Below are 72089 nucleotides of genomic sequence, written 5' to 3' on the forward strand. Positions count from 1 at the left end.
CAGTTTCGCTACTCTAGTGAGTAAATTAACCAAAGAGAAATTTGTTCACATAAAGGAATATTTTGGTGAGGATAAGATAGAATTGCTAAATAGAAATGATTACATGGATAGTTTTGAAAAATTTAATGAGACACGGTTACCATTAATAGGTAAATTTTATAACAAACTTGATAATAAAAAATGTAGCAAGTTAGATTTTCTATATGCACACAGAGTCTGGAAAACACTATATTGCAAAACAATGGGAGATTATCATGACAACTCCTTGATTTTGGATAGTATTCAGTTGGCTGATATATTCGAAACTTTTCGAGGACGTTGTTTTAAATTATACGTACTAGATCCTGTTTTTATGTACACAACACCTGGTTTATCCTGGCAGGCCATGCTTTTAAATACTAAAGTTAAAATTGGTCTTATTAATAATATTAACCAGTTCATGTTTGTTGAATCTGCTAAACGTGGTGGTATAGTCCAGTGTCCTTTAAGATATGCAAAAGCAAACAACAAATATTCACTAACTATGATCCTTTTCAAGCATCTAAATACATATCTTATAACGATATGAATAATTTATATGGTGATGTGATGACTTAATCACTGCCAATTGGTAATTATGAATGGATGAGTGAAGAAGAACTTAAAAACCTGGATTTCCTAAATTGGCCTGAAGATCATCAAGAGGGTTGTTTCTTAAAAGTTGATTTAGGATATCGATCTGATGTCCATGACGATCACCGTGGATTATCTACGGCACCAGTTTCTCAGAAGGTCCCAGGTACAGAGAAAATAAAATTTATATTATTTTTTGAAAATAAAAGAAAGATATCATGTTCACTATCCATTGTTGCAATATTACTTGGAGCAAGGTATGAAACTTACCAAACTCTACCAGGGGTTATAATTTAAACAAGATAAATGGTTAAATTCTTATATTGATAAAAATACAAAGAATCGAATACAAACAAATTCTAAAGTGGAACAAAAGTATTATAAATTAATGAGTAATTCAACATTTGGAAAATAAAAGCAAAACAATAGCAAGCATATAATATGTAATTTGGAATCTGATCCAAAAAAAGAAAATCTAAAACTTGTTGCTGATCCTAGATTCAAGAGTTTTACAGAAATCGTTGATAGGAATCTAATTCTTATTGAAAGAAGAAACACTAATGTAATGTTTAATATGACGATAGCTGTGGGTGTTACCGTCTTAGAATTAGCTAAATTAAAAATGTGTCAATTTAATGATATTATGAAAGCCATATACAAAGATGAAATTGAAATAACATACATGGATACCGATAGTTTTATATATAAAATAGAAACACCTGATTTATACAGTGATTTGCTTTCTACGAAAGAATATTTTGATTTTAGTATTTATCCAAACAATAATCTATTACACAATGTAAAAAATCACATGGTCCCTGGGAAAATGCAAGTTGAGGCAGAAGGGTCTATAAAAACAGAATTTGCTGGTCTAAGACCAATAATGTATTGCCTCAATATTCAGGGGAAAGAAGAAATAAGAAGAGCTAAGGGTGTAAGTCGACCTTGTACAAGAGAACTTATAATGGAAGATTTAAAAAAATGTTTATTTGAAAATAAAGTAAAAAGGATGTCTTCATATCATTTGACTAGCAAATTTCCTGGTCTCTATACTACGTTTAAAAATAAAATATCCCTCAATGGGGATGATAATAAGTTGCAAATATTAGATTGCAATGTTCATACTAGAGAATATGGACACTATAACAGAGGTAAACATTATGATAGAGCTAAATCGAGCATGTACAAGAGTACTTATAATGCAAGATTTTAAAGAATGTTTATTTGAAAATAAAATATAAAAGAGGTCTGCATATGAATTGATTGGCAACTTGCATGGTGTCTACACTACAGAAAAAAAATAAAGTAGCTCTTTATGGCAATGATAATAAATTGGAAATATTAGATTGCAATGTCCATACTAGAAAATATGGACACTATAATACAAGTAAACAATGTAATAAATGTTAATTGATATAAATACTAATATGATATTTTTTAATATTTTTCTTATTTATTGTAATATCTATTTGAGTTAGGTTGTGCAGAGTAGTCCTAAGGCTTTGCTTTAAAGTTAAAATAAATAAAAAAATATATTGTATTAATATTAAATAATATGTAAATTAAAAATGTTCTATCACTCTTACATTCTTTACATCATATATGTATGATTTTTCTACAATTAAAATTGCTATGCATATGGTATTTTCAGGTACAGTTTCATGAAACTTACATGTTAACTTAATATTTGTGCGATCATTTATAACTACCAATTTTCTTTTTGATGCCTTTATTAAAAACATTGGTCTGTGAATTATGATCTCGTCTGGATTATAATAAATATCGATGTTTCCTTCAGTTACTCTCTTAAATGTACTAAATGCTTCATATAGCTTCAAATAATCTTGATTTGCAATGTTTGAATTGTAATTTTAACGTGGGAATACTTCATTTCGACCATTCTTCAGATATACATTTTTAATTTTACAACTATCAAATTGGCTGCTATCTTTTCCCTGATTGTCATCTCGCCCTTTCTGAAGCAATACAGCTACAAATTCTGGCATATCGTATTGTAGAGATTGAAACTCATTAGTAATATCGACTTCAAAGAATTTACCCTCCAATAGCCTCTGTATGCATTGATATGTATAAAATTGCATCGGAATTTGAGGATTTTTCAAAATGCTGGCTTTGTATTTGAGAGCAAAATTCGATTCATATTCAACTATAAGCTTGCATAATACCATATACTGAATCACATATTTTGCAGGTTCGGGTAAACTAGCATCATTGGCTGTTCCATCTGGATTCAAACTTTTGTATCTCATTTTTGAATCATGATCATTGGGTGATCTGGAGAATATGATACTCAAGCCACTTTTCGACATAATTTTTTCTTTATAATCAGAGAAAAAAACAAATAGCAATATCATGGGGAACAGCACTAAGTGACTTTTTTCTTGAATATTTGTTCATCTTCAAACCCACCAACTTTTGAATATACACTCTCTGGTTCGGATATTTTTGTCACTGACTGTACCATGCTTTCTGATTTCAATTTGTGAGATTAAAAATGGAAAAAAATATCTATATGTTCTACATTAGCAGTAAGTGGATATTCTTCACCATAACTTTTCTTGACGATGTCAAATTTTTTATACAGGTCTGATCTATGTGGATGAATAAAGCCGTCCCCTATTGTAATGTCAAATTGAATATCCTTATTCGGTTCTTTGAGGTTAGCAAATGTCCTCCTGTTTGGAGGGAATTACTGCAACTCATAACTCTCGATATTTTCTATTGGTATTTATTTATTTATTATAAATATTAATTTCTATTATTGCAGTGGTATTTGCACCGGCAAAATCGATCATCTCATTGTTTCTAATTTGTATTTGTTATCTCTATGTAATTAAATAACTTTATCAAGAGAAACAGGGACAATGACTGGTGGGATTGGGAATAGATGATAGGTTCCATAAATTCTGAATTTGGCTTAAATGTAGCAATGACACCTGTCTCCTTGTTGCTACCATTTGAATTTTCTTCAGTTTTGATAATCATTCCTTTAGAAATGTTGAAGTGAATATTCAATGATTCTATAGCTAAGAATTTTGGTATAAATATACCTATATGCCTAATACCTGCTTCTAATTTGCTAGTGTTGGGGAAACCTAGAAGTTCGCCCGTGGTAGATAGGTATACTGTTTCTTTGGTAGATAGGTATACTGTTTCTTTGGTAGATACGATTTCTACTCTGTGTGTTACAGAGTTTTGAGATAGCAATACAGTGTTAGAAAGTTGAGATTTTAAAGTAGTTTAATTATATTGTCCAGGAGCAATAATAATTTTTTTCATTACCTACAAGTATAGTATTGATGTAGGTAGTTACATTTGAATCAGATACATGCTGTAGAATGATCTCAGAGCTAAGGATTTTGGATAGATAATATCATCGTGGAGATGTAGTTTCAAGACCGAAGTCTCGCTGGAGAGATGAAAAATTCTCATATTTAATATTCCATACTGCTTTTTGAAAATCTTGAAATTTGATGTTATGTATTTTATTTAATATTCTAAGCGTCGTAATGTAAACATGACCACATATAATTTGATCGAAATCTTGAATACGTTCGTCGTTGTAAGAAATCTTAATATTTTTTTAAATAATGAATTAATTCTGTAGGCGGTACCCCTCCGAAATAATCGAAAATTAAAAATTTTTATTTTGTTCTAATAGCATATCCAGGGGGTTCCAATATTGTTATATATATCCACACCACATTCTCGTCAGAAACTACCCTTAGGGAGAGAACCAGATATGAAAACCAACCTGAAATGTCGAATTTTAAATATTTTCACTAAAGATTCAATGTCTTGGTTGGTGAGCGCTTCTTTTTTTCATTTTGTGAGTGCTCTAAACTTCACACCACTGCCTAATGTTCTTTCCATGGCAAGATTATGACGCTTCTGCTCTTCTAATCCTTCATTATTCTTTTTTAAATCAATTACGGCTTGACAATCGCAGCACTGCAACCAGTTAAGCTCCCCAATGCCCATAAAGCTGCCAGGATGTTTGGAAAGCTAAATATGCTTGTATTTTACAAACGTTTTAATTGTGGTGTACTGAGTAATAATTTCATTCAATTTCCTTTGGCTATACACTGCTTCTTCTTTTTCTGTTGTTTTTTTAGTTAAAATTGGATTAATTTTTAAATTCTTAAGATCATGATATGGAATATAGTATACAATTAATTTAAGTCTCATTTTGTTTTTTTAAAATGATTATTATTTTTTCAGGGTATTTATATTTATATATATTTATTACAGACCCCATCCTAATTTTTATTTTGTATTCATAGCAACGGTTGTACCTAATGCTGTTATTCGTTTACTCAAAGAAGCAACTCTGCTGGTTAATCTTCCACATGCAATATCTTCCCATTTTCGATCAGCCACATGACGAGGATCTAGATTTTTGTGTGTGTTGTATGCAATATCATGTTCTTTACAAGCTGTATCGAGAGGATTTATCCCCCTGTCTCAACTTTCTAATCGTGTCTGAAGTTTTGTCCCTGGACAACAGTATTGGTAGCCAGGTACATGTAACTCGAGTGGAAACTTATTAATAATATCGTTTACCAAACCTCGACCTTCTGCTACATTCCAAAATTTAGGGGGTAGAGTCTAAATAATTTTAATTAAGTATCCTATACCTTTGGCATAATTTACATTAAAATTAGCTAGTTTATTGCTAATCATGTCTACGAAACCCATTTTCTCTTTGTAAAAATGTAAATGTAAATGTTTCCAGCATTTTCCTCCCCTGCTATAACCAGCAATCTATCAAATATGTTTTCTCACATCATCTTCCCATACAAATTCTTGAGTTATAGTATTGAATTGTTTGATACCACTACCAGTTTTGAGTTGGTTCCAGATTGGTTTATCAAGATTCTTGTATTTGTCCCAACTGCTCGATTTAACACGATTTTGAGTGGCATCGTTATTTTGATATAAGGCAACAGCTAGTATCAAAATATCTGAGTAACTCTGACAATATTCTTCTGTAAAATTGTATGGTTGTTTCTTGGTGATGAGTTCCCATAATCCAGGAGTATCAGGATATCTGGAGCAGCTATTTTTCCAAACCAAATTGATTTTTATGTTGTCCCCTTCGAACTTTACTCTAGATTTCCCAATTTTCCAATCCACTCCTTCATTTGATTCCATGGTCTGATAAAATCCAAACACTTCACCTTTTTCAAATTTGCCTCATGAAAAGGGACCCAACTCAATTTTTTTATGTTCACTTATAGCTTTAGTAGGTCGTTGTTGGAGGGTCAGAGGTGTGTGAATGCTGGACAAAGGAGTGGGTGGAAAATCTTCATAACGTTTAGCTATAAGAGGTACCAATTCATTTATGAGATTTTTATTTTGTTCTGTGACACATTTAATCTCTTTACCGAGACCACTGATTGCATCGATAATTATTTTGTCTTGACGTTTGTGTTGTTCATAAAGGCCTCTGTTTTCAATCTTCCAACCATTGAAACGTTTAGGCAGGTAATGACGTAATTTCAAATTATTTTTTCAATTTTATGTTTTGACATATTTTTTTGATTAGACGTTATTTTATATCGTTTCAAATATTTCTAAATTTTCCAGTGTAAGGTTTTCTAGTCATGTCGATTGTAACAAATCGAAAATCATCACTGTTCCCACGTAATCATCGTATACATGTTTCAAATTAGTATGATATTGACGAAAGAAACAAATTAGGTTTGCATTATCTCGTTGTAATTGTTTATGAATTTTGGAATAAGTTTTAGATAAATAAAAGCATTCTATTTCTTTGTGACGACGCTGAGTAAATAAATTTCGTATTTCGTTTTGATTTTCTTGAATGACATCATCAAAAACTACAACAGAACTTTTTAAACAATCATTGAGAGGTTTTATTTTTGATGTAAATGTAGCTCAGTTAAGTCCCTCGTAGAGCTTCTTGAGTTGCTTGTATTTTAGTTGTTCTAAACTTTTAGAGAATACACACAGGTGTCTATTTTTCCAATCTAGAAAATTAATGGCGAGCAGGAAATTATCTACCAGCAAAGTGGTTTCTCCACAACCACAGGGACACTCAATGGGGCATCTTATATTATCGGGTAAAAACACATAATTTTTTTACTAGCTTCTGCTAAATCTGGTAAACAATGTACCACATTCCATGTTTGTGTCAAAGAATTACTTCGTTTGCTTCTAACGAACATCTTTCTTGCAATCCTAGCCATTTAACATACAATTTTTTTTATTTTTCTTACGTAAAATTTTCTTAATTAAATACATATCTCGATATTTTGTATTACTGAGTTCCTCTTCACAAAATCTCCCTTTCAATATTTTGTAATAATTATCTTTTATGATATATATATTTCTATTCCCTGGTAAAATTTGATCTACAGTGAATAACTCTGTACTACATTTTTTGGTGAAACCCTTATCAAATAAATGTTTAAATTTACTGTATCTCACATGTTCTTCTACTTTGTATTTTGGCTTCTTGCTAGTGCATTTGTATTTTTGATAATAAACAGTAGAAATCAACCTAGACTCATCAGACGTGGTTACCTCAGCGGTTTCATGTGAATAGTTCTGTGTACTGAATTATTATAATCATGGACTAGTTCGGGTAAAATTTGTACCCATTTATAGTTACCCTGTAGAGTAAATTGCATCGACATGCGAATGTTTAATGTACTGTTAAATGGTTCTACTCTACAGGCTTTAAGATCACTGTATGTAGAATAATGTTTAATATTATGTTGTTGCATTAACTTGGTAAATGTACAATTTTAAAATTATTCTCCTCAGTCTGTTTGCAAATAATTCGGTATCCTACACTCACTAAATACTGACTTTAAATCATCGGTAACACAAGTACCTCTGTTAGGTTTTAGAGGAATAGCCCACGCATGTTTACTGAATATATTAATAACTACGAGTATATATTTATAACCATGATTTATCTTATGTACATTTTCTATAGTTCCTGTGCTCATTTCTATCAGATCAGTTTGAAACAAATCGTCTACACCTTTTCTTACCACCTCAATCGTTTGTAGTTGCGACGAGCTGGTCTGTGTAATTCATTAACTATATCTTGTCTTGACATCGGGTTCTATAAGAAAAAATAACATGACATTGATTATTTTCAGGGTATAGTTTTTTCACTTCATATAATAATAGGTCACCATCTTCCACATGAAAAACAAATAATTGTTCATCCTCATGTATTTTATATTTCTTGAAAGTTTCACTACATTTGCACACTACACTATCTCTACAGAGAAAAATTGACGTAATTCAAGATCGTTTAATCTGTTTAATACTGTTTCTTGATATTTGTTTGTGGTGCGTACCACTTCATCGTAGCTGGGTTTGATTTTCACATCGACGTACAAATGTTTAAATTGTTCTTTGAGATCATGATGTTGCTAGGTAAAACTTCATAAAGCAGTATCTTAACTTGTTTCGAGGGTACTAATTTTTGTAGCTTAAGGTTAGAAATAATCTCTTGTAAACTTTCTACAAGTTTCAACTTAGTACTCTGGCTTGCAAGACCGTGTACCTGACGTCTGATTTCTTCAAAGAATGCATGAAGTTCGTTGATTATCTGGTTGTTAGGCAAAGTAGCGATGGTGTCTTGAATTACAGCAGTTTCCGCTTGCATGTTCTTGATGTCTACCCACTTGAGTATTCGATTTACTGCTCTTTTTACAGATCTTAACTCCATGGAAGTGGGTAAGTTTTGAAGTGCGGTCAAAGTGTTTCTATTTTATTCTCTATGTCATCTATGAGATGATGAAAATGCGATAATTCAGATTCGGTATTAAGATTTTCCAGCTTGGTAATCTATTCTAGAATTATGTTTAAAGATTCGGTTATGCTTAGCAACTTGAATTCCAGAGTTTCCTGTACATTTGTCAATTCAATTCTCATGGTTGTCAAAGTATCTTCAATATGAGCTATGGTATCCTGTAACTCCCCGAAATCTTCATAAGTTTCTAACTGTTATTTGATCCTGGCAACACTGCGTGCGATGGCATTTAATTCGAAAGATGAATGTAAATTATTTATAAAATCTTCCAACGCATGCAGTTTGGCTTGAACGTCTGTTATGGCCCTGTGTAACTCATCTGTTTGCAATTCAATATTTTCTAGTGTGCATCCACATCGCATATTGTGTAGGGAATCATATTATTGTTAATAATCCTGTTCAAATTTCGACCTATGTGCACAACTACTGCACTGGATGGAGAGATACTTATTTGAATTTTCTCTTTGACCGGAATTTTATTAGATGTTTGGTTATTGTTGAATACATGTAATTGTTTACCAGTATCCTCATCAACTTGATACCAGATACTATTTTGATCGATCATGACTAAACCTCTTAGTTTACGATGAATATCCCTAATAATATCCATGTTAACTGGAGTTCTATCTATTTGTTGAATATGTTTCTTGAAACTAAACACATTCATGGGTGTCACGGACGACGCAATGACAATGATCGCAAACTGTCACGAACGCAATGGCAGTGCCACTTGCCAAGGACGACGTGACTTCCAGTCGGACGTAAAATTGTATATCCAAATATACTGTAGACAAATGAGGCACAGGCGAAGAAAAACGCACAACCACTGATCGGTCGCACGGCAGCTGCTTAACTGGACGGACGAACGTCTCGACGTTACTGTCAACTCAACCTCTTTCACAGCGAGCGCGGCTCTGCTCGTCTTACCTACCTGCGAGACTTACTATGGCCGTTACGCGCGCTTATTCACGCTTGAGGGTTGACCTTAGCTTTATGTAAGACGCAATTCATCTGCGTAATATATATATGTATGTTCATATAACTATAACTGTGTGTTATTTCACTCTCCACTATAGATAGCCTTTCAGTAACACACACACAGAGAGCTGCAAACTAGCCTGCCTCAGTCTTCCAAATACCTTATGTTCTAATTTCACCTCGGCTAAAACTCAGACGGCTAAATGGGATACTCTGAGCCCTCTCAGGTACGGGCTTGGTGAATAAAGCATTGAGAACTTAAGGGTGTTGTTGGTGAATCATAAAATAAATGAACGACTCTTCTCAAATTTTAAGATTGGCAACTGCATCTTGTGGGAGGTTACTTTGACCTTTCTTTTCATTCATTTTTATCCAGGAGATGGTTTATTTCCAATAAATACGAAAGCTTACATTACACTCAAGTTACAATTGACAGTCCATGAATATCCTTAAATTTAAAAGAAATACAGAATCCTCTGTTCGTTAGTATTCGATTCGATGAATCAAGAATTCTAATTTGCTGCATGTCTCCACGGGAAACATCCTAATATGTATATGTGCAGGGAATAGTTACGTGTGTATGTGCGTCGCTAGGAGGAAGCCGTACCAGGGAAGAGAACCCTGTCGTTTTTGCAACCGTAGACGAAGCTTACGGCCTACCATTCAGTAGCAGACAAAAACTTTCGTACGTGCCCGTTCCTACAGTATTGCGACCAAAATGTGTCACGAGTATCGAAGTTAATACGTGCAGGATTTAAGCAGAATAGAATCTACGGGCTCCACTGAGTACTTGGGATCGAGAAACGTTAATAGGCAGAGCTTGCATCAAGACACACGCCAATGATGACATTTCCATTGAAAAACGAGACATATTGCATTACATGTCTAGTTTTGCTTCCTTGCCCAAATAAGTCTACGTTGAATAAATTTTGAAGAAGGCCAAAATAACGTTCGGAGATGTGAAATTCTATCATTTATCCGTAAGAATGAGAATATATGGGTCAACAGTGACAAATACATGTCCAATAGGCAGGCGTCATTAACCTCAAAGGATTTCGGCCGATCCTAACCTGTCGTCCCATAGCATTATAAATTTCGAAGTATAAATTGTGCTTGGCGAAATACAGGTATCTTTATTCCCAAGTGTCATCAGATGTTTATATCGAAGAGCTGACGCTGATGGAATGCGTGTAAACTAAGCTCCGCATTTACTTATATACCTTTCCAATCGATGCTCACTTGTTAAGCATTACGTAATTTGCACAGCGCGACTTGCGACATTTCCAAAAACTAAATACTCATCAATGTCTATATTCACAATCTCAATATCAAAGTTTAACTAATTTCCACGTTGCAGCAAAACCAAATAAAATTGTATAAGGGGAACGATTCATCTCTGATAATAAAGACTAAACTCGAATTATTCCTCGTTGCAACTTGAATATTGAATACATTAAACTTAAAAGAACAGATTCGATCTTCCCATTGTTGTCAATCTAAATCATAAACATTTTTCTGCCGTGAAAGAACACAGATATACATATCCAATATGAAAGATTCGGTCAGAAAATTAACATATAGATTATTACATTAGGCTGCGTTTACACTTTTGTTACAATAATGGAAATATTAGTGGATTATATGAGTCTAGTAATAATCTTTCTATTTATAAAAAAATATGAAATATAAAAGATTACAAATACGGAATATTAACAATCAAGTAATAAGAACCAACTAATATAAAATAACCAAGAATAATTAACGGCACATGGATATGAGCCGTGAGGTTCATATCATGGGAATTATTTATTTTTGGTTATTTATTATAGAGTATCAAATTATAGAGAACATCAAAACAAAACCAATGCAAAAATACGTTACTTGGTTCACGAGACATAAGAATTTTAATCATTTAAAAGATCAAAAAGAAGATAAAGGGATCCAAGGCATAATGCTTCTCTTCATAGCATGCAAAGAGCATATAATAATCTTACCATGTTCCGAGTTATCATCGATCTCTCTTTGCATGTCACACACTAACACGCTCCAAGTCATTATCGATCTCTTTTTGCATGTCACGCAAGTTAGGTTCAACGAAGATACTTATTACCACTGCCATCTAGTTGCAATTAAATATACTTGGAGAACATGAAAGCAGTAAGTATTCTGCCATCTAGTTGCAATGAAATGTACTTGTTGGATAAAAGATTCATTACTCAAAGATTGTATATATCTTCCCGTAGCAACACGATTAGCTGAATACCTAGGATAGTTGACATAGCTAATAGCTAGACGTCGCATATTGCTAAAATACGATTCTATATGTATATTTCACATACCGCCATTATGTTACTGATTAGTTTCAAGCACAAACAGTGTAAAAAGGTAAAGTAGTACATATGGTAATATAGAACTATGCAAGTGCAGTATCTTCGGTTAAGAATATATTTTGCAAAAGAAATTAAAATTGAACTTGGGTTCAATTATTTTTTTACACCTAAGAAAACAAATACATTTCGCTTTAATTATTAAAAAGCATTTTTTTAAAAAAAAAATGTGGAAATTATGTCAATCTTGCGATTTTTGTGCATTTTACCCTATAGAAATGGGTGATTGAGCTTTGATAAAAAAACATAATTTTTTACACTACAAAAATGGTAAAATTTGAATTTTTTAACTATCTTTCTCTTTCAAAATTAGCTGAAATCGGGGTAATATGAATAAGTAGCAAATAAATGGCCACAAACGCAGGTAATGCACTAATAGATGTGCTTGTACTGTTAAAAAAATATTACTGTTACTTACATTTATTAGCATTTGTTAATAAATACATTATGTATTACTATGACTTCTATTATTTGTAATACTAATAAATTAATTTGTCCTACTAATAGTAGTAGAAGTACTAGTGATAAATAACAATGGATTTTGTTTGTTTTTACCCTTTTCAATTAATGAATCTTATTGGTTAATTTAAATTAAAATTTTGCTTCCGTGAGAACTTACGCTCCTTGTGCCCGAGACATTCATGGTGCCAGCTCATTACCATCGATACAAATTAGTATGTGCTACTGTGTACGGGATAAAACGATACAGATCATTATACTCGGCGTATCTCCAGATGCCAAATCCTCGTAGGTATGCAAGACTGCGGTTTCCGGTGTGTAGTTCGTGAAAGTTTAGATGAATTAATTATTATTTATTTCCCAAATTATTCACACACATGGTAATTGAAATTTGCCATGAACCATATGCGTCATCACCAGAAATTGAATTCGGTACTCGTGTATTTCAAGACGCAACGGTACCACTTAAATAGTTTTAAGACCACTAAATGGAGGTGAGGTAAACGCTTTGATGTGTTCAGAAATGCTAGCGTGACAACACTTGAAGAACATTAGAAGATAATCATGTAGTATGTTAGTTATTAGTAGTTATAGAGCGGTCACGAGCGGCCACACCCAAAAATCTAACAATTTCAGAGTGAGCTCTCTTAGTGTAATTTAACTGAAAATCATGATTTTAGCTGATTTTCCAAGTGTAAAAAACTGAATTTTTTTTTACCCAATTTCAATTTTATTGTATAAAAATTCTAAGATTTAGATAATTTCCCCTATGACATCCAATTTTACATAACACCCACACCCACCCACACCTACACCTACACCCACACAAATTTACTGCCGGTCCATTTCTGGTCCACTTTTGGTCTACTTCCGGTCTACTTCCGGTCCATTTCTGGTTCACTTCCGGTCTACTTCCGGTCCACTTCCGGTCTACTTCCGGTTTACCTGACAGACACTTGAGTTTTTTTCCAGTTTTTAAGTACATAGTTTTATTAAGTATATAGTTTTATTAAGAATATAATTTTCTATTTGAGTCTCAAAAATTATATGTAAATACCAAAACCAAAAATATTAACATACTAAGTATACATACTAATCGATCAGATTGAGTTTTGATGTAATCAGATGTTACTTGTTGTCTCCGGAAATTTTGTATAAATAACATAGCTGAAAATTTTATCGTAATAGCTACAATTATTTTATTTAGAAGGTGGTTCATGTTGTTTTTCATACAGATTGAATTTTGACTTGATTATGTGTTTTGTATTTTTCTCTTACAAAATTAGTAGTCTTAGAGGGGGTACGAGCAATCACCCCCCCCCCAAATCTAACAATTTCATAGTGAGCTCTTTTAGTGTAATGTAATACCAAAAAAATTATAGTTTTGTATACTAACATATAAAAAACAAATATTTATTACAGTATATATTATATTTTTATATTTATTGTTTTTTAAATAACATATATTTTTTAATTATTTTAATTAAAAATATGTCATCTTAAAAAAATGTTTTTGTATATATAAAACCAATCTCAAATTTTACAATTTTTTAAAATTAATTTAAGAAATCAGAAATAATAATTTTTATATATCTAAAACGAATTCCAAGATTTAATTATAAAGATGAATAATCAACATTTTTTAGATCGTATTATATATGATACAACTGATATAAATAATGAAGCATTAGATATTCCCCATTTTCTAACTAAACTTAAACCCCTAAGCTATGAAAGGAATAAAATATCCAGTAGACATTTTAGCTATCGAGCAATTTGAAAAACAATGCAAAGAACACAATAATCGATCGATAGCTTTTTACGTTTATGATTATAAGGAAAAAAATGATGATATTTATGTACTAAACAGAATCATTCATTACCACATAATATACACACTATAAATTTATTATATATTAAAAAAATAACAAAAAACACTACTGTCTCATACAGGATCTCCAAAAATTGACAAAAAGTCAAGTAACACCACATCATGGTAAAATTACTATATGGGATAGATGTCTGAAAATATTTTTTGGAGGGTGTAAAATATCAAGCGAACAAGAATTGGAGTTGGTTGGTTGATTTGGTGTTTTAAGTCCACTTTATGCACAGTAAGGCTAATCGGTACAGGACCTAAAGTTTAAAGTGTAATACGAACCATTTGAGCCTCCACCGGGTATCGAACCCGAGACCCCTTGATTAAAAGGCGACGACGCTACCACTCCGCCATCAGGGAGGCTCAAGAATTAGAGCAACATATTAAAAATTGTAATACGCATCATCATGTTACTTACAAATTTCCAAAGAAAAGTATAACATTTTCTATGTTTAGGGCACAGCTAAAACATCCATTTATAATCTCTGCTGATTTGGAAACAATACAAAAGCTAACAGCAAACAACTTTAACCAAGATTCAAGTACATCACATACAAGACATATAGCTAAGCATGAAGCTTGTAGTTTTGGACTAAAATTAATAAATACTTATGGGATCCAGATACCAGACCACATAAGAGAACCGTTCATATATCGAGGTGAAGATGCAGCCAAAAAAATTATTGAAGCACTTCGAGAGTGGGTAAAAATTCTTGTTCCTTTCTCACATACAGAAAAATCAATGAAGAAACTTACACCAGAACAACAACGGGAATATAATAATGCAATACAATGTATGTACTGTAAAGGTAATTTTGATTTAGATAATTTTAAAATTCTACATCACAATCATTTTAATGAGAAATATATTCATACGATTTGTAATTCATGTAACTTGAAAATACAAAAACCATTTTTTATTCCAGTAATTTTTCACAATTCAAAAAAATTAATACACATTTATTTATTAAAGAATTAGATTATGATGCAGGGAATATTCACATTATATCACAGACTAAAGAAAAATATATTATTGTAGAAAAACTATCAGATTAGAAAATAAAAGAACAGTTGTTCTTAAATTTTTGGATTCATATCTGTTTCTTTCCAGCAGTTTAGCTACTCTGACCAAACAATAAACCGAAGACAAATTGAGTTATAGAAAAAAAAATTGGGCGATATGATATCAATTTGCTAATGAGAAAAGGAGTCCACCCTTATCAATACATGGGTGATTTTGAAAAATTTGAAGAGTGACAGTTAACACCAAGAGAAGTATTTTATAACCATCTTCAAAATAAAGAATGTAGCAAGGAGGATTATCAACTTGCACACACAATTTGGGACATGCTAGATTGCGAAACAAAGGGAGATTTTCATGATTATTATTTGAAATTAGATGTTCTCTTGCTGGCTGATGTGTTCGATACTTTTCGAAAAAGATATTTTGAAAAATATAATTTGGATCCTGTTTTTATGTGTACAACACCTGGTTTACCTTGGCAAGCTATGCTTTTCAATACTGGAGTTGAAATTGGCCTTCTCGAAAATAGTGAGAAGTTTACATTTGTTGAATTTGCTATACGTGGTGGTATAGTACAGTGTCCTTTAAGATATATAAAAGCAAACAATAAATATTTATCTGATTATGATGCTAATAAAAAATCTAAATATATTCACTATATTGATATGAACAATTTATATGGATATGTTATGAATCAATCACTCCCCATTGGTAATTACGAATGGATGACCCAGGAAGAACTTGAAGACAGGGATTTTTTTAAATGGCCTGAAGATCATCCAAAAGGTTGTCTATTGGAAGTTGATATTCTATACCCACCATGGTATCATGAGAAACACTATGGATTAGCTATGGCACCACTATCTCAAAAGGTTCCAGGTAAAGAAGAAACAAATTTTATGGTAACATTAGAATACAAAAATAATTACGTACTTCATTATCGAATGTTACAATATTACGAAAAGCAAGGTATAATATTTACAAAAATCCATAGAGGTTTAAAATTTGATCAAACAAAATGGGTATTTCAATATATTGTGAAAAATACAAACAATCGAATACAAACAAATTCTAAAGTTTTGAGAGATCTTTACAAATTAATAATTAATGTGATATATATAAATTTTGGGAGAACAAAAAAAATCGATTGAGGTGTAGTTTGGTGACCAATTGGAAAACACTTTTGAAACTTATTGCTGATCCTACATACAAAAGTTTTAGAGAAATTACTGAAAATAGGACTCTTATTGAAAGAAGTAACACCCATGTAGTGTGTGATGTGCCAATAGCTGTGGGTCTTACAATTCTTGAATTATCTAAATTAGAAATGTATAAATTTCATTATGATGTGATGCAAGCTAGATACAAAAACATAAAGTAGCATACATGGATACTGATAGTTTTATATATGAAATAGAAACAGAGGATATGTATAAAGATTTACTAGATATGAAAGAACATTTTGATTTTTGTAAATATCCAAAAGATTGTTCATTATATAATTTATTATACAGTGTTGATAACAAGATGATCCCTGGGAAAATGAAAGATGAAGCAGCAGGATTTATAATATCAGAATTTGCTGGACTGAGAGCACGAATGTATTGTATCAAAATAGATGAAAAAGAAAAGAAATTAAAAAAGCTAAGGGTATAAAACGACCAAATATAGTATGACTGACGATTGATGATCTTAAAAATTGTTTACTTGATAATAAAAATGAAAAAAATAATGTCTGCATATTATCTTACCAACAAAAATCATACTATTTATACTGCAATAAAAAATAAAATAGCCCTTGATGGTCATGACAATAAATTACAAATATTAGATTCTAACATCCATACTAGAGAATATGGACACTATGAAAATGTTAAGACAAAACATTGTAATAAATGTAAAATAAAAAGTTGATAAAAATATTTATATTTAATTTTTTAATGTAATATATAATTATTAATATATTTTTATCGAGCGTAAGGCTCTGAAGTAAATAATAATATAATAAAATTCTATATTTTATTCCATTCTATTTAAAATTGTTCTATCACTCTCTCATTCTTTACATCATATACATATGACTTCTCTACTATTAATATAGCACTACATGTAATATTTTCAGGTAGAGTTTCATGAAATCCACATACCAATTTAATATTAGATCGTACATTTATAACTACCAATTTTCTTTTTGATGCATTAATTAAAAACATTGGTCTGTGAATTCTGAACTCATCTGGATTGTAACACATGTCTATGTTACCTTCAGTTACTCTTTAAAAAGAACTATAAGCTTCAAATAACTTCAAACTTGACGAGGGAATACTTCATTTATGCCATTCTTCAGATACACATTTTTAGCTTTACAATTATCAAACTGACTGCTATCTCTTTCCTGATTGTCATCTCTCCCTGTTTGAAACAGCAGAGCTACAAATTCTGGCATGTTATATTGCAAAGACTGAAACTGATTAGTAAGGTCAAATTCAAACAATTTACCCTCCACAGGCTTCTGAATGCATTGGTATGTATAAAATTGAATCTGAAATTGAGGATTTTCCAAAATGTTGGCTTTGTATTTGAGAGCATAATTCGATTCATATTCAACTATAGGCATTCGCAACTCCATAGACTGGATCACACATTTCGCAGCTCATTAGCCTCATTAGCTGTTCCATCTGCATTTAAAGCTTTGTATCTCATGATGGCATTATGATAATTGGGGCTCTGCGAAATATGACACTCAAACCACCTTTCCACATAATTTCTTTATAATCAGAGAAAAATCAAAATAGCAATCTCATGGGGAACAGCACTGTGACACTTTTAGCTTGAATTTTGTTCCAGCTTCGAACCCACCAATTTTATAATATGCACTCATGATTTGGACAGTTTCAATGTTCCCACTGTAGGGGATGTAATTCCAGGACAATCGATCCTGTCAATCACTGTACCATGCTTCCTGACCTCAATTTGAGAAAATAAGAATGGAACAAAAAATATCTTAAGTTTTATATTAGCAGTAGCTGAATATTCTTCACGATTACTTCTTCACCATCAGATCTATGTGGATGAATGAATTCGTCTCCCACCGTGATGTCATACTAATCTCTTTATTGGGCTGATTTAAATTTGCAACTGTCTTCCTGTTTGGAGGGAAGGACTGTAATTCATAACTCTCGATATTTTCCATCTTGGTATTTATTTATATATTTTAAATATTAATTTCTATTTTCGCAGTGCTATTAGCACCTGCAAAATCGATGATTTCATTTTTCTCATTCGTAATTGTTATTTCTATGTAATTAACTTTATCAATAGAAACAGGGAAATAGACTGGTGGGATTAAAGAATAGAAGATATGTTCCATAAATTCCGAATTCGGTTTAAATGTAGCAATGATACCTGTGTCTTTGTGACTGCCAATCGAATTTTCTTCTGCTTTGATAATCATACCTCTGGCAATATTACAGTTAATATTCAATGTCTCAAAAGCTAAGAATTTGGGTATAAATTTACCTATGTGCCTAAGAACTGGTTCTAAATTTGCTATTGATCTCGAATCCTAAAAGTTATCCCATGGTAGATAAGTCCACTGTTTTATTGGTAGTTACAATCTCTACTCTGTGTGCTACAGAATTTTGAGAAAGCAAGACAGTGGTTGGTAGTTCAAATTTTAAAGTAGATAAGTTATACTGTCCAGGAAGAATAATTATTTTTTCATTACCTACTAATATAGTATTGTAGTATGTAGTTACATTCGGTATCAGATACATACTGTAGAATGCTCTCAGAGCTATGGATTTTAGACAGATAATATCATAATGAAGATGTAGTTTCAAAACCGATGTCCCGCTGGAGAGAAGAAAAATTCCCATATTTAATATTTAATACAGTTTTTTAAATCTTCTAATTTCACGTTTGGTATTTTATTTAAAATTCTGAGCATCGTAATGCAAACATGACCAAATATAATTTGATCAAAATCTTGAATACCATCGTCGCTGTAATAAATTTTAACATGTTTCAAGTAACGAATTAATTCTGCAGGGTGTACCCCTCCGAAAGAATCGAAAATAAAAGGATTGTTATTTTGTTTATAATAGCATATGAATAGAGTACCAACGTTTTCGGACTTGTCCAAATTCACCATGCCACATTCTCGAGAGTGAGGTCTACTTTATTGAGAAAATCAGACATGAAAACACATTTCAAGTGTTTAATTTTAAATATTTTAATTAAAGATTCAATGTCATGGTTGGTAAGAGCTTCTTCTTTTTTAAATTTTTTGAGTGCTCTAAACTTCACACCTTTGCCTATTTCTTTCTGCATGGCAAGATTATGACGCTTTTGCTCTTCAAGTTCTGCCTTGTTTTTTTCTTCGAATCAATTACAGTTTTGTCAATAGCAGCACTACCCCCAGCCAAGCTCCTAACTGCCCCCAAAGCAGCTAGGAAAGATGGAATGCTGAATATGAATCCACCACTGTGTGTTTTCTTCTTGTATTTTTCAATCGTTTTAATTGTGGCGTACTGAGTAATAATTTCATTCCATTTCCTTTGGCTATACATTGCCTCTTCTTTTCTTGTTGTTTTTCAGTTAAAATCGAATTAAGTTTTACATTTTTAAGATCATGATATGATATTTGGTATACAACTGCTTTTGGTTTCATGTTGTTTTATTATTTTTTTTTTCAAGGTATTTATATTACAAACCCCACCCTAATTGTTGTTTTGTATTCATAGCATTGGTTGTACCCAATGCTGTTATTTTTTCACCCAATGATGTAACTCTGGTTGTTAACGTCCCAAAAGCTGCTTCTTCCAGTTGTTGGTCAGCTGCATGACCATCATTCAGATGTTTGTGTGTGTTGTATGCAATATCATGTTCCTTGCAAGCTGCATCCAGAGGATTAATAGCCCTGTCCACTCTTCCTATTCGTTTCTAGAGTTTTGTACCAGGACCACAATATTTATAACCAGGTACGTGTGACTCGAACGAACGTTTATTAATAATATCATTCACTTAACCTCTACCCTCTGATATATTCCAGAATTTAGGAGGTAAAGCATTGATAATTTTAATTAAGTATCCTTTACCTTTAGGATCGTTTACAATAAAATTAGCTAATTTGTCACTAATCAAGTTTACAATACCCATTTTCTCATTATGGAAATTATTGTTCCCAGCATTTTCCTCACCTGCTATAACCAGCAACCTATCTATAAGATTTCTAACATCGTTTACCCATACAAATTCCTTAGGTAGAGTATTGTATTGTTTTATACCACTACCTGTTTTGAGTTGATTCCAGAAAGGTTTAATCAGATCTTTGTATTTATCCCCGCTGCTCAATTTCACACGCTTTTGACTGGCATCGTTATTTTGGTAGAAAGCATCAGAGAGTGTCAAAATTTTAGAGTAACTTTGATAATCATCTTCTGTAAAATTTGTAGGTTGCTTTTTGTAATGAGCTCCCATAGCCCTACGGTACCAGGATATCTGGTCCAGCTGTTTCTCCCACCCAAAATTAATTTTTGTTTTTTCCCCCATTGAATGTTACTTTAGACTTGCCAATTTTCCATACTACACCTTCATTTCCCTCCATATTTGGATACAATCCAAATACATCATCTTTTTTCGAATTTTCCAGTACTCAAATAATCCCTTGCCAGGGGACCCAACTCGATTTTCTCTGATTCTTCTATAGCTGCTTTAGCAGTTGGTTCCTTAAGTACCAGATGAGTGTGGATACTAGGTAATGGCGTAGGAGGGAAATCTGCACAATTTTAACAGTAAGAGGTACCAATTCATTGACGATATTCTTATTGTTACTGTAACACCCTTAATCTCATTACGAAGACCACTGATTGCATCTAAAAGTGGTTGGTGTTGACGATTGTGTTGTTCGTAAAAACCTCGATTCTCTTATTTCTAACCTTTGAAACGTTTGGACAAGTACTCTCGTAATTTCGAACTATCTTCTATTTTCGTCATATTTATTTTTTGATTAATGGTTATTTTATATCGTTTCAACGTTTAAAAAGTCCTTCTTTTTATTTCTAAACTTACCATTGTTAGGTTTTTGAGTCATGTCGATAGTAACAAATCCAAAATCGTCGCTGTTCCAACAAGATGAACAGAATTTTGAAAATTGGTTGTAATTTAATTCTCCTCCCACATAATCATCGTATACAAGTTTCAAATTAGTATGATCTTGACGAAAGAAACAGATTAAGTTTTTATTATCTCCTAGTAATTGTTTGGGAATTTTGGAATAAGTTTGAGCTAAATAAAAGCAGTCTATTTCTTTGTGACGACAATGTGTAAAAAAAATGCAAATTTCATTCTGATTTTCCAGAATAACATCATCAAACACTACAAGGAAATTTTTCAAACATTGGTCGAGAGGTTTTATTGTTGATGCAAATATAGCTATGCCCAGTCCCTAGTACAAGTTCATGAGTTGTTGATATTTCGGTTGTTCTTAACTTTTCGAAAACACATACAAGTGTATATTTTTCCAATCTACCCAATTGGGATCAAGCAAGAAATTATCAACCAGCAAAGTGTTTTTTCCACAACCTGATGACCCTGCTATGAGTCATATTATGTTATCAGGTAACAACTCTCCATATTTTTTATTATGTTCCACTACATCTGTTAAACGCTGTACCACATTCCACGTTGGTGTCAAAGAAACACCTGGTTTGCTTCTATCCAACTTTTGTCTGGCACGACTAGCCATTTCACATACAATTTATTATTTTTCTTCTTCAATATTTTCTGGATTATACGAGGGTGGTTCAATAATTATTGTCCCTGACATATAAGCAGTATTATTTTTCCACAAAGTCCCCCTTCACAGTAATGCACTTCTTCCACCTATGCTGTAAAGCCACTATGCCAGTTTCAAAGAATGTCTGTGGCTGAGCCGTGAGCCATTCTTCCGCAGCGTCCATAACAGCAGCATTTGAGGGAAAATGCGTCCCCTTGAGGTGCTCCTTCAACTTCGGGAACAAATGAAAGTCACTAGGGGCGAGGTCGGGTGAGTAGGGAGGGTGTTCCAACACATGGAAACCAGCAGCATGGATTGCGGCACCAGTAACATGGCTTCTGTGTGCTGGAGCATTATCGTGGTGAAACAGCGCTTTTCGCCGCAACATCCCACGCCGTTTCTCCTTGATTGCTTCGCGTAACTTAGGGATTAGGGCTGCATAATAGTCCCCAGTAACAGTGTGTCCCACCAGGTAGTCAATAAGGAGCACACCCTTCGCATCCCAAAAAATTGTGGCTATAACCTTGCGTGCTGATGCTTCCACCCTGAATTTGCGGGGGGGAGGTGAATTGCTGTGCCGCCACTCCATACTCTGTCGCTTGGACTCGGGAGCATAGTGGTGGAGCCATATCTCATCCACTGTCACAAATCTATCACAGAACTGCTTCAGGTCTGCCCCCATCAGCTCCAAACCAGCCCTTGAACATTGAACTCTGTCTTTCTGTTGTTCACGGGATAACATTTTGGGGACCCATCGCGCTGACACCTTTCTGAATCCCAAGTGTTCATGCACAATGGTTTCCACTGAGCCTACAGAGATGTGCATGATGTCTGCTAACTGTTGCACCGTGATTCTTCTGTCAGCCATAATCATGTCATGCACAGCATCAATGTTTTCTGGGGTGGATGCTGTTGTTGGAGGACCAGCACCAGGGGCCTGTTGACAGCTTTCCCTGCCGCAACGGAAATCGCGGCACCAGTTTTTTACCACCTGGTAGTAAGGAGCCCCATCACCCAACACACTGACCATGTCCTCATGAATCTCCTTTGGGCTTAGCCCCTTTTTCTGGAGGTACTTGATGACAGCTCGTTGTTCGGTTTTCTCCATTTTTCAAACTAAGTGCCACCTCTCACAAGTAAAACGAGAAAAACAAATTTACTATAGCACCTACGGTTCTGAAATTTTGCATATAGGCATCTAAGACATTAGGCTACAATATCCCCATCATTCATTGCAATTCATATACTTTAAGTATGCCGGGGACAATAATTATTGAATCGCCTATGTATATGTATCTCAATATTTGGTTTTAATAAGTTCCTCTTCATAAAGTCTTCCTTTCAATATTTTATTATGATTATCTTTTATGATATATGTATTTCTATTCCCTGTTAAAACTTGAACAACTGAGAATAACTGCGTACTCCAATTTTTAGTAAAACCCTTCTCGAATAACTGTTTATATTTACTAACCATTACCTGATACCCTATTTTAAACTTTGGCTTCTTGGTAATATATTTATATTTTTTACAATAAATAGTAAATATCAATCGTTTGCTCATCAGATTTGGTTACCCTATCAGGTTTCATGTGAATAGTACTGTGTACTATATTGTTGTAATCATGAACTAGCTCGGGTAAAATTTGCACCCACTTATAATTGCCTTTAAGAGTAACTTGCCTCCACATGAGATTTTTTAATGTTCTATTGAATCATTCCACTTTACTAGCTTTCAGATCACTGTATGTAGAATAATGTTTAATATTATGTTGTTGCATTAACTTAGCAAATATAGAATCCTAAAATTCTTTCCCTCTATCTGTCTGTAAATAGTTTGGTATCATTCCCTCACTTAATATGGACTAAAAACCCTTGGTAACACAAGTACCAGTCTTGGATTTTAAGGGAACAGCCCATACATATTTGCCAAAGGTATCAATAACTGTAAGAATATATTTGTAACCATGATTTATCTTATCCAATTTTTTTTAAAGTCCCCTTGGAGGGCTCTCTCAATCAGATCAGCCTGAAACAAATCATTTACACCTTTCGTTACTACACTTAATCGCTTTTAATTGCGACGGGCTGGTTTGTGTAACCCACGAACTCTATATTGTCTTGACATCGAGTTTGAAGTGAGAATATCGCATAAAATGGATTGTCCTCAGGGTATAACCGCTTTATATTAAATACTAGCTTTTCACCAATTTCAATATCAAAAACTGATAATTGTTCGTCGTCATGTACTTTATATTTATTGATAGACCCATCCCAGTATGCAATAGGTATTTGAACTGCCTTGTGTATACCATCTTTTGGCACAATAGTAAACTGAGGAACTTCAATATGTTTTCCATGTTTTACAAAACTAAACTTCAGAAATCGTAAACTACCATCAACAAAAAATTCATGTACCTGAGTGTACGGATATAATTTGTAAACATTGCCAGCATTGGGGTACGTCCAGTGCCCACAAGCATTTCGAGCACTTTGTAACCTAACAATTTCCATAGAATAACATTGACGAGTATCTACGTCATCTAGTCTGCTTAATACCGGTTCCAAGTGTTCGTTGATAGTACGAACCAACTCATCGTAGCTAGGTTTGTTTTTTACATCAACATTCAGTTGTTTATATTCCTCTTTGAGATCGTGAAGTTGAGTAGCAAAACCTGATAAAGCACATTCTTGACTTGCTTCAAGAGCAGTAATTTGTTACGTAATATTAGAAATAATCTCCTGTAAATTTTCTACAAGTTTCAATTTAGAATTCTGGGTAGCAAGATCGTGTACTTGATTTCTGATTTGTGTAAATAAAGAATGTAGTTCGTTAATTATTTGATTGTTGGAGAAACTAGCAAGAGTTTCTCTGATTTGCGCAATTTCTGCTTGAATGTTTTTGATATCCTCAGATTTTAAAATTCCATGTACTGCACTCCTCATTGCTCTGATTTCCTGAGAAGTAGGCAAAGCAGCTACAGTATTCTGAAGTGTGGTAAGAGTTAATTTTATAGCATCGAGTTCTGTTGCATCAGCTGCATTTTTCAAAATTTCTTGCAGTTGCGTTGTCATCCTGTGTAGGTGTAGACTGTTTCTGTGTCTGCAATTTAATCTGAATGTCGTCAATAAGATGATGGAAATGCGTTAATTCTGATTCAGTATTCAAGCTTTAAAGCTTATTAACTTGCTGTTGAACTATAGCTTGAATATCATTAATAACAGGTAGTTTCGATTCCAGAGTTTTCTGTACACTTGTTAGCTCATTTCCCATGGTTGCCATAGTATCTTCTATGTGAGTTATGGTACCTCGTACTTTCCAAAATCTTCATAAGTCTCCAACTGTAATTTGATGCCGGCAAAGCTCCGAGCAATAGCATTTAATTCAGAAGATGAAGATAAATTATTGATAAAACCTTCCAATGTCTGTAGTTTCGATTGAACTTCTGTTATAGCTGTACGCAGTTCATCTGTCTGTAATTCAGATTTGATACTTTGCAATGTAGGAAATTAGAAAGATTGAAAAACTGTTCTTGCAATTTAGCAATACTAGCATTTACCTGCTCATATTCTTCTTGAGTTTTGATATTCTTGCCTGGTCATTTCATTACTGTTTCAGATGTTCGGTATTTGTTCTCTCGATTTGTCTAAATTAATCAAGTTCTTTTTTCAAGTTCGCAATATTCTCTTCTAAGTTCTGAAGATTATCTATCGAAGCTAAATTAGTATATTTCTCAAGCAAAGATTTGAGTTCTCCATCATTTTTTACTATAGGATTAATCAATTGAGTCTGAAGATTTGTAATCTCTGTATGAATTTAGATTTAGCGAATTCTGTAATATGAGTAAATCTGATTTCAGTTTCTTTAGACGAGCATCTAAACTAGCAACCTTGCTGGAATTATTTGGAATCTCCTGCCGCCTTCTATTACCAAAAATATCCATGTTTTTTTTTGTTTTTAGGTATTTTATATGTTAATAAGAGGATAGATTTTTCTTATTTCGATAAACAGAGAAATCAATTTATCATACTCTCCAATTATCTCAGCATACAAAAATTCACCAGCTTCCACATCATAAGAGGTATCAGGTAGTAATGTACTATTTTTAATTTAATACAAATTTCGACCTATGTGCAAAACTGCGTCATTAGGTGTTGAAATGTTTATTTGAATTTTCCCACTAACAGGTAACTTATAGAATGATACGTTATTGTTAAATACAAATAAGTGCTTTCCAGTATCCTTGTCAAAATGAGACCAAATGCTTTTCATGTGAACAAGAAGTAACCCTTTTACTTGATGATAAATTTCTCTAAATACATCCATGTTTACTGGAATTCTCTCTACAGGCTGATTATGTTGTTGCTTTTTACACCCAAAAATATTCATGACGTATTATTTTATATTAGCTATTTTTTATTATATATAAAATATATATTTGTACTAAGTATAAAAAATAATAAATACAACAAAACTCAATCTGATCGATTAGTATGTATACGTAGTCTGTTACTATTTTTGGTTTTGGTATTTACATATAATTTTGAGGCTCAAATCAAAAATTATATACTTAATAAAACTATATACTTAAAAAAACTGAAAAAACATAAGTGTCTGTGAAGTAAACCGGAAGTAGACCGGAAGTAGACCAGAAGTAAATTTGTGAGGGTGTAAGTGTAGGTGTGGGTGGGTGTGGTGTAAGTGTATGTTTTACGTACTTTAATTCGAAATAAATTATGACACTCGTACCAAATATGAGATAATAAAACACAGATTTGCAATAGTATAAAATCGACAAAAACATGATCAAAATAGGTTTACCATTGTGCTTAAATTATTAAAAATAATAGGCCTCGTAACAAGTATGAGTTTGAATCGGCAAAATATATGTACTTATAAACTTAAAAAAACTAGAAAAACCACAGGTGTCTGTCAAGTAGACGGGAATTGGACCGGAAGTGGACCGGAAGTAGACCGGAAGTGGACCAGAAGTGGACCGAAAGTAGAATGGAAGTGGACCAAAATTGGACCGGAAGTGGATCGGAAGTAAATTTGTTTGGGTGTAGGTGTGTGTGGGTGTGGGTGTAGGTATAGGTGTAGGTGGGTGTGAAATTTCATTTTTTATTTTGAGCAAATTTTAGTAATCTCGAAGCTTTAAGAAAACTAGAAGCATATTCCTCAAACTTTCATATGCTCATCAAAGTGTCCTGAGATAAGCTCCAAATGTACATTCACAGCTGACAATATTCTGTATATACTCAAGAAGTGCGTGACTAATATGTTAGAGATCCAGGTTCAATCCCCGACGGGATTGTACCGGGATTATGTACACCTGTTCAAGCGGCTCCGGCGCCCATCCGGCACACTATATATAGGGGCTACCTGAAGGAGACTCCAGGGGGTAAACGCGGCCAGAGGCGTGGTGCTGATTACATCACCTCCACCTTGGGGATAGGTCTAGAAAGTGACAGGCCCTACACCTCTTATATGCCTTTATGGCTTAGTGCAAAGCACAGAGCGCTACTTTATTTTTCTTTACTTTACTTTACTCAAGAATTGTGTTATCTGTAACGAGGAAAGGGAGAAGAATACGTTACTTAGATTAGAAGTGAATTGTACGTTATGCACAGAGAGAGATAATCGGTACTGGACGTCAAATTTAAAGTGTGATAAAGATCATGTCATTTCTGCGTCCGCAAGGAACCCAACCCGATACACCTTGATAAAGGGGTCGACCTTACAACCGTAACATCTGTTAGGTCCTGTTTGCAATTAAATCCTAACTGCGGTAGCATATAATCATAATATTTGCTTATACCAAAGTAAGCCCAGTTAAACCTGATCATCTTTATGATTGTAGTGAAGCACGGAGAACTAAATGTAAAATGTTACAGAAAATCATTTCGTGAAAGAAGAAATATTTTTAATTCCAAGTTTTGAACCTCAAAGTTACGTCCTTCTAAATTAATTGAAGTACTGAAGGATGATGATGAAATAATAAAAGGAATATTGAAAGTTCTGTTATATGTTATTGCAAGGAATTCAGTTTCTCCGTTATTTCGTACAGTATTTCACCAGGTAATTTGACTTTAAATGTGTTAACTCCAATCTATGTGAGAAACAAAGTAAGGAAAAACAAAACAAGTTCTGCCTCCGTAAGGAGGTAACACTGTTGATGAGACTTTTCAATACATTTATTTACAGCACGTAACATTCTTATTCGTACACACGGATTTTCAAAGAAAATGCTTTAATATCTCAAAGGAAATGCACTCTTTTGAAATTGTTTCTTTACAATTCAATAACTAATATCATTAGGAACATAAAATCTTACCCAAATTCTGTATACTCAGTGACAATAATAAATTAAATGAAACTGGAAGATAAATATGCATTTTTTTTACGTTTCTATTTGTACACTTAATAATATAAAAGATAAACGTATATTCAGAGCAAATTGAATGACAGTTCTAAAACTTTGATGGGTATCCTTTGGCTTTATTTACTGCTTGACACCTGTTCTTTATAGAATTAACCAGTATCCGACATTTTTCAGAGCTTATTTTATTCCACTCGGCTTGCACAACAAATTTCAATTTTTGTTTGGACTTGACGCTTGCTCTAATGCATCTTCAAATTTGCCCATAAATACTCAGCGGGATTTAAGTCTGGAATTTGAGCACGTGTTTTTAGTAGTTTGGGCACATTCCATATAAGCCAATTCATGTAAACTCAAGATTTATGCTTACTGTCATTGTGTTCTTAGAATCTGTAGATAGGTGGCATGTCCATTTTTGGGCTATCTGCTTACATTGTTCTTCAATATGTCCAAATAGACATATGCATCCATGATACCATGAATAAACTTGATGGTACCAACACCCTTGGACGACATACAGCCCCAAAAACATTATTACTCACCACAGGGTTTAACTGTTTTAACTGTGATTATTGTCTTTATTTGATTTTCTCCATACCCTACTTATTCCATCTGAACCGTATATTTTAATCTTGGACTCGTCTGACCATATGACACTATCCCAAAATTCCTGGTTCTTGTGGATATGTTCTTTCGCGAATGAAAGTCTATTCCTTCGATTCACCTAATTTACATACGGAATCTTTCGTGGTATTCTGCCATCATATCCATGCTTCCATAAGGCACCTCGGAGAGTTTGATCGGACATCATCTTGCCAGCAACATTTTCTACTAACTGTCGTAACTGAGGAACATTTAGTCGGGGGTTGTCTCGCACTCTATTTAAAATAAAACGTTCATCACGTTTATTCAACCGTCTCTCTGTTGGTTTTCTCGGCACATTCTGTGTTGAATCTTCCTCTCTAAATTTGTTTACATGTATTGAACTGTGGAGTGTGATTTATTGATCGTTTGCCCAATTTTTCTTAACGAATAACCTCTAAAGGCCAAATTTATAATAACATCCTTCACATCGGAACTAAGTTCCTTCAACTTACCCATTTCGAAAACGCTGATAGATAGGCGATAGGCCAACAACAATACTTACGCCAACATTCCGCTTGCCTGGGAGCGTGCCTACATGTTCAAACTTGTTACGAAATTGCAAACTGCACGAGGAAGACTAAAACTCTTGCTTGTAAGAATAACAATATTGCATGAAACAGTGTGTTTTTCTCTTTTCACACAAATTATATGCTCTGTTTATACACTTTGAACATACATTTTTATTGACATTTGTTGGTGAAACCTTCATTAACATTAATTTCCAGGTACATATGAAATTGATTATATTTACTAGTGGGAATTTTTTCCTCGGAAATTATATGTGTACGAATAACAATGTTACATACTCTATTCAAAATAAATCTCCAAATACAGCGTTAGCATGTATGGTATGCATAACAGGTATGCACAAAAGTAGAAGAAAAGCAGAAATAATTATTTCATATCTATATAGAGTCTTACATATTATTATAGAACAGCCTTTTAACACTTTGCATTATAAATTTATATTAAAAATGTTAAATTGTTGTATTGCTGCGTAATCTGTAGAGCAGGGAACGCTGGATGAGGCATAATCTTTGCTTCTGAGAAGCGAAAAGGAGAGTGTTTCCTTTACGATATGGCACTCGAAAGTTAATATCCTATAAGAGGCTGTACTTTCTTATGGTACCATTAACAATTTTTTGGAGGAATACATGTTCTGCCATGTTATGAATCTCGTGAGGAGAGAAAACACATGTCAAAATATAAAACATTACAAGTCTGCTCTACATTATTCGAAGAGTTTCACATAAGGTACGTAGTTACACCTCTTTCATTTATATCTTTTTTGCAGAACCTTAGGATATTATTTACCTAGATTGTCCAGACTTGTATGATTTATTGCACAATACACAGGTCAAACACGTGCTATGTCAAAACACACCTTCTGTTCACAAAACGTCGCACGCTCGTTTGAGTTGAAGTCCAGCTTTGTGGCCGGAAATACTGCCGAAATATGTGTTCGGAAAACAGCAGTTTTGCTTACAGTCACTAAAATTAACCACATGAAGGGAATGTTATGTGTCTCAGACTCAAAGAAAAAGCCTAACGGAAATATAGAAGAGTAAATATTAATTAACTGGAATTTCCACGTCTACAATGAAAGTAATGTAAATGTGAAATATTCCGGAAATTTATATTAAAAAGAAACGCATTATTTACGTTCGTGAAGAAGTAGTTATAACAATTCGTTAGAATGCGAGGGCCCCGTGTTCGAATTTGGCCTGAGCTTGGATGTTCTACATAGTTGCGAGTAGCCGAAAATGGAAGAAAAGCTAGATAAATAACTAAAAGGAAAAAAAACGCAACAAGAATAAATAGTGTGTAAAAATTTCTAGAATTAAATGCAAGAAAAAAACACTTTAGGAAATAGTGTTATCCTAGTCCAGGAGATGGCATAGTAGTGTAATCAGATTCCATCTAAGCCATACTTGGTACGATGCCTATTATTTTTATTAATTTAAGCACATTGGTAAACCTATTTTGACGATGTTTTTGTCGATTTTATACTATTGCAAATCTGTGATTTTTCATTTCGTACTTCGTACGAGTGTCATAATTTCTTTCTAGTTAAAGTACGTAACAACTTCACCAATGCACAACCACGCACGACCACTTACACCCACGCATACCCACACCCACCTACACTCACCCATACCCACCTACACCCATTTACTTCCGGTCAACTTCCGGTCTACTTCCGGTCTACTTGACAGACACCTGTGGTTTTTTTCCAGTTTTTTTAAGTATATAAGTACATATATTTTGGGGGTTCAAAGCCCACACTTGGTACGAGGCCTATTGTTTTTTTTTATTAATTTAACCACAGTGGAAAACCTATTTTGATGATGTTTTTGTCGATTTTATACTATTGCAAATCTGTGATTTTTCCACCTCGTACTTGGTACGAGTGTCATAATTTCTTACGAGTTAAATTTTGCAACATTGTGATGGCTCGTAAGGTAAATTATTGCGCAATGTTTACGCAGCAAGTTATTACGCAGACACGTATCTAGCTTGTTGTTATTTATTACGTTATTCGTTTCTTCTGATTGACTTACTGTTTCGGATGTTTTCATCCACGATTAGATTACTTAAAGTGTTTTCGCATTACAGATGAGTCAGTATCGTGACAGTGTTTTAAAGAGTACGGATGTGTTGTTGCAGTGTTAAAAGTTAAGTATTTAATTTATTTTAAAGCTACATACTATTTATTATTTTTAAGTTTAAGAAAGTGTATCGAGTAATTTTTTTCATAGTAATTTTTTCAGATCAGATTAAGTTTTGGTGTATTTATTAATTTTTTTTAATACTTGGTACAAATTTATATTTTATATATAATAAATAAATAGTTAAAATAAAATAAAACGTCATGAATATTTTTTTAAAAAAGCAACAACATAATCAGCCTGTAGAGAGAATTCCAGTAAACATGGATGTATTTAGAGAAATTTATCATAAATTGAAAGGGTTACTTTCTCTTCACTTGAACAGTATTTGGTCTCATGTTGACGAGGATACTGGAAAGCACTTACTTGTATTTAATAATAATTTATGATCATGTTAGTTACCTGTTAGTGGGAAAATTCAAACAAACGTTTCTCCACCGAATGCGGCAGTTTTGCAAATATGACGAAATTTGTATAGAATTAAACATAGTACATTACTACCTGATACGTCTTATGACGTGGAAGATGGTGAATTTTGTATGCTGAGATAATTGGAGAGTATGATAAATTGATTCCTCTGTTTATCGAAATAAGAATAATCTATCCTCTTATTAATATATAAAATACCTGAAAGCAAAGCAAAACAAAAAAAACATGGATTTATTGGGTAATAGAAGGCGACAGGAGATTCCAGATAATTCCAGCGAGATTGCTAGTTTAGATGTACGTCTAAAGAAACTGAAATCAGATTTACTCATATTACAGAATTCGCTAAATCTAAATATTCAAGCAGAGATTACAAATCTTCAAACTCAACTGATTGATCCTATAGTAAAAATTGATGGATAACTCAAATCTTTGCTTGAGAAATATACTAATTTAGCTTCAATAGATAATCTTCATAACTTAGAAGAGAATATTGCAAACTTGATAAAAGAACTTGCTAAATTTAGACAAATCCAGAGAACGTATACCGAACATCTGAAACAGAAATTAAATGACCAGGGCAAATAATATTCGTACCCAACTGCAAACCATCATCCAGAGTATCAAGACTCAAGAAAAATATGAGCAGGTAAATGCTAGTATTGCTAAATTGCAAGAACAAGAACAGTTTCAATCTTTTGAAGATCCTACATTGCAAAGTATCAAATCTGAATTAGAGATAGATGAACTGCGTACAGCTATAACAGAAGTTCAATCGAAACTACAGACATTGGAAGATTTTATCAATAATTTATCTTCTTCTTCTGAATTAAATGCTATTGCTCGAAGCTTTGCCGGCATCAAATTACAGTTGGAGACTTATGAAGATTTTGGAAAGTACAAGGTACCATAACTCACATAGAAGATACTATGGCAACTATGGGAAATGAGCTAACAAGTGTACAGAAAACTCTGGAATCGAAACTACCTGTTATTAATGATATTCAAGCTATAGTTCAACAGCAAGTTTATAAACTTGAAACTTGAATGCTGAATCAGAATTATCGCATTTTTATCATCATATTGACGACATTCAGATTAAATTAGAGACACTGAAACAGTCTACACCTACGCAGGATGACATAACGCAACTGCAAGAAATTTTGAAAAATGCAGCTGATGCAACAGAACTCGATGCTATAAAATTAACTCTTACCACACTTCAGAATACTGTAGCAGCTTTGCCTACTGCTCAAGAAATCAGAACTATGAGGAGTGCAGTACATGGAATTTTAAAATCTGAGGATATCAAAAACATTCAAGCAGAAATTGCGCAAATCAGAGAAACTGTTGCTTGTCTCCCCAACAATCAAATAATTAACGAACTTCATACAATATTTACAGAAATCAGACGTCAAGTACAAGATTTTGCTACCAGAGTTCTAAATTCAAACTTGAAGAAAATTTACAGGAGATTATTTCTAATATTACGTCACAAGTCACTTCTCTTGAAGAAAGTCAAGAATCTGCTTCATCTGGTTTTGCTACTCAACTTCACGATCTCAAAGAGGAATATAAACAACTGTATGTTGATGTAAAAAACAAACCTAGCTACGATGAGTTGGTTCGTACTATCAACGAACAGTTGGAACCGGTATTAAGCAGACTAGATGACGTCGATATTCGTCAATTTTATTCTATGGAAATTGTTAAGTTACAAAGTGTTCCAAAAGCTCGAGGGCACTGGACGTACGCCAACGCTGGCAATGTTTACAAATTATATCCGTACACTCAGGTTCATGAATTTTTTGTTGATGGTGGTTTACAATTTCTGAACTTTAGTTTTCTGAAACATGGAAAACATATTTAAGTTCCTCAGTTTACTATTGTGCGAAAAGATGGTATACACAAGGCAGTTCAAATACCTATTGCATACTGGGATGAGTCTAAGAATAAATTTAAAGTACATGACGACGAACAATTATCAGTTTTTGATATTGAAATTGGTGACAAGTTAGTATTTGAAAAAAAAATCGGTTATACCCTGAGGACAATCCATTTTATGCGATATTCTCACTTCTAACTCGATGTCAAGACAAGATATAGTTCATGAATTACACAAACCAGCCCGTCGCAATTACAAGCGATTAAGTGTAGTAACAAAAGGTATAAATGAATTCTTCCAGGCTGATCTGATTGAGATGGCCCCTCCAAGATAAATCATGGTTAGAAATATATGCTTACAGTTATTGATACTTTTAGCAAATATGCATGGGCTGTTCCCTTAAAATCCAAGAGTGGAACTTGTGTTACCGAGGCTTTTAAGTCGATATTTAGTGAGGAAAGGATACCTAAATATTTACAGACAGATAGAGGGAAAGAATTTTACAATTCTACCTTTGCTAAGTTAATGCAACAACATAATATTAAACATTATTCTACATACAGTGATCTGAAAGCTAGTGTAGAGAAACGATTCAACAGAACATTAAAAAATCGCATGTGGAGACAATTCACTCTACAGGGCAATTATAAGTAGGTGCAAATTTTAACCGAGCTAGTTCATGATTACAACAATACAGTACACAGTACTATTCACATGAAACCTACTGAGGTAACAAAACCTGATGAGCAACGATTGATAGCTACTGTTTATTGTAAAAAATATACATATACTACCAAGAAGACAAAGTTTAAATTAGGGGATCAGGTAAGGGTCAGTAAATATAAGGTAAATATAAACAGTTATTCGATAAGGGTTTCACTAAAAATTGGAGTACGGAGTTATTTTTAGTGGTTCAAGTTTTACCAGGGAATAGAAATACATATATAATAAAAGATAATCATAACAAAATATTGAAGGGGATATTCTATGAAGAGGAACTTAATAAAACAAAATATCGAGATACATATCTAACTGAGAAAATATTGAAGATGGAAAATAATAAATTGTATGTGAAATGATTAGGTATGCCAGACAAAAGTTGGATAGAAGCAAACCAGGTGATTCCTTGACACCAACATGGAATGTGGTACAGCGTTTAACAGATGTAGTGGAAACTAATAAAAAAATGGAGAGTTGTTAGCTTATAACATAAGATGCCTCATTGCAGGGTCATCAGGTTGTGGAAAAAACACTTTGCTGATTGATAATTTCTTGCTTGCCCCCAATTGGCTAGGTTGGAAAAATAGACATTTGTATGTATTCTCAAAAAGTTTAGAACAACCGAAATACCAACAACTCATGAAGCTGTACGAGGGACTGGGCATAGCTACATTTGAATCAGGAATATAACCTCTCGACCAATAATTGGAAAATTCTGTCGTGGTATTCGATGATGTTATTCTGGAAAATCAGAATGAAATAATATTTATGTTACACAGGGTCGTCACAAAGAAATAGACTGCTTTTATTTAGCTCAAACTTATTCCAAAATGTGAAACATGTAGATGATGATTATGTGGGAGGAGATTTAAATTACAACCAGTTTTAAAATTCTGTTCACCTTGTTGGAACAGCAACGATTTTTCGACATGACTCGGAAACCTAACAATGGTAAGTTCAGAAATAAACCCAACGACTTTTTAAAAGTTGAAACAATATAAAATAACCATTAATCAAAAAATAATATGACGAAACCTAAAATATAAGATAATTCGAAATTACGAGAGTACTTGTCCAAACGTTTCAAAGGTTGGAAATCAGAGAATCGAGGTTTTTACGAACAACACAAGCGTCAAGACTAACGTATTATCGATGCAATCACTTGTCTTTGTACAGAGATTAAGAGTGTTACAGAACAAAATAAAAACCTCATCAATGAGTTGGTACCTCTTACTGCTAAAAATTATGCAGATTTCCCTCCTACGCCATTGTCCAGTATACACACACCTCTGGTACTTAAGGAACCACCTGCTAAAGCAGGTAGAGAAGAATCAGAGAAAATCGAGTTGGGTCCTCTGGAAAAAGATTATCTGAGTACTGGAAAATTCCAAAAAGGTGAAGTATTTGGTTTGTATCCAAATATGGAGGGTAATTAAGACGTAGTATGGAAAATTGGCAAGTCTAAAGTAACATTCGAAGGGGAGAACATAAATATTAATTTGGGTGGGAGAAACAGCTGGTCCAGATATCCTGGTACCGTAGTGCTATGGGAGCTCATTACCAAAAAACAGCCAAAAAATTCTACAGAAGATGATTATCAAAGTTACTCTGAAATTTTGACGCTCTCTGATGCTTTGTACCAAAATAACGATGCCAGTCAAAAGCGTGTGAAATCGAGCAGCCGGGATAAATGCAAAAAATTGATTAAACCTATATGGAATCAACTAAAAACCGGTAGTGGTATAAAACAATACAATACTTTACCTAAGGAATTTGTATGGGTAAACAATGTGACAAAACTTATAGATAGGTTGCTGGTTATAGCAGGGGAGGAAAATGCTGGGAACAATAATTTCCATAATGAGAAAATGGGTATTGTAAACATGATTAGTGACAATTTAGCTAATTTTATTGTAAACGATCGTAAAGGTATAGGATACTTAATTAAAATAATCAATATTTTACCTAATAAATACTGGAATATATCAGAGGGTAGAAATTAAGTGAATGATATTATTAAAAAACTTCCGTTCGAGTTACACGTACATGGTTACCAATATTGTGGTCCTGGTACAAAACTTGAGAAACGAATAGAAAGAGGGGACAGGGGTATTAACCCTCTGGATGCAGCTTGCAAAGAACATGATATTGCTTACAACACACACAAAAATCTGAATGATAGTCATGTGGCTGATCAAAAACTGGAAGAGGCAGCAGAGATGTATCATTGGGTGAAAAAATAACAGCGTTGGGTACAGCCATTGCTATGAATACAAAACAAAAATTAGTGTGGGGTTTGTAATATGAATACCCTGAAAAAAAAAAAATAATAATAATAAAACAACATGAAACCAAAAGCAGTTGTATACCAAATACCATATCATGATCTTAAAAATTTAAAACTTTATTCGATTTTAACTAAAAACAACAAGAAAAAAGGGCAATGTATAGCCAAAGAAAATGTAATGAAATTATTACTCAGTACGCCACAATTAAAATATTAAAATGATTGCAAAATTCAAGAAAGAAAACACACAGTGGAGGATTTATATTCAGCATTGCAGCTATCCTGGCTGTTTTGGGGGCAGTTGGGAGTTTGGCTGGGGGTAGTGCTGCTATTTGCCAAAACTTTGATTGATTCGAAAAAAAATAAGGCAGAAATATAATCATAATCTTGCCATGGAGAAGAAAATAGGCAAAGGTGTGAAGTCTAGAGTACTCAGAAAATTGAAAAAAAGATGAAGCTCTTACCAACCAAGACACTGAATCTTTAATTAAAATATTTAAAATTAAACACTTGAAAGGTGTTTTCATGTCTGATTATCTTCCTAAAGGTAGTCCCCACTCTCGAGAATGTGGCGTGGTAAATTCGGACAAGTCCGAAAACGTTGGTACTCACTGGATATGCTATTATAAACAAAATGACAATGCTTTTATTTTCGATTCTTTCGGAGGGGTACACCCTACAGAAATAACTCGTTACTTGAAACATGTTAAAATTTATTACAACGACGATCATATTCAAGATTTCGATCAAATTATATTTGGTCATGTTTGCATTACGATGCTCAGAATTTTAAATAAAATACCGAACATCAAATTTTAAAAAAATAAAAAAACTGAATTATATATTAAATATGGGAACTTTTCATCTCTCCAGCGAGACGCCGGATCTTCACAATCTTCACAATGATATTATCTATCCAAAATGCATAGCTCTGAGAGCATTCTACAGTATGTATCTGATACCGAATGTAACTACCTACAACAATAATATATTAGTAGGTAATGAAAATATATTTATTCCTTCTGGACAGTATAACATCTACTTTACAATTTGAACTACCAACCACTGTCTTGCTTTCTCAAAATTCTGTAACACAGAGAGTAGAGATTGTAACTACCAATGAAACAGTGGACTTATCTACCTTGGGATAACTTTTAGGATTCGAGAACAATAGCAAAATTAGAACCAGGTCTTAGGCACATAGGTAAATTTATACCAAAATTCTTAGCTATTGAGAAATTGAATATTCACTGTAACATTGCCAGAGGTATGATTATCAAAGCAGAAGCAATTTTGATTGGCAGTCACAAGGAGACAGGTATTATTGGTACATTTAAACCGAATTCGCAATTTATGGAACATATCTTCTATTATCTAATCCCACCAGTCTAGTTCCCTGTTTCTATTGATAAAGTTAATTACATTGAGATAACAATTACGAATGAGAAAAATGAAATCATCGATTTTGCCGGTGCTAATAGAACTGCGAAAATAGAAATTAATATTTAAAATATATAAATAAATACCAAGATGGAAAATATCGACAGTTATGAATTACAGTCTTTCCCTCGAAACACGAGGACATTTGCAAATTTGAATCAGCACAATAAAGAGATACAGTATGACATCACGGTGGGGGAAGGGTTCATTCATCCACATAGATCTGATCTGTATATAAAATGTGATATTGTAAAACAAAGTAATGGTGAAGAATATTCAGCTACTGCTAATATAAAACTTTTAAATAATTTTGTTCCATTCTTATTTTCTCAAATTGAAGTCAGGAAGCATGGTACAGTGATTGACGGGATTGATTGCCCTGGAACTACATCCACTACAGTCGGAACATTGAAACTCTCCAAATCAGAGGGTGCATATTATAAAGTTGATGGGTTCGAAGCTTTAAGAAAATTCAAGCAAAAAGTCACGCAGTACTGTTCCCCATGAGATTGCTATTTGGATTTTTCTCTGATTATAAATAAATTATGTGGAAAGGTGGTTTGAGTGTCATATTTCGCCGAGCACCCAATGATCATAATGCTTCATGAGATACAAAAATTTGAATGCAGATGGAACAGCTAATGAGGCTAGTTTCCCCGAAGCTGAGAAATGTGTGATCCAGTCTATGGAGTTGCGAATGCCTATAGTTGAATATGAATCGAATTATGCTCTCAAATGCAAGGCCAACACCTTGAATAATCCTCAAATTCCGATTCAATTTTATACTTATCAATGCATTCAGAGGTCAGTGGAGGGTAAATTGTTTGAATTTGACCTTACTAATCAGTTCCAATCTTTGGAATATGACATGCCAGAGTTTGTAGCTATGCTGTTTCAAACAGGGAGAGATGACAATCAGGAAAAGGATAGCAGCCAGTTTGATAATTGTAAAGTTAAAATGTGTTTTTGAAGAATGGCATAAACCAGGTGTTCTATCGTAATAATTACAATTTAAACATTACAAAACAAGATTATTTAAAATTATATGAAGCTTGTAGTGCATTTTAAACAGTAACTGAAGGTAACATAGACATCTATTATTATCCAGATGAGTTCATAATTCACAGATCAATGTGTTTAATAAATGCAAAAAAAAAAATGAAAATTGGTAGTTATAAATGATCGAAATAATATTAAATTAGTATGTGAATTTCATGTAACTCTACCTGAAAATACAATATCCAGTGCAATTTTAATTGTGGAAAAATCATACATTTATGATGTAAAAAATGAAAGAGTGATAGAAAAATTTTAATAGGAGAGAATAATATATAAAAAATTAGACTACGTGTACATTTTTGTTATTTTCAAACTTTTGGTTTGGTGTTGGGTTTATTTTGTTTACATGTCTTGAGTGCAATTATTATTAACTTCTAAACTAAAGTGTCCCCAAGGCAAGGTAAGGATTCCACACTCGAGAATACACCTCTCGTCGTCGTGTGGATCCAGGTCTATTTTTTTATTGTATATGATGTAATCTCGTGGTTTGAGCTTTGTATTCTACTATCCTCTCGAAGTATCCTCGACTGTAAAGAAAGGCAATCAATATAATCCTGGAATATTAGTTAGTTTTCCACGGTATCTTTGCACTTACCTTTTGCTTTCTTCGTGACACAGCTCTCTGTTCTGAATGTGTACATCTCCGAAAGCAAACCTGCAAACTCAACAATAATATTACCGTTATATTATTTTTTTTAATTTTCCGAGAACCTTCTTGTTGTGGGAAGGAATTCCAAATCTGTTGGGTGTAGGACATTTGCAAATTTGAATCAGCCGAATAAAGAGATACAGTATGACATCACGGTGGGGGATTGTGTCATTCATCCACATAGATCTGATCTGTATATAAAATTTGATATTGTAAAACAAAGTAATGGTGAAGAATATTCTCTCTCCGGGGCTAATATAAAACTTATATATAATTTTGTTCCATTCTTATTTTCTCAAATTGAAGTCAGGAAGCATGTTACAGTCATTGACAGGATTGTTTGTCCTGGAATTACATCCACTACGGTGGGAACACTGAAACTGTCCAAATCAGAGAGTGCATATTATAAAGTTGGTGGGTTCGAAGCTGGAACAAAAATTCAAGCAAAAAGTCACACAGTACTGTTCCCCATGAGATTGCTATTTGGATATTTCTCTGATTTTAAAGAAATGTTTTGGAAAGGTGGTTTGTGTGTCATATTTCGCAGAGCACCCAATGATCATTATGCCATCATGAGATACAAAACTTTGAATTCAGATGGAGCAGCTAATGAGGCTAGTTTACACGAAGCTGCGAAATGTGTGATCCACTCTATGGAGTTGCGAATGCCTTTAGTTGAATATGAATCGAATTATGCTCTCAAATACAAAGCCAACATTTTTAAAAATCCTCAAATTCCGATTCAATTTTTTACATACTAATGCATTCAGAAGCCTGTGGAGGGTAAATGTTTTGATTTTGACCTTACTAATCAGTTTCAATATTCAATATGACATGCCAGAGTTTGTAGCTGTGCTGTTTCAAACAGGGACAGATGACAATGAGGAAAAATATAGCAGTCAGTTTTATAATTGTAAAGCTAAAAATGTGTATCTGAAGAATGGCAGAAATGAAGTATTCCCTCGTAAAAATTATAATTTACACATTGCAGAACAAGATTATTTGAAGTTATATGAAGCTCATAGTGCTTTTTGAAGAGTAATTGAAGGTAATATAGACATGTATTATAATCCACATGAGTTCATAATTCACAGACCAATGTTTTTAATTAATGCATAAAAAAAAAATTGGTAGTTATAAATGTACGATCTAATATTAAATTGGTATGTGAATTTCATGAAACTCTACCAGAAAATACTACATGTAGTGCAATTTTAATGCTGGAGAAATCATATATTTATGATGTAAAAATTGAAAGACTGACAGAAAAATTTTAATACGAGAGAACAATATATTAAAAAATTACACATCGTGTAGGATTTTTTTTGTTATTTTCAAAATGTTGGTTTGACGTTAGGATTATTTTGTGTTGAGTGCAATTATTATTAACTTCTAAACTAAAGTGTCCCCAAGGCAAGCAAGAGGATACACCTCTTGTCGTCATGTGGATCCAGGGCTACTTTCTTTATTTTATTTGTTGTAATCTCATGGTTTGAGCTTTGTATTCTATTATACTCTCGAAGTATCCTCGACTGTGAAGAAAGGCAATCAATATAATCCTGGAATGTTAGTTTGTTTTCCACGGTATCTTTGCACGTTCCTTTTGTTTTCTTCGTGACGCAGCTTTCTGTTCTGAATGTATACATCTTCGAACGCAAACCAGCAAACTCAACAATAATATTACACTCATCTTTCAATTTGCCGAGAACCTTCTGTTGTGAAAAGGAATTCCAAATCTGTTAATTTGAGGGTAGGAAGAAGTGTCGAAATACCCAAGCATGGAATTATCTTCGTAGAGGTTAGGTGTTCGTATGTCATAAATAAAACTTTCGGTGTCTATGTACAAAATTGACAGCTTATCATTATAGAAGGGTTTTATAATATTATAAAGAAATTCGAACATGTACAGTTTCGACTAGTAAAGAACTGTTGCTCCAACGTAAATAGGTTTTCGAATTGAATCTAGGATCAGATACCAATTTTCTTTCATTTATTGTTATTTGAAACCAATTGTATGTAAATTTGCTTTCTGACGTTCTCCATAGTTTTTCCATAGACGGCATAATTCATTAGTTGATTAAAATCTTTATCTAATTCTGAAATGGCAGCTGTTCTGTGTCTCGTGTTGGTCTCAATATAAGATTTTTAGCCATGGAGAGTGTTTGAACTTGAGAATTCTTCTCACACTTATTACCTGAACACCTTTCCCAATCAAAAACTGGAGATTCTTGTAGTGGACGACATATCTCTCTTTTCTCTCCAGAGTTAACATAAGCTTGCTTTGATTAGAATCAGGTGGACATTTAATTTCGGGAGCCGGAGGTAAATTGGAAAAAGTATCACGGAAATTATTTTGAAATCAATGTCCACCTCAATAAACCGACCAAATTCACGATCATCGAAATGGGTAATATCAATTGAAAAGGAATCTATCCACTCGAATCCTCCGTATGGAGGTTTTTGTATCATTGCGAATCCGTAGAAATTGTTTACGTCACCGTAATATATGTAATTCGAAGGTCGATTTATATCGTATTGATTCTCAGACATGTGAATGTTGTTTGCCTTTGCGTATCTCTGCGAGCATTGCAACATCCCTCTACGTATCCCCCTTTCTATAAAAAGTAACATGTCCACATCCGATATCAATTCCAAATTGATCCTGGTCTGGAGCAACATAGCAGAACACGCCAAACCAGGAGGACTCAAGAAGTATGCTGGATCTAGTTTATAAATATTTTTTTGCTGTCTTTCTGAATACGTGAAAAACATCAGCAAGTATTGTTATGTCTAATTTGAGCTATGCATCGTGATAATCGAAGAGAGTATTGCATCTTATTTCCTTGCATATTAATTTCGCATGTTCGTATTCTTCATTCGTAATTCCGTTTTTTTTTCAGTTGACCGAAGAATACTTTTTGAGGTGGAAGAGTGTCATCATCAAATTGAGATTCATCGGTTACATATTCGTAAGGATAAATGCCTTTACGTTTAATCAGTTCTACGAGTATGTTGGGGAAACTAGTTTTTGTAATTTTAAATTGTTCGTCAGTAAGTTTACTCGCTAAAGCATCTTACTTGCCGAGAGGAATCTAAAAGATTCTAGAAACCTCATCTCTATGATTTCATTCGTTCCTGGAATTTTAACTTCCTTACTTATAGAAATATAACATTCTTTGTTTTGAGCAAGAATATTTATTTTTTGCATATCGTATCCAAGATTCCTAATTAAAAAATAGAAGTCGTAATTGGATCCATTGTGAAAAAATATTGGTACGAATTTAGGCTTCTGGATTTTGACGTTGCAGGTGTTACAGATTCCACTAATGTAGTTTCCGGTGAAAATATTATGGTGAAATACTTTCCGATTCTCATCCGTGAAATGTTGATCACACACCGGACACGTTTCAATGTTATTGTAAGATTGAAGTACATCGCTTGGTAGTGGAAGCATTGATTTCGATTGGCATAAGAAGCTGTTCTCAACCTCCTCCATCATATTTTTTTTAAAAAAGAATTCAATAACATTCGGTCCGCGATATATATTCTATCCTGCCAAACAACCACATATCCAAAACTATTTGGATCATGAAGCTGGTACGGTGTTGTGGAAGAAAATTCGGGTTCCGCATTGCAATAGGATAATGGTTTGAGAAAATCCTCAAATCTGCAATAATAATGGCCAGATGTTCCAACAAGGCCTTTTGCATTTTAAATTCTTCAAATTCATATGCTTTGGGCATCAACATCCGAGCCGGTTTGTTGACACCACAGTAGATTTTATGTTCAGCAAGTTTTTGTTTGGCAATTTCTTGATTTTGGAAATGTTGGTAATTATGTTGGTCTCGATCCTCGAATACGGTTAAACACCTTGGACAAACTTCGATGTGTGAACGAAAATTCGGTTTTTGGCTTCTGACCAAGCGGGAGAGTGAACGAATTAGCGTGTAATGATGAACATCGTCGTCAGCAATAAGAAGCAGATTGATTTATATCGCTTCGTCATCAACAATATTAGTTATCTTAACAGGATGCACAAAATGTTTAACTGAAGTATACGAATATACATTTATAGCTCATCGTTTTCCTTCACCATTTCGTACCCTGTTTTCAAACTTTGTTTTGTCAGAAATAGCAACAGAGTATTCGATGCCTGTCATAGCATATTCAATCTCGTCTACATATTGTGTGTAATGACTAACCCGATTTGGATGATTTGAACAATGAAACCGGGTGAAGCTCCGCTAAATGCACCACGGAAAACACTTATTGTCAGTGTTATGAATGTTCAGCACGGCTCTCTTATGCAGAATTTCTACCGAAAGTGGAACGTAGCTAGAAGCAGAAAAAGGTGTAAATTTGTTTACGTAAGCGACTAATCTTTGAGTACTTCTACATAAAGACCAACCTGATCCCTTAGCCTCGAATTCATCATGTTTCCTAATCAATTCACTAGTAAGATTAGAATAAAAACATTCAAATTATCAATGTCTGCAAATAAATAACTTGGTTTTTCGTTTTGTGAAAAAAATATTTCTGTACCATCGGTTTTCTTATATTTACAGATTAGATCAACATATAATTTTTTGGAGTTGTTTTCCAGTTTATTTTTTAAAATATTTATGATAGATGTTTTAATTTCACTCCAGAAACTAGAAATATCACAGCCTGGCTTCGAAGTAAAAAGAAAATCCTGGAGTTGGTTGTTAAATGCAGATCTAACCTTCTTTCGGTCATTAAACATCTTCATTTGTTTGGAAGTAGAAGCTTCAGTTTCAGGATGATCAATTTTTTTTTTCATTGTTCCTTGTCCGGTTAATGCAACGCAAATTTTCATGTGTTTACTTAAATTAGCAATGCTAATTATTTTTCCACATTGAGTACTAGGCTTAGTATTTAACGAACGATTTATTGTTGAACCTGTTTCGCTACATCTTGCCCTATGTTTGCAAATATTAGTTTTGGAGATCAATTTCCCACAAATAACACATTCGATGAACTTGGTACATGACATTTTTTTAATATACTTCAAGTAAGTAACAATAAGACGCACAATCAACACAAAATTCAATAAGATTGTATTTACTAAAAAGAAAACACTTTTAAACTTACGATAATTGATAGAATGTAACTTAAAAAAAACAATAGTTATAATTGTAACAATTTTTTTCAGCTCTGGTATTTATATATAAATTTTCTCGGGAAAAAAATACAAAATTCAATACAAATACAAATTCATAAAATTTAATCTGTGTGAAGAAACAACTTGATCCTCCTTCAAAATAAAATTATTTAAGCTATTACGATAAAAGTTTTAGCTATATTATTTATACAGAATTTCCAGAGACAACAATTAACATCTGATGACATCAAAACTTAATCTGATCGAAATTACTATGAAAAAAATAACTTCATACACTTTTTTTAAACTTAAAAATAATAAATAGTAAGTAGCTTTAAAATAAATTAAATACTTAACTTTTAACACTGCAACAACACATTCGCTCTCTTTAAAACCCTCTCACGATACTGACTGATCTGTAATGCGAAAACCCCTCAAGTAACCTAAGCGCGGATGAAAACATCCGAAACAGTAAGTCAATCAGAAGACACCCATTACTTCATAACCAACAACACGCTAGATACGGGTCTGCGTAATAACTTGCTGCGTAAACATTGCGCAATAGTTTACCTTTCGAGCCATCGCAACGTTGCGTACTTTAACTCGTAAGAAATTATGACACTCGTACCAAGTGTGAGGTGAAAAAATTACAGATTTGCAATAGTATAAAATCTACAAAAACATCGTCAAAATAGGTTTTCCACTGTGGTTTAATTAATAAAAAACAATAGGCCTCGTACCAAGTGTGGGCTTTGAAGCCCCAAAATATATGTACTTATATACTTTAAAAAACTGGAAAAAACCCACAGGTGTCTGTCAAGTATACCGGAAGTAGACCGGAAGTGGACCGGAAGTAGATCGGAAGTAGACCGGAAGTGGACCGGAAGTGGACCGGAAGTAAATGGGTGTAGGTGGGTGTGGGTGAGTGTAGGTGGGTGTGGGTATGCGTGGGTTTGCGTGGGTGTGCGTGGGTGTACGTGGGTGTGCATGGGTGTGCGTGGGTGTAGGTGTTACGTACTTTAACTCGAAGGAAATGCTGCTAGTGAGTCAACTACGTCTGAAAATTTGGACTTGTAAAATAAGAGATAAATCGATAAACCAGTAAGTACTATAGTGGCAAGTAAGAATAACGAAATTAATAGTTTAAATACGATAAATATAAGCATCCCATTGAATGCTCCTAATCCGAGGGCAACGGATAAACATAAATTTATTCACGGACATTTCCGTCTGCATGTTGACGAATTGATGGGAATAAAACTCCCGACAATTGTGCGTTGTGTGTATTTTAAATTTGTGAAAGAAGCGACAATGAGAAAACTATTAGAACAACATGTGCCTGACAAGGAGTCTCTTTACGCTGATGGCAATAGTGTGAAAGTGTCATTAGAAGATGCGGGAAGGGAAGTGAAATTTGTGCGTGTCTTTAACCCCCCATTGGAAATGGACGATGATAGTGTGAAAGAAAAACTGCGAGAATTTGGAACTGTCGATAGTGTACACAAAGAACAATGGTCGGGGAACTTTCGATACCCAGTGTATAATGGAGTGCGAGTGGCTAAAATGGAAGTCACAAAACCAATAACTTCATTTCTAGTAATACGCTGGTTTCAGCGTCACATTATCTATGATGGACAGCAACGGACATGCCAGATTTGTCACCAGCCTGGTCACGAACCTAGGATGTGCGACCTTCATCAACCCACTGTCCTGAGAGTTCCGCTCATACACGGACGAAACTACAGTCAAGTGGCGCAACAACGAGAAGGACCATACCAAGAAGTTCCTTCAAGTGAAACACCTTCTACTAGCCTTGAGAATCAGCTGGAATCAAATGAAATACATACAGAAAGACACTCTAACCCCCAGAAGGAAGGAACGCCTATCAACCCCGTAGAAGACACCACGAAGGAAGCAGAAGTGGCAGTTGCGGCTTCGAAGATCCCAGAGGAAGATAGTACACCATGTTTGGTAAGTAAGGAAGAAAACTCCGAACCGGAATCAGTGAGAGATGTAGTCGTAGAGGATGGCGTGGAACGCACCATTGACATTAAGGATCAGAAGACAGCAGAAATACAGGAAGAACAACAAAACTCAATGGGAGACGATATGGATAGTGAGTTGATTACTGATGAAGATAGTGAGAGTAGTAGTGTAAATATGAAAATGGTAGTGGAAAATGTAAGACGTACAAAAAAGTACTAAATGTGCGGCGAAAGTGAGCGACATGAACTTAGCAAAAAGAAGATCTAGGCCCAGGGTAGGTGATTTAAGTAAATCAAAACAATAATTTAACAAATAGTTTGGCCTTGATAATTGGTGTGAAATATTGCATATATAGCCAGAATAAGATTAAGGTAAAATGAAGTGGAAAAGATTATGTTCTTATTATTCTATATATATTTATATATATCTACATGTATTCCTTAGTTTTTCATTATAATTTCATAATATGTTGACCTATAGAGTAGCTACTATTAATTATAATAAGTCGTGTAGTAATATTAAGCAGGAAGCTTTACTAGACTTCCTTAAAGAGCATATGTGGATATAGCCTTTTTGCAAGAAATTGGAACTCCATATTTAGAAGACGGTAACATATATGATGTGTATAATAATTTTACTCCACAAAATCATGGTACAGCTCTTTATATTAGTAAAGGAATACCTATACAACAGGTAAGAGTTTACTATTCAGGAAGAATAATAACAGCAATATTAAAGTGAATAAAACTTTGTAATATTTACGCACCTTCTGGTTCACAAAACAGATCACAGCGGAATCACTTCTTTCTAGAAGACGGAAGGCGGAATTAAGTGGTAACATTACATCTATCATCTTAGGAGGTGATTTTAATTCAGTTCTAAGAACTATTGATCATAAACCAAGTTACAACTACTCCCCAACTTTAAAAGCATTAATAGATGGATTACATTTAGTTGATACATAGGAATATGTTAAAGAAAATGAAGAAGTTTATACGTACATCAAACCAAATCATGCCTCGCGCATTGATAGAATTCATGTATCTATTAATATTAAGCACCATGTTTCTAATGTGCAAACTTTCCCTATTTGCTTTACAGACCATTTTGCATATATCGTTAGGATCAAAATGAATTCAGATAATATTTGTAGAGGATCAGGTTTCTGGCACTTAAATAATGCGTTGATTCAAGACAAGGAATTCATAGTACGTTTTCAAGAAAATGGAAGACGTGCTCAACAAAAACTACTTATAAGACAAATCTTGTGGAGTGGTGGGATAGTTGCTTTAAAGTAGAATTCCAAGAACTTTGTAAAAACTATGGAAAACAAAAATATCAAGACATAAATAGTATGTAAAATTTTTACAATAGTGTTTTGCATGAATTAAAATATCAAGTATTGCAATTTAAGTCAGCACAAGATAAAATTAAGCATGTTCAGGCGATATTATTAGGATTCCATAGAAATAAAATAAAAGGTATTTAAGTAAGAAGTAAGGTACAGCCCTTTGATCACGGAGAAACAACCACATTATATCATATAAAACAAGAACGAAATAGAGGTCAGAGAAAAATTATAAACAAAATTAAAAACAAACATGAGAAAGAAATTATAATGCAATCTGAAATTCAACAAGTAATAAAGAAACATTTTCAACAAGAATTTGAAACAGAAACAATCGACATAATAAATGGCAACATAATAATAAATAATATACCCACAATACTTCAGGATGAAGATATAAATATATTAGAAAAAGAGTTTACTCAGGATGAAATAACTAAAGTGGTTTTCACTTACGTGGAAATGTATCGATGGTATTACAAGTGAAGGTTATAAAAAGATATGGTCTACTATAGGACCCACAGTAACTATGTGGGTTCAAGAGGTGTTTCACAAAATTAAGATAGGAAAAATTGTAGTACTGGAGTGACTGTTTTAATACCTAAGGTAAAGAAACCGATAACAATTAATGGATACAGACCAATTAATCTAATGAATGTTGAGTATAAAATCTTAACAAAAATAATATCAAATAGGTTAAAATCATATATGTCATTGTTAGTAGGTAACACACATAATGGAATGCAAAGTGTTGGCACCATACACCAAGCATTAATGATAACTAGAGATATAATGGCAACATATGAAGAGAAGAATGACACTGACGCAGCTATTTTCACGCTTGACTTTGCATCTGTATATGATTACGTTAGCCATAAATACTTAAAATTAGTTTTACAAAAATGAGGGTTTGGTGACAAATTTATTAGTTGGGTACAACTATTAACTAGAAATATATATATTAAGGTACTTCTTAATGGGTTCCTAACATCGACAATGCAGGTGAAAAGAGGAGTCTTACAAGGATCCCCGTTAAGTTCATATCTGTTCATGTTATCGTTATCACCTTTTCTGAACATAATTCAAACAAAATTGTCATCTCTGAGATATTGTGAAAATAACTTACATGTATGTGGCTATATGGACGATGTAACTCGAAGACTGATTATGAGGAAGTTATAGTCTGTCTAAATGAATACATGCAAATATCAGGTGTAAAAATTAACTAAAACAAATCGTATTTGTTGCCACTGGGAAAGCAAACATATGGACGTGAAATTGTAACTAAAGATAAAGTAAGAATATTGAGGATAGTTTTTCAGAATAAATTACAATCGATGATCAATATAAATTTTGAAACAATAATAAATAACATACAAGGTTTGTGTGGCCGCGGTGGCTCAGTCGGTAAATGTCCCGGGTTCGATCCCCGGCCGGTTCAAATCCGGGAACTTTTCTAACGATGGAAGCGGCCCCGGCGCCCATCCAGCGTCGAATGACATGGGTACCTGGGGGGAAAACCTGGGGGGTAAAGGCGGTCAGGGGCGTGATGCTGATCACATCACCCCCACTCACGACCGGATCAAGAAAGTGTGGGGCGTTACCCCCACACCCCCTATACTCCTTCATGGCGTAGTGCTATGCACAGGGGAGCACTTTACCTTTTTTACAAGGTATGATTAAAACCAATGTGTTAAGAAATTTATCGCTTATATCACGAGTGCATTATTTAAACAGATACATATTCGCAAAAGTTTGGTTTGTTGCAGCACTCTTCCCTTTGTCAAGAATTTTTGCAACACGTTTACGATCGCTAGCTAGTAGTGGTATTGATGCTATTATAAACCCGAGAAAGTTTGAACCCCCCTCAAGCAGGTTTGGCTATACTTAAAACAAGCTCAACATGAGCATATGAGCTTTTTGCTCTAGTGTGGAACCCTGCCTGATCCAAGATTTTTGTAAAAATGCCCTCGGGAATTTCCCGGGAAAGTATGAGCCCCCTCAGATTGATTTGCCTATACTTATACAAGGCACTTCTGTCAGATTGTTATCCATAAATTTGTTAAAAATAAGCCCCTCTTGATATTTTTTGGCTACACTTAAAAACTAAGCCATGATGCTCATAAGAGCCACCCACACACACACCCACACCCACCCCCACACACCCACACCCACCCACATACACCCACACATATTTACTTCCGGTCCACTTTCGGTCTACTTCCGGTCCACTTCCGGTCCACTTCCGGTTTACTTCCGGTTTACTTCCGGTCCACTTCCGGTCCACTTCCGGTCCACTTCCGGTCCACTTCCGGTCCACTTCCGGTTTGCCTACTTCCGGTCCACTTCCGGTCTACTTGTGGCCAAGTTGTGGCCTATTTCTGGTTTTTTTATATTGCATCATGCTGTGCAACAAATTATTATCCAATAAATTATTAGATACGTGTTGTTTTCTGATTGGTTACTTATGACATAATGTGATGATGTGTTTTATTCTGATTGGCCTATTGTTTCAGATGTGTTGTTTTCTGATTGGTTGCTTATGACATAATTTGATGATGTGTTTTATTCTGATTGGCCTATTGTTTCAGATATTTTCAATGCGGTCCGTGCTTAGGGTATATAAAGAGATTTTGCATTGCATATCAGCCAGTATTGTAAGAGCTGTTGAAGAGTAAGGTTGTGTTGTTGCAGTGCTGAACCCAACTGATATTTTTATCCAGCATAGAGTTTTGATTTGAACCCCAAGAAATTTTATATAAATACCAAAGCCAAAAATATTAACACACACACATACACATATACACACACACACACAAAGCACAGTGCTGAACCCAACTGATATTTTTATCCAGCATAGAATTTTGATTTGAATCCCAGGAAATTGTATATAATAAACAACAACAAAAATGCCGAATCAAAAATATTGTAATCAATGCAATAAGAATATATCCAGCCCCAATTGGGCCAAGCACCAAAAGATTTGTAACCCAGACAAATACAGAACTCCCACAAAAATTTGCCCCAAATGCAATAGAAAATACAGCATGGAATATTTCACATATACACATAAAGATACTTGTTCTGCACAGTCATCAACATTGCCCCCACAAGCATCTACATCTGGTCTGAAAAGGAAGCATGAAGCACCTCTTAATGCCAGAGCAGCAAAGCAGCCACGCTATGAACCTATCCATAGCAGTTTTAATGCCCAACTTAGGGATTACCGGTTTGTATCAGAGCCAAGATGTGGTATTAACAATTTTTTGAACAGTATAAATTCTGATCTGCAGGCAATTCTTAATGCACAAAATGGTTCTTATAAGCTGTCCCTCAAATTGTATACACAATATAAGAAGCCAAATGGCACAAAATTTACACAGCCCCACATAACAGAAACTGTACCGGTATATTCAAATGCAAATTCAGACAAAATAATAAGCAGATTGATAGATCAATTGAATATTAAACACTCTGAATTTGCAGCAAAAGAGTCTGGATGGAGCCTATGCGGCTCTCCACACAAGTTATATGTTAATATTTCTGAATTCAGCCCATTACAAGGATCTACATATCTGCCATTACCTGACAATATTAAAAACAGAAGAGCCGTGGTTAATATAGAAAATACCGACCAGAAATGCTTTTTGTGGTGTATATTAGCTGCTTTGTTTCTAGTTTCAAGGCATCCTGAGAGAATAACTTATTACAAACAACATGAACATTTTTTTGACGATGCAATGGAGGGTTTAGAATATCCAATGTCTGTTCAGAATATTGATAAATTTGAAAAAAAGGCCCGGGATATTAATGGCAAACAATTATCTATTAATATATTTATTTGTTCCACTGGCAATTGCCCGATAGAACCTCTCAGAATCAGTATATTTGATGATGAATCTGCTATACCGATTGATTTGCTCTTAATTGAAGGGGATGGCACATATCATTACACTCTGATACATAATCTTGAAGCTTTAGTGAGAACACAACTAGATAAATCCAATAGAATATTTAAGTTGTGCAGAAGATGTTTAACTGTACTTGATGGTCAAAAAATGGTGAATGGGGTTCGGGAAAAAAATGCAGAATTTGCCAAAAACAAGTTAATTGAGCATCTGAAATACTGTGGGAACCATAAACCTGTTCATATGGTGATGCCTAATCCAAGTGAAAATTGCAAATTCAAAAAATTTGAAGCCTTGTTGGAACACCCAGCATATATTGTTTGTGATTTTGAATCAATTCTCAAATCTCTTGCATCCTGCAAACCAGATCCTGAAGAATCTTCAATTACACCATACCAGCCACATGAACCTTCCAGCTTTTGTTATGTGGTTGTACAGGATGGTGTTGTTACTAAAAAAGATTCATACTTGGGGCCAGATGCCATCAAAATATTTGCACATAGAATAGAAAATGAGTGCCGTGACATAGCATCTAATATCTTATTAAAATCAAAACCCATGTTGCCTTTAACAGAGAAACAGATTGAAGATTTCAACAATGCAGAAAAATGCCCGGTATGTGATTCTGAATTTTCAGATACAAATATCAAGGTGAAACACCATTCTCATACAGATGGTAAATTCTTAATGGCCCTGTGTAATAGCTGTAATATTCAGATCAAGAGACCAAGATTTGTCCCCATATTTTGCCATGGAGCATCCAATTATGATTTCCATCATCTGATCAGATATGAGGGGTTTGACAAGCAGAATTTAAATATTTTAGCTGAAAATGATGAGAAATATATATCTATTAGCAAAATAATTAAAGTTAATGGTGTTCCTATTCACATAAGATTTCTTGATTCTTACAGAATTTTATCTGCTAGCCTGGCTACACTGGCCACTCAATTATCTGATGATCAATTCAAAATCACACGTGCATTGTTTCCAAATCAGGACCTGAAATTAATTAGGCGGAAGGGTGTATATCCATATGACTATGTTACAGATTTTTCTAAATTTGATGAGTGTTCTTTGCCACCACAAGAAGAGTTTTACAGCAAAATCAGAGGATCTGGAATCAGTGATGATGATTATCACGATACCCAATTGATGTGGAACAATTTAAAATGCCAGACATTTGGTGATTATCACATGGCTTATTTGAAACTTGATGTGACCCTCTTAGCTGATATAATGCAGGCATTCAGAAAATCTTCTATGCAAAATTATAAACTGGACCCAGTGTATTTTTTCAGTGCCCCGGGCCTAGCATGGTCTGCAATGTTTTTAAACACCAAAAAGCAATTGGATCTGATCCCAGATCAAAATATGTATCTGTTTATGGAGCAAGGTATAAGAGGGGGCATGGTGCAATGTTCTCAGAGATATGCCAGAGCAAATAACAAGCATATTCTCAATTATGATCCAGCACGGCCATCAAATTATATATTGTATGTGGATGCAAACAGCCTCTATGGTCATGCCATGATGCAAAAACTGCCATATGCAGGGCTTGAATGGGTTGAAGATTTTAATATTGAAGATCTTAAGGATTTTGATGACAGTAACTATGGCCTCTTCTTAGAGGTTGATCTGACAATTCCTGATGATTTGCACAATAAATTTTCTGATCTGCCCCCAATTCCCGAGGTTAAGTGCTCACCTGGCTCTAAACAGAAGAAGCTCATGATGACACTGGAGCCAAAACAGGGTTATGTCATATATTACAAAAACCTCCAGTTCCTGATGAAACATGGTGTTCAAGTGACAAAACTTGGCAAAGTCTTAAGGTTCAGGCACTCAAAATGTATGAAATCATATATTGATACAAACACAGAGCTTCGAACATCTGCAAAGAGCCAATTTGATAAGGCCTTGTTTAAATTGATGGTCAATTCTGTATATGGCAAAACAATTGAAAATGTCAGAAAACATACCGATGTTAAAATAATTACTGACCCCAGCCTGAGTAAAAAATTGGTTACAAAGCCTAATTTCAATTATAGAAGAATTTATGATGAAAATATGGCACTTTTCAACATGAAAAAAACAAAAATTAAGTTTGATAAACCTATTTATGTAGGGGCTGCAATATTGGATTTGGCCAAATTACATATGTTAATATTGTATTATGATGTGTTGAAACCTTTTTATGGTCATAATGTAAAATTGATGTACATGGACACGGATAGTTTTATTCTTGATATTAAAACAGAAGATGTTTATCAAGATATGTCCCAGCCTGAATTGCTTGAATATTTTGATACCAGTGAACATACAATAATTCAACCCCACAACAAAAAGGTGCCCGGCAAGTTAAAAGATGAGACACTTGGTGATGTTATTGTGGAATTTGCTGGGTTAAGTGCCAAGATGTACAGTTTTAAAACATGTAGTGGTGTTGCTGCCAAAAAGGCCAAGGGTATTGGCAAAGTAACTGTGGAAAAAGAGCTTGAATTTGAAGATTATAAAAATTGCCTCAAATCCCAGAGTTTAATCAGAACATCAGAATCCAGAATTCAGAGTGTGGATCACTTATTGACTTCAAATGTTGTAAGAAAAGTGGCTCTGGACCCACATGATGATAAGAGATGCATTTTATCATGTGGCATACATACTTTACCATGGGGGCATTGTGATTTGAAAAATGGGGATCAATGCCCAATTACAGAGCATGATTTGAAATAAATAAACATGCCTATGAACTTATTTGGGTTCAAAAAACGGTCTATTATGGAACTGCCAACACCACAACCCTCTTCTGATATGCTGTCTAAACTGAGTGGCTTGTTAATTATTCATCTGAACAGCATACTTACAGATATTGATGATGAAACAGGCAAAATATTGTACATATTTAACAATAATTTAAATCATTACCAATTACCTGTAGGTGGGCAATTACAATTTATTACAACCCCTGAGGGTGATGTCAAAATTTCAGTAGGGAGAAATATTTACAGAATTAAGCACTCAAACATGATTTCTGGCACTGTTTATACTGTTTCTGCTGGTGACTGCTTATATATTGAGGTCCCTGGATCATATGACAAGCTTATACACTTTTTTATAGAATTAAGAATCAAATATTCTATAATAAATAACTACTAAACAAAATGCCTAATGATATTTTTGGCCATACAAGACATGAAGATCACAGTGATGAGATTTTGATGCTTGATGTCAGAGTCAAGAAATTAAGAAGTGATTTACAAGCTTTACAAACTACACTCAATGCCAGTCTTCAATTAGAAATTACAAATTTGCAATCACAATGCATGGACCCTCTTCTTAAAATTGATTCTGAACTCAAATTGTTGCTTCAGAAATATACTGATTTGGCCACATTGGATAATTTTCAAAGTTTAGAAGAAGCTGTAGCAGCTCTTCAAGCCAAATTTAAGACCCAGGCTAACAACTCTGAGCAATTGAAACAACAATTGGAAGAGCAAATAAATAATGTCCAGACACAACTCCAAACAATTGTCAAAAGCATAAAATCACAAGAAGATTTTGATCTCGTGATTTCCACTCTAAAGGAACAGATTCAGTCACTCCAAATACCTAATCTGGATCCTCTGAACAATGCCATAGCCGAGGTTAAAGAAAAAATTGAGACACTTGAAAATTTTATGAACAACTTGCCATCTTCTGATGCTTTGAGTGCAATAACTCGCAGTGTAGCAAATATTAAGCTGCAACTTGAAACATATGAAGATTTTGGAAAAATTCAAAGTTCCATAACCCATCTTGAAGGTACAATAACAGCAGTGCAAAGTGATTTGGAAAATGTACTAGAATCCCGATTGCCTGGGATTGTAGATACCCTTGTCAGTGTCCAGCAACAAATCACAAAGCTTGAAAACCTCAACACTGAATCTGAACTATCTCATTTTCATCACTTGATAGATGATATCCAAACAAAACTTGAAATTTTACAACAATCTACACCCTCTCAGGCAGATATGGCCCTGCTCCAAAATGCTATGCAAAATGTAGCTGATGCTTCTGAATTAAACAATGTGAAATTGGCACTTGAATTTTTGCAAAATACAGTATCAAATCTTCCTACATCACAGGAACTTAAAAATATTAAGAGGGCAGTGAATAGGATATTGAAATCAGAAGATATCAAGAATATCCAGACAGAGATCAAATATCTCACTCAGACAGTGGCCACTCTTCCAACCAATCAACATATTAATGAATTGCATGCCCTGTTTGAGGATATCAGAAGACAGGTCCATGATCTTACAGCTCAAAATTCAAAATTGGCAATTGTTGAAAATTTGCAACAAATTGTAGCTAATATCAAGCAACAGCTAGGGACCATGGAATCCAATCAAGCAAATGCTCTGTCTGTTTTTGCCACCCAGCTACAAGAAATTGTGCAGCAATACAAAAAACTTGTTGTGGACATAAAAATCAAGCCAGGCCATGATGATGTTGTTAGAACTATCAATGAACATCTTGAATCTGTAACAAGTAGATTGCTCACAGCAGAAAAGGAAATAACAGGCATAATTGAAAATCCCAAACATACAGTAATTCTTGAATTGTACAGCATCCCCAACAAAGAATATGATTCTCCATTTACACCAGGTGGCAAAATATATATGCTGTCCCCTGCACAATTTTATTACCAATTTTTTGTTGGGTGCACATTGAGACCAATCAAGATCAAATATTGGCTTCAACCACAGGCACACCACTACCCCACCTTATCAATAACAAATGCTGATAACAAAGTGAAAATCACCAGTGTAGAATTGGAGGATTTTACAGATCCCAATACATTGGAAACAGCATATGTTGAAGATGATGGCTCTCTGGAATTTAAAATACAAATAGGGGACAAATTATATTTAGAAAATCCTGTAGTATCAGCTGCTGAACACCCCATAGTTGCAATATTCTTGTTTTCATATTATGTCTAGACAAATTATTGTTGTGAATTACACAGACAAGCCCGACATAATTTTAAGAGACTGCCAGTAGTCACAAAGGGCATAGATGATTTATGGCAGAGCGACTTGATTGAAATAGCAAGTGGACAGCTGAAAAACTTAGACAAAATCAACAAGGGCTACAAGTATCTACTCACTGTAATAGACACATTTTCAAAATTTGCCTGGGCTGTGCCACTCAAATCCAAGACTGGAAAATGTGTTACAGAAGCCATCAGAACAATTATCAATCAGAGTGGAAGATCCCCGCGCTATTTGCAAACAGATAATGGCAAAGAATTTTATAATTCAGTGTTTCAACAATTTATTAAAAACCAGGCAATACAACATTACTCGAGTTACAGTGATCTCAAGGCCTCAATTGTAGAGAGATTCAACAGAACCTTAAAAAATCTTATGTATAAACAATTTACACTTCAAGGTAATTATAAATGGATTAATATACTTCCAGAACTTCTACAAAAATATAACAACTCGGTCCATTCCACAATCAACATGAAACCCTCTGAAGTAACTTCATCTGATGAGCAAAAATTGATCAGCACTGTTTATTATCCTAAATACCAGCCAACAACAAGAAAGGCCAAATACAAGGTGGGTGATCAAGTAAGAATCAGCAAATATAAGCACGTATTCAAGAGAGGCTTTACAAGAAACTGTAGCACTGAATTATTTACAGTGGTTCAGGTTAAACCTGGGACCCTTAACACATATATAATAAAAGATCACCGAGGAGAAATTCTCAAAGGCAGGTTCTATGAACAAGAGCTCAGCAAAACTAAACAGCCTGACACATATCTCATAGAAAAAATTATCCGCAGAAAAGGCAACAAGTTATTTGTCAAATGGCTAGGACTTCCAGAACACAGCTGGATCGATGCAAACAAAGTGATAATATGAGCACCTGGGATGTTATAAAGAGGCTGCCAGAACCTGAACAGCAGAATAAGAGAAATGGAAAATTGCTGCCTGATAATATTAGGTGTCTTATTGTTGGGCCATCTGCTTGTGGTAAAACTACACTAATGGTTGATAATTTTTTATTGGCACCCAACTGGTTAGACTGGAAAAACAGGCACTTGTATATCTTCTCTAAGAGCAATTAAAATATCAGCAGCTGATGAAGCTTTATGATGGATTGGATATTGCCACTTTTGAACCAGATGTTAAGCCACTTCATGAATGTCTCGATAATTCTGTTGTTGTGTTTGATGACATTATACTGGATAATCAAAACAAGGTTAGGAATTTCTTTACACAGGGCCGGCACAAAAACATAGATTGTTTCTACCTGGCACAGACTTTTTCAAAAATACCGAAGCAACTGATCCGAGGCAACAGCAATTTTATATGTGTGTTTCATCAGGATCATACCAACCTCAAACACATACATGATGAATATGTAGGTGGGGACTTGAGCTACAATGATATTTCTAAGTTTTGCAGCAGGTGCTGGAACCAGGACAGTTATGGGTTTGTCACAATTGATATGACAAGAACACCTAATAGTGGCAAATACAGAAATAAAATCAACAATTTTCTAGACATTGAAACATATATAAATAAACATGAAAAGGCCAATCATTGATGATCTTAAATTAAAAAATTATCTTGTAAAAAGATTTAAAGGATGGAAATCAGAGAACCGTGGAATTTATGAAAAACACAAACAAACAGAACAGCCCATAATTGATTCTATTGGTGAATTAGGTAAAAATATCAAAACTGTTACAGAGCAAAATCAAAATTTGATCACAGAGCTTGTACCTGTAGCTGCAAGGAACATATTAGATTATCCATTCACCCCACTTTCCAGTATTCATACACCTAGTCCTATTGCTCCTAGAAGAATTGAAGCTAGTCAGGATCCTATTGAATTGGGTCTTCTTGCTCAAAAATATTTAACCACACCTAAAGACAATAAAGATGAGGTTTTTGGCTTATATGCTGACACAGAGCTTGATGGTAGCATCATACATAGAATTGGCAATTTCAGAGTAACATTTATGGGAGATGATATAATTGTATATTCAGAATCTCGACTTGGAGAAAAAGGTGCTTTTGTTAAGTACACCTGCACACCTGGATTGTGGGAACTGATGACTAGGAAAAGGCCTGGCAGCTATACAGATCAAGATTATGAGGATTACAAAGAAATATTAATAAAATCAGATGCTCTATACCAGAACAATGATCCCACACAAAAAAGAGTCAAGTCGAGCAGTGGGGCAAAATACAATAATTTAATCAAGCCCATATGGTCACAAATCAAGACTGGCAGTGGAATAAAACAATACAACACCCTGCCTAAAGAATTTGAGTGGGTTGATGATGTCAGGAAACTTGTAGATAGGTTATTGGTGATAGCTGGGGAGGAAAATGCTGGGAACCACAATTTTTACAATGAAAAAGTTGGAATTATGGACATGATAAGCACAAAATTGTCTAATTTTATAGTGAATGAACTAAGGGGATTGGATATCTCATAAAAATTATTAATACTCTACCACCTAAATTTTGGAATATTTCTGAGGGTCGGGGCCTTGTTAATGATATTATAAACAAGCTGCCATTTGAACTACACATTCCAGGCTATCAGTATTGTGGTCCAGGCACAAAACTGGATCATAGATTAAACAGAGGGGATCCTGGTGTTAATCCCTTAGATGCTGCTTGTAGAGACCATGATATTGCATACAACACACATTCTGATCTTGACAAGAGACATGTTGCAGACAAGAAATTAGAAGAGGCTGCATTTGGCAGATTTGTAAGCAAAGATGCTTCTTTAAGTGAAAAAATAGCAGCATTGGGGACCACCATAGCTATGAGCACCAAACAAAAACTGGGGTGGGGGCTGTGAATATGTATATAATAAACCTACAATGAAGGCCAAGGGTGTTATGTATCAAATACCTTATGCAGGTCTCAAATCTCTTAAAACTATTGACAGTCTTTTGACCAAGAAGCAGTGCAAGAAAAAAAAATATTGTCTTGCAAAAGGGCATGGTATGAAATTGTTGCTTAGTACCCCCCAATTAAAAAAAATACAGCAATCAAGAAAAAAATCACATGTGGGGGGATTCATTTTTACCATCCCTGCCATCTTAGCTGCTCTCGGGGCTGTGGGGAGCTTGGCCGGGGGATCAGCTGCCATAGCAAAAACAGTAATAGATGCCAAGAAAAATAAGGCAGAATTAGATGAGCTGAGGCGCCATAACCTGGCCATTGAGAAACAAGGCAAAGGTGTTAAGAGAGCCATGAATAAGTTTAAAAAGAACAAGACCCGCTTACAAACCAAGATATTGAAGCTTTAATCAAGCCACTGGGCATCAAACATTTTAGAGGTGTGTACATGTCTGATTCTTTGCCAGAACAACCACTCAACAAAGAGTGTGGCATTGTTAATTTGGATAAGTACAAAAATCAAGGCACTCACTGGATCTGTTATCTTAAATATTCAAAAGATGAGGCATTTGTGTTTGATTCATTTGGAGGTGTTCCACCTGAAAATTTAATAAAATATATAAATTCAGCTAATCTTTATTACAATAATGCCCGTGTTCAAAACTTCAAAGATGTTAATTGTGGACATTTGTGTTTATCAGTTCTTAGATATATGTCTCAAATAAATAAACCATCAATTGAAGATTTTCAAAAAGCCTTGTAGTATCTGAAACATCATGGGGGTATTCCATCTCACCAGCCAAAATTCAATATTGAAACTCAAATTGCATGATGATATTGAATATCCCAAAACAATAGCTCTCAGGGCATTTTATGGCATGTACCTAATCCCGAATATTACACACCACAACAATACAATTGCAGTTGGTGATGAAAAAATTGTCATCACTCCAGGGCAGTATAATCTGTCCACTCTAAATGCTCAATTACCCAGAGGTGTAGTGTTAAGTCAAAATTCTGTCACTCACAGAGTAGAAATTGTATCTGCTACAGAAACAGTGAATCTGGGTACTATAGGAGAGCTGTTAGGCTTTGAGAACAACACAAAACTTGAACCAGGTATCAAACACACTGCTATGAATATACCTAAATTCTTAGCCATAGAGACTCTGAATATTCACTGTAATGTGGCTGAGGGTATGATCACCAAATCAAATGGCATAGGCACTCACAAACAAACAGGCATCATTGCAACATTCAAACCTAATTCTGAATTTATGGAGCCAATCATCTACACTCCATCCCCAACATTATATTTTCCTGTGTGCCATAATAGAATAGATAATATTGAATTGATGGTCACTAATGAAAAAGAAGAATTAGTTGATTTTGCTGGAGCCACAACAACTGCAATCATAGAGATTAACATTTAAATAAAAATACATACAAGAAGAAAATGGAAAATATTGAGAGTTATGAGCTACAATCATTCCCCCCAAACAGGAGGACCTTTGCAAATTTAAATCAACCCAACACAGAGATTGAGGTTTATCTTGATGTAGGGGATGGATTTATACACCCTCACAGAGCAGATCTATACATCAAATTTGATGTTGTAAAGCTCGATGGAACAGATTATCCGGCAAATACAAATATAAGATTGGTAGACAATTTTGTACCACATCTATTCTCTGAAATTGAGATCAGAAAGCATGGCGTTGTTATAAACAGAGTGGATTATCCCGGCATTACCTCCACGGCTTTGGCCACATTAAAATTATCCAAAACCGAGGCTTCTTACTACAAAATCGGTGGATTTGAGGCTGGTGATAAGATATTATCTAAGAACCACACTGTGCTGTTCCCTATGCGCCTATTGCCAGGATTCTTCTCAGATTACAAAGACATTATGTGGAAGGGTGGTTTAAGAATCACATTTAGAAGAGCTGCCAATGATAACAATGCTTTGATGAGGTACAGTGCAATAAACCCTACAGGGGAAGCTCTGCCTAATACCCTACCAGATGCAGGCAAATGCATTATTCAGACTATGGAGTTAAGAATCCCTGTTGTTGAATACGAGGCCAGTTATGCTCTTAAATACAAAGCAGATATAGTAAAAAATCCACAGGTTCCTCTGCAATTTTATACATATCAATGTGTACAGAAGCCCGCATCTGGTTCATATTATGAGTTTGATGCTACAAATTCATTCTCCAGCATACAATTTGACATGCCTGATTTTGTAGTGGTACTGTTTCAGACTGGAAGAAACAATAATCAGGAAAAAAATTCAAGTAAAATTGATAGCTGCAACATCAAGAACATATATCTTAAAAATGGCAGAAATGAGGTATTTCCTAGAGAAAATTACAATTTAGACATGTCCAAGAATGATTTCCTCAAATTATATGAGGCATTTTCTTCCTTCAAACGTGTCACTACAGGCAATACTGATATGTATTACACTCCAGATGAATTCAAAGCACAGAGACCCATGTTTGTAATCAACACTTCAAAAAGAAAACAAGTTGTGGTGAATGACAGGACAAACATTAAAATTATCTGTGAATTCCATGAGGCATTACCTGATGACACCATATGTAGTGTTATTCTCATAGGAGAAAAATCATATGTTTATGATGTAAGAAATGAGAGAGTCACGGAGCAATTCTAGAAGAATTATATTATCTTAATACTAGATATACAAGTTGAGCCTGGTGCCCAATTGAACTTAAACCGGAAGTAAATATGTGTGTGTATGTGTATATGTGTATGTGTGTATGTGTATATGTGTGTGTGTGTGTGTATGTGTGTGTGTGTATCTTAGCATAGTTTTAAGTGTGGCTAAAAAAAATATCAAGAAGAGCATATTTTTGACAGGATTATGGACAACAATCTCACAGAAGTGCCTTTTATAAGTATAGCATCATCAATCTGAGGGGGTTCATACTTTCCGAGAAATTCCCGAGGGCATTTTTACAAAAATCTTGGATTAGGCAGGGTTCCACACTAGAGCAAAAAGCTCATATGCTCATGTTGAGCTTGTTTTAAGTATAGCCAAACCTGCTTGAGGGGGGTTCATACTTTCTCGGGTTTATAATAGCATCAATACTACTACTCTAGCTTCGTATTTCCTGTGGCAAGGTCAGGTTTTCAGAGTGGCTTATAACACTGCAGTGCAAGAGCGAACGGCAGGTGGATTGGGACTAATGCACGTGGAATGGAAAGCAGCGGCCTCGTGCAACACGCGTAATCTACAGATGCTTATACAACAACCAGGTAGCTACACAGCGATGGTGCTACGATCGATCCTCGATAAAATTCCCTTGACCTTGCCAATGCACACAGCAGCTATCCCGAAAAACTTTGCTTATCTTTCACCTTGTATTGCAGAATGTGTGTACAGACTGGGAGCTGGAAGTACGATAGGGAACCTACAAGTCAATGACTTGTATCGCCAGGAACCTGACCTAAATACGCAGTTAACGAAAGTAGAGCAACAAACCCCCAATAAAGAATGGAACCTAGTATGGACGAATGTTTGGGCAAAACATTTAACTAAAAAGGTTCAATCCTTATTGTACATATTAGTACATGATAAATATGATACCAAAAGTAAAATATATCGACTTCAATTCAGTGACACGTCATTATGTAATGTGTGCAATTTGGAAGGTACAATAGAACACAGCATATCTAAATGTCGTCACGCAAGTACCATGTGACAACAATTACGAAACATGGTAAGTAGAATATGTCGTACATCAACAGCTAATTATACGACACAGACTGTAATAATACCAGATTTTAAGTATTTACTAAAACCAAATGGAATGCAGTACAATGGATTATTAACAATTCTATTCACTATACTTTAAACTGCACAAATATTAAGTACGCATGTAATTTTAAAGATTTCGTACAACAAGAATTAATGCAAAACACTAATGTTTATAACAGAAAGAATTTTGCAAATTTCCTAAAGGTTGTATATGAATAAAAGGAAGGTATCTTATTTTTAACCATGTTCATATAAAATGTAATTTGTAATAATAGTAATAATAAAAAAGTGGGAAAAGGGCATAGCTCATCGCGCTGCAATGCGAGGGGTCCCGGGTTGGAATCCCGCTCGGGCTTGTATGTTTGTCCGAATAATGAGAACCAATGTGAATACAGTGAAACTTGCAATGTTTGAAAGACTGTGAAAAATGTGTGAATGACGGGGGATACTGCCGAATAGAGGTATTCCTTTTTAAAAGAAACACAAATGTCTGTTAAAGGCCAGCTTTGTAAGACGAAATCCCAAGTTCGAATCCCCGTGTCTCCGAAATATTTTTTTCTCACCAGATTACTGCTACATAATGTATTTTATTCTCGTTACACCAATTTCAGCCTGAAACTTTGTTATTGTATGCGTGTCAAAAGGAAAATATATATTAAAACTATTACTCGTTCAGAGAACGTGACTGTTACTCAAGACTACTTGAAATTGAGGTTTTTTAGTTTCTGCTAAGCCTCGATATTTACAACAAGTGTTAAAATTATTTAATATTGTTGTGTGATTTAGCACACCGGTAATATTCTGAAATAGAAAACCACTAGAATGAAGTGAGTAAGTTGTTTGGAACGTCAGAAGATGTATTTTAAGATGTACCGTCATACACGTGCCACTCTCGTCGTTTCATAAATAAATAGATAATTTCAAGTGACCCACTCAATGAATGCTCGCATCTCAAGAATAATTATCAAATTGGAATGATAGAAATCCTGGTTCAATTTATAATGTTAAGATGTACGCAGATTGTAGATGTTATTATCAGAAACAAACAGAAATAACCAGTAATTACAATTACTTACTTCAACATCACTTATATGGCACTTAGAATAGAGCTGTAAAATAAGTATTTTGGATAATTATCTGGTTGAATTATTCATCTTATATTATACTTAATACACTTCTGCATATTTCTGCTTTCGAGGTACAATATGAGCGAAACAGCAGAATCCGGCCTGCAATCTAATATTAATATCAACCATTGCAGTATAAAGAGAAGAAAGCACAAATATGTCGCTTCCATTACCATTATACTACGCAGGTAACGTCTGGGGTAACTTATCGTAATTGGTCTTAAGTAAGTTCGACGTTACATTCCATTGAATGTTTGTTTCCTTGTTACGAACTATCTGAATAAAAGCTTCATCTTTTCTGTTGTCTTTCGCGTTAGCTGCTTTAGACTGAAGAGTTCAAGTATTCGCCGTGTTCGAGAAAGGTAAGTACTACTGACGTATTCACATGAACCTGTCAATGCAACTGTTTCTTCTCTGCGACCGAGAAGCGGAAACAATTAATTTTGCTTTGGTATGAATTAACAAACTACGAGCGTCACGAGTTCGAACCCTGCCAGGGTCAGAATATTTTCTTCTATTTATTTACCTGGTAAACAGTGAAGTTTGTCAAGATTCGAAAGTAGATTTTGATATTTCGGTTTATTTTGGCCACTGATGTATAATATGTAAGTTCCAAAATCGCCAACGTTCAATTAAATAGCACACATGCATATGTAGAAACATATGGTTTCAACGGAAAACCTATATTTCTGAGCTTTTAGAGGTTTCATAGAGATGGAAAGATTTTACATTTATTTCTAATATTTCTTGATTTTTACAGGGGGACATGGTAAAGCGATTTCTTTCAAAACGTGTTAAAAATATGTGAATACGTCACACTCACACTTCAGTTATACTCGGGGCGAGACTCACAGTTGGAAGTGAGAACTGAAGCACTATGTGCCAGCCACCTGATATCGAACGCAGAACAACTGTATTACAAGGGGACTAATTTACAACACAACATACGAAAGTCTTTCTCTAATGTAACGAAATTTATCAATTTCTAACTTAGCTCACAATTAAGCTGGATAACTTCAAAATTAACTCTCAAAACAAAAATAAATTAAACTAATCATTTACCAACAACATAGAAATCAAATAATCTTAATTTCTATATACAAAAGAGACAAGCAAACTTTCCATCATGTTTATGAATTATACAGTCGCCGAAAATAATGCTTTATTTTTAAACAAGCCCTTCTAGAAAGCAATTTTGGGCTTTAATATTATTTTAAATTGGATTATTTTTTTTAATTCTTAGTAATAACACTTACAACCGGATGAAATTATTTTTATTGCCGTTTACAAAATTACAGATTTAGAAGAGAGGGTTGATCCAAACACTTACAAGTGCACTGTGAAATTACACAAGCAGCTAGTCATCGAAAATACATATTTTAGAGATTTATTCTAAGTGCCATATGAGTTATGCTTAGGTTAATAATTGTAGTTACTGATTAATTCTCTTTGTTTTTGATAATAACATCTACAATCTGTGTAGGGGAACCTGTCCTAAAATGACATACGGTAAGGAAAAAATGCTGTATCAAGTGTATTAATTGCAACTCTGTTTATTTTTTACATATTAAGAACTCAAACATTACCTTTTATATGGTACAGTTAAAAATAATATATATCATGTTATATGCTCTTTACAAAAGGTTTTTTGAAAAATGCAACAGTATGTCATTTTACCTGAGGTACTTAGATAAAATGACATACCCATTTATAACACGTAATTGAAACTTTTTACTTGCATAAATCGCAAGTAAATGTCCTTGATGTCTTTGGTATACCAGCACACTAATTGTGCGCCCACATTGAACATTTTATCCACTTCAGCCATATTTCCTTAGGTTTCGAATGACTGAATATGTCGTTGCAATAGATGAGTAGTGTATATTGGGCGTTTCAAAGTAGTACTTGGTACGAGTGCTTTTTTAGCCTCTTTTTTTATCAATTGAATATCACTTTTTGACATATTTTGACAATTTTTTGTCGATGTTTTAGCGTTTAGCGATGTTTTAGTGAAATTTCATTTTTTTCCCACCTCGTACTTGGTACGAATGCCACGATCTTTCGTGATATAACTTAACCTATCCTTTTTTTGTGCTAAACTACACGAGAGCCTCTACGTGCTTTGACCTACTAGTAGTACAATAAGACCGGTTGAGAAACCTTAAATGGGGATCAAAAAACCTCAAAAACTCACTTTCTCTCCACGTTCTGCGACTCATTTATTGCGCTGACGATGTTTCGCAGCGAAGAAAACAGCACCAAAACATCAAAAACTCACTTCAATTCACTGAAGTGAGCCACAGTGTTGCAAAACCTACGAAAATTTCATCAAAACCTCAAAAACTCACTTTCTCTCCACGTTCCGTGCCTGACGAAGGGTTGGTATGGTTCGTTCTGGAACCATCCTTTTGATCTATTTTTTTATTTTTATTTTACGATGTTTTACGGGCTAATCTAACCTACAATGAGAGAAAAATGGACAGAAAAAAAAGCTCTGGCATCACTTTTTTAAGCTCCTCCTGCAAATTTTTGCTCTTATGCTACCTCGTCCTTTGACCTACACTTTTGAAATGACTTACGATATTTTCCTATAAGTCTGCTGCCTCCTCTTACTGTAAGGTCCCTCAGTGTAATCTACTACGACCTTGCTCTCAGCGTAATCTGCTACGATGTTTTTTTTTTTTTTTTTAAAAAAACTCATGTGTGATCTTCTGCGGTGTGTGTGTGTGTGATAATCAAAATTATTTTTGTTAAGGCCCTCAAAAAAAAAAGAATAAAATATCCCGCCAGAGAGGGGTGCGTGGTGCCCAACACCAGTTCTAAATGGTCATGGCTATCAAAGCCATGCCTCTGTAGAGTCTCATGAGTTATTATTTTTTTTTAATTTGCGCACCGAACTAACTTACATTGTATTTTATATAACCTTGTTGATTTTTTTAGTATGTGGCAATTATTTTTTTTTTACGAATTATTTTTTAAAACTGTTCCGTCACCCTCTCGTTCTTCACGTCGTGGACGAAGGACTTCTCTGCGACCAGGATGACGCTACACACGGTATCGGCAGGCAGCGGGTCGTGGAACTAGCAGACGATCTTGATGTTGGTGCGATCGTTGACCACCACCTGCTTCCTCTTCGTCATGTTGATGACGAACATCGGCCTGCGTGCTTTGAATTCGCTGGGCGTGTAGTACACGTCGACGTTTCCCTCGGTCACGCGCTTGTAAGCCGTGTAAGCTTCGTAAAGTTTGAGGTAATCATCTTTGGTCATGTCGAGGTTGTAATTCTCGCGCGGGAACACTTCGTTCCTACCGTTCTTGAGATAAATGTTCTTGATCTTGCAGTCGTCGAATTTGCTGGAATCTTTTTTTTATTCTTGTCCCTCCCGGTCTGAAAGAGCACCACGACGAAATCTGGCATGTCGAACTGTATGTTGTTGAACTGCGTCGTCACGTCGAATTCCATGTGACTTCGCGACGCCAACTTCTGCAAGCACTGGTAACCGTGAAAGTGAATCGGCACCTGCGGACTTTTCAAGATCTCGGCTTTGTACTTGAGGGCGTAGTTCGTATCGTATTCCACGATCGGCATTCTCAACTCCATGCTCCGGATGACGCACTTGGCTGCTTCGGGTAAAGGGTTGGCTATCGGCGTGCCGTCCGCGTTCAAGTTGGTGTATCGCATCAGTGCGTCGTTGTCGTTGGCCGCTCTTCGAAACGTGATCCTCAGTCCTCCCTTCCACATGATCTCCTTGTAGTCCGAGAAAAATCCCGGAAGCAGACGCATGGGAAAGAGCACCGTGTGATTTCTCGTCGATATTTTGGTCCCCGCTTCGAATCCTCCCGCTTGATAGTATGCTGCGTCCGTTTTGGATAATTTCAATGTTCCCACTGCCGTCGACGTGATGCCTGGATAATCGATTCTGTCGATGACGGTATTGTGTTTCCTCACCTCCACCTGCGAGAACAGGTGAGGCACGAAGTTGTCCACGATTATCAAATTTGCTGCTGCGGGAAACGCTTCTCCGCTTTCCTTTTTCACCACGTCGAATTGAAGGTAGAGGTCCGCTCTGTGAGAATGAACGAACCCGTCGCCTACGTCCACGTCGTATTCGATCTCCCGGTTCGCTTCGTTCAAATTTGCGAACGTGCGACGGTTGGGAGGGAAAGATTGCAATTCGTAACTTTCGATTTGCTCCATTTTTTTTCCACTATGTATGGTTATTTATTATACGTTGATCTCCACGATGGCAGTGGTCGTTGCACCTGCGAAATCCACCACCTCTCCTTTCTCGTTCGTGACCACCAACTCTATGTCGTCTATGCGGTTGCGACATACTGGAAAATAGATCGGCGAAGAGGGTGTGTAGATGATCGGTTCCATGAATTCGGAACTGGATTTGAACGTGGCTATGATTCCCGTCTGCTTGTGACTTCCCAGCAACCCCCCGTCCGAAGATTTCGTGATCATGCCTTCCGCTACGTTGCAGTGTACGTTCAGAGTCTCGATGGCCAAGAATTTAGGAATGTTGGTGGCTACGTGCTTGATGCCAGCTTCGAGTTTTGTGTCGTTCTCGAAACCTAAAAGTTCTCCCATGGTGCCCAGGTCCACGGTCTCCGTCGCGGACACGATTTCCACTCTGTGCGTGACCGAATTTTGAGAAAGGTACGTGCCTTTGGGTAATTGAGCTTGCAAAGTAGAAAGATTGTATTGACCTGGCGTGACGACGATATGTTCGCTTCCGACGCTAATTTTGTTGTTGTGCTGCGTGACGTTAGGTATGAGGTACATGCTGTAGAATGCACGCAGAGCCACGGATTTAGGATAGACGATGTCGTCGTGCAGCGTGAGTTTCAAGATCGAAGATTCGCTCGTGAGATGGAACACGCCCATCGTGTTTCAGGTTCCACAATGCTTTCTGGAAATCTTCCACCTGTGGTTTATTTATTTTAGAGAGAAACGAGAGCATGGAGAGGCAGAGATGACCGCAGTTCTCGTCTCCGAAATTTTGAATGCGTTCGTCGTTGTAGTATATAGGATTGTTCGTTTTCAGATAATGAACTAAATTTGTAGGTGGAACACCTCCGAAAGAATCGAAAACGAATGTTTTATTGTCGTTTTTGTGGTAACATATCCAATGCGTGCCTGGATTTTCTTGACTGTCCAAGTTGACTACTCCACATTCGCTTCTTTTAACGGTTGAAGGTAACGAGTCGGACATGAAAACGCTTCTGAAGTGTTTGATTTGTAACGGTTCGATCAGAGATTCAATGTCTCAGTTGGTGAGTGCTGCTGTTTCTTTTTTTTAAACTTCCTCATCACGCCCTTCCCCCCTTTCTTCTCCATGGCCAGGTTGTGACGTTTCTGTTCTTCCAATTCCGCCTTGTTCTTCTTCGAGTCGATGACGGTTTTCGCGATGGCGGCGCTACCCCCAGCCAAACTTCCAACGGCCCCCAATGCTGCCAGGATGGCCGGGATGCTGAATATGAAACCTCCGATCTTTTGCTGTTTCCGCGAACGCTGCAAGCGTCTCAATTGAGGTGTGCTGAGAAGTAATTTCATTCCGTGTCCTTTCGTCAAGCAAGAGCGTTTCTTCTCGCGTTGCTTCTTGGTGAGTAACCCATTGAGGGCACCTAGATTTTTTAGATTCGAATATGGTATCTGGTACACGACACCCTTGAGCTTCATGTTGATGCTCTATATATTTTTTTCACGGTATGTTATTTATATATATAAATGTTCTGCGATTTTTTTTGTTTCCCTCTCTCGTGTAGCTTTTTTTTCACGGTATGTTATTTATATATAAATGTTCTGAGATTTTTTTTTTTGTTTCGTGTAATTTTTTTTTCAAGGGATGATATTTTATATATACTCCGCACAGCACCGTTACACTAATTCTATTACGTGTTTTGTTTTCTTACCAAGAAGTTCCTTTGTCCCCTTGTACACGATTCGAGTTTTGTTCTCGATTAAAATAGCTAGCTTCTCGTCGGATAACATGTTAGCGTATCGATCTGGTAAAAATAGACTGTATTGTCCGTCGAGCAACAGACGCACCTTGGGACCGTACTGGGTAGAAACGATTGAACCGGAAGTTATCGTGTAAGGTTTGTCGACTTCCAATTCCTGAATTTTTATATACTCGACTGACAAATTTAGCATTTGTTTTAAAGCTTGGAGCTCACTCATTTTTTTTCAGTCATATCGAAGGAGAAAAATTTTTTCAGAGTGTTAGAGAAATTTAATTTTTTTTTCACGATGTGTGTTATTTATATATAATTTTTTTTCACGAGATTTTTTTTGTATCGAAGATTTTTTTTGTCTGTGTTAGAGAAAGAAAGTCCATGCTTCGGAAAACGCGATGATGTGCGTGATGATTTCTTCGGTCTCCTGCTTCGACTTTCGCCAATCATCCGTGTATCGTCTTCTTCCCTGCCTCGCCTCGTGCAATTCATCCAACCTCTCGTTTAATTTTTCCCCTGCGGCCGAAAGAAGAGTGTCGAGATCACCGCACCTCATGCCACTGATCTCCCGAAGACGGTCCTTGACAGCCATTTCACAAGGGATGCGAAAATCCGGCGTTGATCTCGCTATGATTAAAAGTTTATTAACATCTCCGTTTACTGCCTGTTTGAATATTTTTTTAAGCAGTTCGTGCGGCAAACCAGTTATGCAAGCCATGTTGTTTTTTTACTGTATGTTATTTATTTATACACCCCACCCAAATTTTTGTTTCGTGTTCATGGCGATGGTGGTACCCAGTGCTGCAACTCTTTCACCCAACGAAGCGTCTCTGCTGAC

This window comes from Lepisma saccharinum, chromosome 24, assembly GCF_977018435.1.
Source record: "Lepisma saccharinum chromosome 24, izLepSacc3.1, whole genome shotgun sequence".
In the NCBI taxonomy this organism is placed as follows: Eukaryota; Metazoa; Arthropoda; class Insecta; order Zygentoma; family Lepismatidae; genus Lepisma; species Lepisma saccharinum.